The sequence below is a fragment of the Rhinopithecus bieti genome, unplaced genomic scaffold (assembly GCF_001698545.2).
Source record: "Rhinopithecus bieti isolate Rb0 unplaced genomic scaffold, ASM169854v2 scaffold_23918, whole genome shotgun sequence".
Classification (NCBI taxonomy): Eukaryota; Metazoa; Chordata; class Mammalia; order Primates; family Cercopithecidae; genus Rhinopithecus; species Rhinopithecus bieti.
The window spans coordinates 660244-726475 of NW_016811178.1; the positions used below are offsets into that span (position 1 = coordinate 660244).

A 66232-nucleotide genomic window follows, 5' to 3' on the forward strand; every position below is an offset into this window, starting at 1 on the left:
TATATAAATTAAATAAATAAAAAAATAAAATAAAATGGCCCATTATAGGGGTTTTATCTTTAACTTGCTGTTTCTTCCAGATCGTGGTTCTGAAGACCCTGTGACACGTCCCAGTTCACCCACTGTCTTGTGAGTCAGAATATACAAATAACTTTTTGGTCCTGACTTTCCCCAACCCTACAGGATGGTGCCATGACAATGGTGTGAACTACAAGATTGGAGAGAAGTGGGACCGTCAGGGAGAAAATGGCCAGATGATGAGCTGCACGTGTCTTGGGAACGGAAAAGGAGAATTCAAGTGTGACCCTCGTACGTCATCACAGATCATTTTTAGTTGCCTTATTAAGCTTTCCCACTTTCATTATCAGGCTGTAACTCTCATTCACAGAAATGATCGGAGACTTTAGGTCTCCTTGAGGAGTGAACAGTGGGTTTCTTAGTCTTTTGATTTGGGAAAGTGAAGACAAGCTTCAAAACTGAGTCATGATTTAATGTTATTACAGGACACTTTGGCACTTCTCCAACCTGAGTATTTTGACCATTATCTGCAGTAAAATGCTAGAAAGCAGCTTTATTAGTCTGTAGATCCAACTTGTAAAATATGATTTCCATCTTCCCATTGGAGCCTTTCCAGTATATTAAATCTAATTTTTGGAAATGCCACCCTAAGATCTGTATAGCAGTACTTCTCTTATGGATGATTCACATAAATATGTGGAATTTGCACTGTGATGATACAAATTTAGGACAGAAATAGAACCCACCCCTAGACCAAGTCTGCAGTATTATTCTCAGCTTACACGTGCATCTGTCTTGTGTCTATATGCAGATGAGGCAACGTGTTATGATGATGGGAAGACGTATCACGTAGGGGAACAGTGGCAGAAGGAATATCTCGGTGCCATTTGCTCCTGCACATGCTTTGGAGGCCAGCGGGTAAGACGAGATATGCCAGGCTCCCTACAAGTTAGCTAAGATAAAGGGTGGGCTCCTGCGAGGATGTGTCATACACACAGGAGGGGCAGAGACCCTTCAGAAGTATTAAAATACCACGTTTCTTGCTGGCATACAGCTGCTGACACAGAGCTCTAGAGTACCTCTATGTCTACCTTACATGCCATTCATTACTATTACTATTTCTAGTAATAGTAATTTCTAGCAATAGAAAGAATGAATGGCATGTAGAGTACCAAAAGCATGAGTCCTGAGTCGTTCTTAATAGCAATACCTGTCATTTACACTAGGCTAGAATCATTTTCCTAAGCTCCCTGGCATCTCAGAGATACCATTCACACTGAAAAAAGTGAAGCAGAGGTACTAGTCAAATTAATTAGTAGTGAACAGAATGTGTTTCATTTCAGCCAGTTCTCCCCATCCTGGGCAGCCTGAGACCCTCCCCTCCCCTGCTACTCTCAGGCTGCTTCTATTTTTCAGCAACTAAAGTGTTAAGTGCAGTATAGCTCTAGGCCTCCAGCTCCATTCTGATGGACCGGTGTCCCCATGACAACGTTGTTAAATATTTTGAATAATATCTCAGATATAAGAAAATGCCACTTATTTCACCCTCTCTCTTGATTCAGAACAGATCCGTGTTATAGGTCTAGCACTGTGCTACGTAATATAGGAAAAATACAGGAAATGGGAAATGGTCTTGGCTCTTAATGATATAGTTGAAGATGTTAAATTAGCATACATTTCGAAGTCAAGCTAATTAAGTTCTAAGTGGGTCTGACAAATACAGTTCTGGGTAGGCTGGAATTAGCAAGAAAGAGAAGCACGAACTGACTGAGGTTTACGATGCCTAAGGTTTAGTTGAGAGGGTAGAAAGCAGAGAGACAGAAAGCACACCCCCTGGGATCGAAAGGAGCTGGCCCAGGTGGGCTTTGGTGAGCCAACCCTCTGCCTGCTGTCTTCTGGTAAGAAATTAGATGGGAAGAAGTGGCTTATGGAGGGCCTTGGCAGCCCATTCTTTAAGCCAGTACTTCTCAACCATTTCTAAAATATGCCCAGTATAACAAAAAATAATATGCCTTTCTCTAATATGATTTGAAATTTCAAAACGAAATGATGCGTAACTCAAATAAAAGCAAATGGAACGTGACAGGTCTTTGTTTTCAATGAAGACGTGCCCTCCCAGCGACTCCCCAAATCCTGGTAGGTGAGGGGCGGGCTTCACACTCGAGGGTGAGGCTCACTGGTTAATGCATTTGGCATTAACCAATTCCAGGTATCCAAGATGCAAAGAAACATGACGGAAAATAGTCTTTGGGAAAATTAATCTTTAGGAAAATTAATCTAAGCAAGGGCGTTCAGGGGCCTGTCTTGACCCCACCAGGGGCAGCCCATGGAAACTACTCTGATCTTGTTTCACCCCCAGTGATCACATGGGGAGGGAGGTGCTCCCAATTCTGGAGGAGAATTGGAGATTGGAATTTAGATTGAATTCAGTATCTCTCTCTCTCTGTCTCTCTCTCTCTCTCCCATTAACACTTATAACGACTGTGACCATATGATCTTAGAATTCAGTCATTCTGGTACAAAAATGTGTGATGGAGAGTGAATTTGCTGGGAAGTTGATTTTGGTCTCATTTCAGCATCTTCTCATTATTTATGCACATGAAACCTTTCATGTGTGAGGCTTATTCTATTCTCAAGTAAAGTGCTAAATGAAACATTTAAGACAGGAGTGGAAACTGTTACTTTCTCATACAAAAGCAAGATTCAATGACTCTGTAAGGAGACAGTCACTGGTATTGTGTTAGGTATTGAGAGGCATATGCGCTTACACAGAGAAGTATGTCCAAAATATTTAAATTCTAATATAAAAAAGTGATTGTATTATTTAGGGCTGCGTTTTAGTGGTAAGAAAAAAGTCCGACTCAAGTTAAGCAAAAAGGCCCACAGAGTGGAAAAGTCCCAGGACCCACCAGCTTCAGGGGCTGCTCCAGCAATGGTGCCTGGAATCCCTCTTGCTCCTCGTGCCTTCCCATGCACTGGCGCCATGCTTCAGAGGGGTCTCTGCAGATGGTGTCATTGATGACTGACCTCCGTGAGCTCCAGTTTTACCCCCTCCCAGCTTAAGAACAGTAGTAAAAGAGAACATGTATGTCCTCCCATTTCCAGCAAAAACCTCAGGGAGGAGTCTCACTGGCTCAGCTTGGTCCCATTTCCATCTCCCATGCCATCTCTGGCCGGACAAAAGGCTACCTAGGGAAGTTTAGGAAGGGAGTGGCAAAGTGGTGCATTAGGAAGAACATGGCCAGGGTCACCCCACCTCCTGGGCGGCAGCCCCAACTCCACCAGTGGTCCACTGTATGACTGCCCTGCTCCCTCTAAGCAAAGTCACTCCTCTCCTCTGGGTCTCTGTTTCCTTACCTATAAAATGAGAATGTTTGTTCATGTGATCTCAAGTCCTTTTCAAAATCGCTAGGATTCTATGAAAACCTTTTCCATCATCTAGTGCAGAGAACTTGTTGAGGAAGTTGGGATTGGAATGAGCCTCAGCAGATAGGTAAGGTTTGAATAGGAAGAGAAGACAGGACATTTCAGGGGAAAAGAAACAACACAGAGAGACAGATACAGGTATAAGATATGGTAATAAGCCAAAATGTATTCTAAGAATTATAAATGCATGAAATCATCATCAAAGTTTCCTTAGTGATTAACTGCTTATATTTGGCCAGTGCATAAGCTGTGAAATTTTTCTTTAACTCAAACACTAAATTACGATGTCCTCAGGTTATCATAAACCCCATTTGATTTCATGCCTCTACTCTCTCAGGGCTGGCGCTGTGACAACTGCCGCAGACCTGGGGGTGAACCCAGTCCCGAAGGCACTACTGGTCAGTCCTACAACCAGTATTCTCAGAGATACCATCAGAGAACAAACACTGTAAGTGCATTAGCGCCACGAGTGTGTTTCCTCATACTAGACAGTCCTTTCTACAGGCATCTTTCTTCAGAATGAACCAAATATTTTAATTTTTTAAAAAAACTCATAAATGACTTAAGTGAAACACTGTATTCCATAATATAGTTTAAGTTATAATTTATTTAACTCTTGAACATCTCCTATTGCCCAGTATGCTGCTAGGTTCTTGAAACTAGGAAGAAATATTATCCTATTTATAAGCAGCTGTCATGAGTCCCCACCTCCCCGCATTTTTTTTTTTTCTGTACACTTTACAGTATTTGCCACTAATTGTTTTTTCCTTTTTTAACAGAATGTTAATTGCCCAATTGAGTGCTTCATGCCTTTAGATGTACAGGCTGACAGAGAAGATTCCCGAGAGTAAATCTTTCCAACCCAGAGGAACAAGCATGTCTCTCTGCCAAGATCCATCTAAACTGGAGTGATGTTAGCAGACCCATCTTAGAGTTCTTGTTTCTTTCTTAAGCCCTTTGCTCTGGAGGAACTGCTCCAGCTTTAGCTCAACTCACAGCTTCTCCAAGCATCACCCTGGGAGTGTCCTGAGAGTTTTCTCGTAAATGAGGGCTGCACATTGCCTGTTCTGCTTCAAAGTATTCAATACCGCTCAGTATTTTAAATGAAGTGATTCTAACTTGTGATTTGGTTTGGGATCAATAGGAAAGCATATGCAGCCAACCAAGATGCAACATGTATTGAAATGATATGACCAAAATTTTAAGAAGGAAAGTCACCCAAACACTTCTGCTTTCACTTAAGTGTCTGGCCCGCGATACTGTAGGAACAAGCATGACCTTGTTACTGTGATATTTTAAATATCCACAGTACTCACTTTTTCCAAATGATCCTAGTAATTGCCTAGAAATATCTTTCTCTTACCTGTTATTTATCAATTTTTCCCAGTATTTTTATACGGAAAAAATTGTATTGAAAACACTTAGTATGCAGTTGATAAGAGGAATTTGGTATAACTATGGTTGGTGATTATTTTTTATACTGTATGTGCCAAAGCTTTACTACTGTGGAAAGACAACTGTTTTAATAAAAGATTTACATTCCACAATGTGAGGTTCATCTATTTGACATAAGACACTTTGGGGGGAAATAATTCTTGTCAATGTTCTTTTTCAATTCAGCAAACATTTGAAAATCTGATGTGCAAGTCTCTCTAATTGTTGATTTCAGTACAAGATTTTCTAAGTCAGTTGCTACAAAACAGATTCGTTTTGTCACTTCATCTCTGCACTAATGGAGACAGCTTTATACTTTCTGCTTTAATAAATTTAAGTGGACCCAAATATTTATTAAAATTGCTAGTTTGCTCTTCAGAAGTATAATCAAAATAATCTTTAGTTACTCTTTTCTAACCATTATAATTCTTTCCTTCCTCCACCTTTCCTTCCTTTATTGAATAAACCTCTGTTCAAAGAGATTGCCTGCAAGGAAAATAAAAATGACTAAGATATTAAAAGTATTTGAATAGTATAGTATAGAGTTTTATCTTAGGGAAACCCCATGGTATGATAATCCCAATCTAACATGTCTTACTTTGGGTCAGCTGACACTTTTGCATGGCTTGATAAACTCCCAGCCAAACAGTTTGTTTACTCCTGATCTGTAAAGGTCATTTCTTTTTCAATTTAACATTGAGGAAACAAACTTTGGGATTAAATTTAACATTCAGGCCAGGCGCAGTGGCTCACACCTGTAATCCCAGCACTTTGGGAGGCTGAGGCAGGTGCATCACCTGAGGTCAGGAGTTTGAGACCAGCCTGGCCAACATGGTGAAACTCTGTCTCTATTTAAAATACAAATATTGCCAGGTGTGGCGGTGGGTGCCTTTGGTCCCAGCTACTCGGGAGGCTGAGGTAGGAGAATGGCTTGAACCCAGGAGGTGGAAGTTGCAGTGAGTCGAGATTGTGCCATTGAACTCCAGCATGGGGGACAGAGCAAGACTCCATCTCAAAAAACACAAATAAATAAATAAATAAATGTGACATTCAGAATAGTAAATAGTGCCACTGCAAATAGTTAATTATTAATTAGTAAAAAATTAGTAGCTCATAATAAACAAGACATGGAAAGCACTTTTTTTTTTTGAAGACAGATCCCCCCCCGGCCCCCCGGGCGGGAGGCCGGTGCCAAATTCCCACCCCCCTCCAAGCTTCGCGCTCCCGGGTTTACGCCCATCCTCTGGCTCAAGCCTCCCGAGTAGCTGGGATACAGATGCCGCGCCACCTCCGCCCGGCTACGCCATTTTTTTGTATTTTTTACTGTAGGAGATGGGGGTTTCACCCAATGTTAGTCGCCCAGATGCGTTCGATCTCCTGACCTCGTGATCTGCCCATGTCAGTCCCCAAAGTGCGCTGGGCATTACAGGCTGGAAGCCACCGCCGCCCCGGACCGCAAAGCAGCCTTTTAAAATATAGCTAGTCGTCAAGGTGAGAAGAAGGTATCAATAAATACCTGGCAAAGAATATTAAAACTAAATACAGAAAGATACTTCCTCATGTTCATTTGAAAAAAAAAAAAATACTAACTCACATTTGAATTGATTTACAGTTTACAAAATGCTTTGACATTTAGCCATCTCATTTAGGGGAGGTTTTAGAGCTTAATTTTACAGGGAATGAAGCTCAGATGAGGGTTCCTTAGCAAAATACAGACCCAGACCCTGGACTTCTATTTAACATTACTGATCTTTCAGCTTTATCAGCCCAATAGTCAGCAAGAGAGTGCTCTGTATGTTTTTTAGAAACCACAGAAAGTACAAAATAAAGGTGACAGTAAATGACTGTCTCACATATGTGGGTCATCACTGCACCCTGGAGACAGAATGTTGTCTCAATACCAATCTATACACTGTGGGAAGGGACAACCCCCTGAGACACATGTGCTGCAGAAAGTAAGCTGGTGCCTCCATATTCATAGGTGAGCTGGTAAAGCAGGCCCTTCATCTGAATCTTGCTTAAAGGCCTTGATATCTAAAAATATAAGGAAAGAGCAGCTATGGTTTGAGATTGATGATGCTTCAAACCACTTGCCTAACTACAAACCTAAAAATATTTACCTAAAATGCAGTGTAAGGGCCGGGAATGGTGGTTCACACCTGTAATCCCAGTACTCTGAGAGGCCGAGGTGGGAGGATTGCTTGAGCTCAGGAGTTCGAGGCCAGCCTGAGCAACATAGGGAGACCCCTGTCTCTACAAAAAAAATAAAAAATTAGCCAGGCATGGTGGCAACATGCCTGTGGTCCCCATGAGTTGGGAGGCTGAGACAGGAGAATCATTTGAACCCAGGAGGCGGAGGTTGCAGTGAGCCAAGATCGTGCTATTGCACTCCAGCCTAGGCAACAGAGTGAGACTTCATCTCAAAATTAAAAATAAAAAAAATGCAGTTTAAGTTGGACTGTATTAACTAAATGGATAGCAAGCCCCTTTACTTTTATGTTGAAATGTAAAACACCTCGAGTTTCCCACTTAAGGTCAGGAAAAATGCCACCCTTTCCAAAATGTCTGTTGGATTCTCCAAAGCAATACATTAAATTTATGAATTCAACGAATAGCAAATTAAACACACTTACATGGCCTTTTCTTTTAGCATCACAGTACAAGAATGGTAAAACTTTCGTACTATTTCTCAGCAAATAGTATAGTATAGAGTTTTGTCTTAGGGAAACCCCATGGTATGATAACCTCAATCTAACGCATCTTACTTTGTGTCAGCTGACACTTTTAGCATGGCTTGATAAGCTCCCTGCTAAACAGTTTGTTTACTCCTGATCTCAAACAGGAGAATCAACTATTTCCGAAGATGTTTTGCCGTTTTTATTGATTCAGGTTATTGCTTCCCCCAAGCATTATTTTAAGCAGGCAAGATTGAAAAGGCATTGCTAAAAGAAAATCTATTTTAGGCAAGAAATTGACAATTCAGGAAAATTAGGTAAAACTAGTAAATATTAATCAGATTTTAAAAGAAATATCGTTTTAAAGTTTTACATTGCCTTGCTACACTTGATTTGTAATAAAATGTATTATGTTTTATATTGTTTTCAGCTCTAATAACCTAAGTGAATTATGCAAATAAGTCTGTATAACAATATCGCTATACACCTGTAGGGCACCCTTTCTATGGAGGTGAATAAAGAAATGATCAGGGGAAAATTACAAGTATAGGAAATGACTTTTCTATTTAATTATATTTCCATTGAAACTTCTATTCCATTTCTAGTGGTATGAAACTCATTAAAGTGATTAAGAAACATCACATCAGCACATTTAAGTGCTGAAATTGCTTCCTATTTAGTAAGTTCCCATTACTGTGGTAGGGAATGTGGCAGGTTACAATTAAAAAATCCCATTTTCAAAGGAGACAATTCAACTATTAAGAAAAGAAAAAAAAAAAGATCACTGTTGGGACTTCCCATGTTTGGAAACATTTAAAGATTACCATTAAGGCTGATAAAGCAGAAGAAACACAAAGATGATCTTGCAGAAACTAAGAAAGGTTTTTCAAGAATATATGGCACTTATACTTGAAAAGCACTTTGTTTTCATTATCACATCATTTCACTCCATATCCTCATTAAAGATTCCATTTGAATTGCAAACAGAAACCTATATAAATTACAAATGAACAAAATATGTAATAAAAGGGCAAGAGAAACGAGGCTTCAGCTGAAAGTCCCAAATGGGAAATTCCTTTTTTAACACTCCTCAGTAGAGTCAGGTATGAGATATTAAAGTGTGATTTACATTTCCTTGAATTCTTTTTTACTTACTCTTTAGAGACATACAGGTTTTAACAATCTCAGAAGCCAAATTTATCTCTAAAATAGCTCATGTGGGGCCCCCAAAGGACTGAAACTAGCATTGGTTGAAGCCGTACAAGGCAGCCAGCCCCGAGTGATGGACTGGGGTTGGCGTCAACTGCCCTGAAGCTACCCACCACAGCAGGCTCCCTTAGGCAAAAATTCGTCAAAGGCCAAGCAGTCTCCCACTGAGCCCTTTGCAACTTGGTACTTTGTAAATGGTCATTTCATTCTAGAATGAAGCACTGCCTTTGCCAGGAGAATGCTGGACAGGACTTTACAATGAAACCTGTCTATCTCTGTAATTCAGCTTCAGATGTAAGATGCTGAGCCAAGTGCTGGAAAGCTATTTTTGACTCAAAACTGTACGGCGATGGTGGAGGAAATGGAACCCTCATTCATTGCTGGTGGAAATGTAAAACGGTGTGGCTGCTGTGGCAAACAGCCTGGCAGCTCTTCAAAATGTTAAACAGTCAGCATACGACTTCACAGTTCCATTCCTAGACATATACTCAAGAGAACAGAAAACGTTATGTTCACACAAAAACTTGCACACAGATGTTCATAGCAGCATCATTCATAATAGCCAAAACATGGAAACAATCCAATGTTCATCAATCAACAAAATGTGGTATCTCCATATAATGAAATAATTGACCATAAAAGGAATGTACATGCTACAACATAAACCTTCAAAATATTATGCTAAGTTGAAGCCAGCCACAAAAGAGCACATATTGTGTGATCCCATTTATGCAAAATGTCCAGAATAGGCAAATCTATAGTAACAAAAGGTAGATTTCTGGTTGCCAGGGGCTGGGGCGAAGGGGAAATGGACAGTGATGGCTAAGACTTACCTTTTGGAGTGATGAAAACTTTATGGAACAGACAATGGTGATTGTTGCACAATTTTGTGAATATACTGAAAATCGCTGAACAATACACTTTAAAATGGTTAAGATGGTGAATTTTACGTTATGTAAATCTTAAGAAATGCCACTTTAGTTATAGAAAATCTAATTTTGCTCCTTCATGAGGAAGAGATGTGGGGTAAGAGTAGATGAAGGTTGAAGGAACTCAGAAACTTTGTGGCTACCAATTTGGAAACTGAAACAAACTTATCCATAAACAGACTTATTATTTTTCATAGTAATTTCCACAGGTTATCTTCCACTAGTTCCTATGCTTCCATATACACAAAAGCATTATGAAAAGAATAATTAGCATCTTTTTGAAACAGTATTTATCATGACTCAGGTGGTATTTTAAGTGCCCACAATATTTTAACTCATTTGCTCTTCAGAGCAACTCTTAAGAGGTCAGTATTGTTCTCATCTCATTCTACAAATAGAAATTGAAGGAAAGGCAAAGTGAATCACTAAATATCACATAGCTTGTAAGTAGCAGAAGTGGGACTTGAACCTTATAGACTACGTGCTTTTAGCCAGAAGCTACTCCGCCTTTTGGAGGAGTGAATCCATCCCCATTTTACAGAAGAATCAAACTCCAAGAGGGTTAAGCTACGTGCCCAAGATGGCCCACCTACTGACTGGCAAAACAAGGTAGTGATTGTCCTAAGAGGCACAAAGACAATTTCCTTGAGGGAAAGATGGAGTTGTGATCAAGGACAGGAACGTGGGGGCCTTCTAGCAAAATCTCCTTCTTGACCTGGTTGGTGGTGACACAGGTGTTTGCTTAAAAATTATACTTTAAATGGTACAAGTTTCATGCACTTTTCTATATGCATACTTCATTGTAATTTCTTTTAAAGATAAAGTTGTGCCTCGCACAGTGCTTGGCAAAAATAAGGTATAAAAATGTCCAAGAATGGAAGGCACTGCGAGCTTAAAGGCCTGCAGGGTTCTGTGCTCTGAGGAAGGGGCATAGGCTCGGCTTTATTTAGAAAGGTGGCCTGGAGAGAAGCAGGTGTCAAAGGGCAAGGCAATGGGAGGAAGAGTAGAGGATCCCTTTCATGGACTGTTTTTTCCCTATGCCCAGGGAATCCCCCAATAGAAATACACTTGGTATTGGTCAGGGCATTGTTACATCATGGATCTTCTGTCCTTCAGTACCATGGAAACAAGAGACATAAGATCATTATGCATTTCACTTAAACACCAGTGAAACTCCAGTCTTGACATTTCAAATGATTGAATTGTACTAGACACATACGTTAATGGGGTTCCAGCTCCAGACCCTCCCAAAGTGCTCAACTTCCTTGGTTACTGGCTACGTCCACCAACATTAACTTGAGTACATATAAAGGAAACCACCACCTCACAGAGCAAAACATGAGGAACCCAGGAGTGTGCTTGTGTGTGAGGGGTGGCACTTTCGCTTAAGGCAGAACACCACTTTTTTTTGGCATAATGCAGGGAAGTAAGACGGTAAAATGAGAAAGAAGCTGTTGACAGCCCTAAACTGAGTCGTCTTCTAGAGTGAAGAATGGTTGTTTTTGCTGCTTGGGTGCTCCTCCCCAGGGTTCATTCAAACCTGTCCTTCCTGAACCCCTTGGGGCTGGCAAGGAGTGCATCAGTTGGTCTATCTCAAGCACACGCTGCTGGGTAGCCAGTGTTAGGGAAAATGAGCTCACAGGCCAACATATCACAACACTTGAGTAAAGAGATTTTAAAAGAACAGTAACATACTAGATTACAGATTCTAACAGAAGTAGAAATAGTCAAACAAAGCTAGAAAGATGATACCAACAATTGGAAAAGAAAGCCAGAAATACTTGAAGTGAAAAATATAACTCCTGAAATAAAGAGATCAATAGACAGGACACACAGCAGAATGGCTACATTGTAGGAATTCATGAGTAAATTAGAAGACCAGACTAAAGAAATCTGGAGGGACGAATAAAAGAAAATGAAATATAAAATATAAAAGAAAGGCTAAGAGATATAGGAATTGCTTAGAAATGCTAACATTTGGATAAAACACCACAGAGAGAAGAAATGGGAGAGGAAATATTAGCACAAATAACAGGAATAAGTTTCCTAGAATGAAAAACCCAGAGTGCCAACAAAGGGAAATACGAATAGCACCCACACCTAGACACATTATAGAAGCTTGAAAATACCCAGGAAAAAATTAAAGTTTCCTGAGAAAGCGTGGTGGCTCACACCTGTAATCCCAGCACTTTGGGAGGCTGAGGCGGGTAAATCACCTCAAGTCAGGAGTTCAAGACCGGTATGGGCAACATGGTGAAACCCCCATCTCTACTAAAAACACAAAAATTGGCCGGTGTGGTGGTGCACACCTGTGGTCCCAGCTACTCGGGAGGCTGAGGCATGAAAATTGCTTCAACCACGGAGGCAGAGGCTGTGGTGAGTGGAGATCACACCACTGCACTCCAGCCTGCCATGGGCAACAGGGAACTACTCTGTCTCAAAAAAAAAAAAGTTTCCTGAGAAGGAACAAGAACCAGATTGACATCAGATTTTTTAAATACAACAATGAATGCAAGAAAAAACTGAACAGTGTTTTTAAAGTATTACAGAATTTAAAACCGAGAATTGTAAGCATAGCCAAAATGAATTCAAATATACAAGCATGATAAAAATATCCTTAGTTGGCCAGGTGCAGTGGCTCATGCCTATAATCCCAGCACTTTGGAAGGCCAAGGCAGGCAGATCACCTGAGGTCAGGAGTTCAAGACAAGCCTGGCTAACATTGTGAAACCCCATCTCTACTAGAAGTACAAAAATTAGCTGGGTGTGGTGGCGTGCACCTATAATCCCAGCTTCTCGAGAGGCTGATGTAGGAGAATTGATTGAACCTGGGAGGTGGAGGTTGCACTGAGCTGAGAGCACGCCACTGCACTCCAGCCTGGGCCACATGAGCGAAAATCTGTCTCAAAAAAAAAAAAAAACCTTAGACATATAAGGTCTCAGAAGCTTCACCACAGAGACACCACACACAGTTAACACATGAGGAGAAACTATAGGCACTGCAATAGATACATGAAGTGAAGGTAAATAGAAACTTTAGTTTGGTCTTAAAAAAAAAAGGCTAAGTGAAAATGTAACCCCAAGTCCAGGAATCAACAGCAGTTTGGAATGGGGTAGGGTAGGGGTGATGGGGGAGAAGAAAGGAATTAAAAGTGGGTCAAACTTTATAGGATAGTAAAAATAGGCCTCAAATATTATCAATAATTGAATACAAATGGGCTGAGTGCAAAGGGAAAGGTTGACAAAATGCATTAAAGAAAACTCAAAACCAAAATCAGTAATAACCTTAAACATGTGTCCATGTTTTTAGCCTCAAATATGTATGAAGTGAACATGTATAAACTTGCAGGAAGAAATTGGAAAACTCATCCTCACGGAGGGAAGTTTCAAAACCTTTTTCTAAATTCTCAATAAATCAAACTAAAAAAATTTACATTAACTACAGCTATCAATGTGTAAGAAAGGAGCAGAGGCACAAACTAAACGACATCACAGGAATGCAATGGCACAGTCCAGTATGTGGGAAACTATGGGACCAAAAATCTTCAGTCAATCGACTGCAAGAAAAAAATCTAAAAAGGAGAAACCAGTTGTTGAAGACACTTGAGATATGCCAATCAAATGCAATGGATGTACCAGGATTGGGTAGCACAATCAAAAAACTGAAAAAAACAAAAAACAAAAAACAAAAAACTAGCCATTGGGTGAGATCTAAAGGTGATTGGGTATTTAACATCCAAAATGACTTATCCTTTTAGTATGATACTAGAATGTGGTTACATACTTTTTAAAATAAGCTTTTCATTTTTAAGACTTTAATTTATTTTTTATTTTTTTATTTTTCTTGAGACGGAGTCTTGCTCTGTCACCCAGGCTGAAGTGCAGTGGAGCGATCTCAGCTCACTGCAAGCTCCGCCTCCCGGGTTCACAATTCTCCTGCCTCAGCCCTGCAAGCAGCTGGTACTACAGGCACGTGCCACCACACCTGGCTAATTTTTGCATTTCTTTTTTTCTTTTTCTTTGAGACGGAGTCTCGCTCTGTCATCCAGGCTGGAGTGCAGTGGCACGATCTCAGCTCACTACTGCAAGCTCCACCTCCCGGGTTCACGCCATTCTGCTGCCTAAGCCTCCCGAGTAGCTGGAACTACAGGCGCCTGCCACCACGCCTGGCTAATTTTTTTGTATTTTTTAGTAGAGACAGGGTGTCACCATGTTAGCCAGGATGGTTTTGATCTCCTGACCTCGTGATTCGCCCACCCTAGCCTCCCAAAGTGCTGGAACCACAGGCGTGAGCCACCGTGCCCGGCCAATTTTTGAATCTTTAGTAGAGACGGGGTTTCACTATGTTGGCCAGGCTGGTCTTGAACTCCTGACCTCAGGTGATCCGCCCATCTCAGCGTCCCAAAGTGCTGGGACAGGCGTGAGCCACCACGCCCAGCCTATTTTCTAAGTTTTACGTTTACAGAAAAAATTGTGAGGATCCATCACACCTAATTTCCCCTTTTATTAGTATTTTACATTAGCATGGTACATTTATTACAATGAGTGAACCAATATTGATACATATTAACTAACCATTTTAAGTTTTCTTAGTTTTTACCTAATGTCCTTTTTCTGTTCCAGGATGCTATCCAGGATACCACACTGTATTTAGTCATCACGTCTCCTTAGGCCCTTCTAAGCATGACAATTTCTCATGCTTCTCTTCTTTTTGATGATCTTGACAGCAGGAAGGTATGTTGTAAAGTCCTTCAGCTAGGTTATATCTGATGTTTTTCTCAGGATTAAGCTGAGAGTACAGGGTCTTGGAAAGAAGACCAAAAAGGTAAAGTGCCATTCTCCCATTTTGAGGTATTTCCTAGCAACATGACATGATCAATGTTGACCTTGATCATCTGGCTGAGAAAGTGTCAGTTTTCTCCACTGTAGTTACTATTTTATTCCCATTTCTATACTCTCCTCTTTGCAAGCAAGTCACTGTGTACAGGCCACACTTAAGGACTGGGAGTTATGCCCATCTTAAAGGTGGAGTGTTGAGGTAAATTACTTAGAATTCTTCTGCAAGAGAGTTGTATGTTCTCCATTTATGTATTCTTCATTTATGTGAAGAATACTACAAACACGAGCCACCACGTCCAGCTAATTAAAATTTTCCTTTTTATTTTTAGAGATGAGGATGTTGCTATGTTGCCCAGGCTGGTCTTGAATTCCTGGCCTCAAGCGATCCTCCCAAAGTGCTAGGATTATAGACTAAGTAGACACATTGCCCAGCCTGTTCCCATTATCATACCCTTAATGTTAACCTTTGGTCAAGCCAAAGAACCATCAAAAAGACAATGCACACTCAATTTATAAGCCAAAATCTGTATTAGCTATTTACTGCTACATAATTACCCCAGAACTTTGTGGCTTACGACAGCATGCATCTCTCTGTATCTCTGGGTCAGGAATTCAAGAGCTCTTTTGGGCAGTTCTGGCTCAGGTCTCTGAAGAGGTTGAAGCCAGATGTTGCCTGGGACTGGAGCAGGAGGATCCACCTCTGAGGTGGCTCACTCATATGGCTGGCAGCAAGTGTAAGCAAGATGGCTTCTCTCTTTGTGGAGGCTGCTTAAATCTTACAACGTGGCCTTGGCTTATGCTAGAGGAAGTAATCCAAAAAACTAAGGTTGAAGTTGCAATGCATTAGGACCTAGCCTCAAAAGTCGTATTTTTTCTGCAGTGTTTTACTGATCACACAGGTCAGCCTTGTTTCAACGTGGGCAGGTACTATGCAGGGGCTGGAAAACTAGCTGATGCAGAAATACATTAGAAACATGACCATTAAGAAAAAAACTTCAGAAATTTTTATTTAGCAAGGGGGGGGTAGGTTAAAGACTTGGGAAGAGGGTAGGACTCATCAGTCAAGGTGAACAATGGCAAAGCGTTTTAGTTGAACACAGGTGCAATGCATGGGAATGGTCAGAAGCACACAGGCAGGACACACAGATGCACAGGGCTGTCCTGACGAAGGAAGGCACTGCCCTCCCACTGTGCCCACTGCAGTGATAAGTCTGTAATTGGAATATTGGGTACAATTTCTGAGCACTGAACATTGACTACATTTTTTATGTAGCTCCAGAGAGTGAATCTACGGCTGCTGAAATTCTGGGAAACATTTCACTTAGCACCAAGAAAAATATGCATTAGATTATCCATACAGGGTGTCAGCAAGACTTACTAATCCCCTCTAAGGTTCCAGTTCACAGGTGCCAATCTGCTGTTTGTTTGAAAAGTAGACAACCAAGCTTCTCAGAAGTGTGATTAAAAATAAATGGCATGAGGGCCGGGCGCAGTGGCTCACGCCTGTAATTCCAGCACTTTGGGAGGCCGAGGCAGGTGGATCACGAGGTCAGGAGTTTGAGACCAGCCTAACCAATATGGTGAAACCCTGTCTCTACTAAAAATACAAAAATTGGCCAGGCACGGTGGCTCACGCCTGTAATCCCAGCACTTTGGGAGGCCGAGGTGGGTGGATCACAAGGTCAGGAGATCGACACCATCCTGGCTAACACGGTGAAACCCCATCTCTACTAAAAATACGAAAAAAAACAAAATCGGCCAGGTGTGGTGGCGGGCGCCCGTAGTCCCCAGCTACTCCGGAGGCGGAGGCAGGAGGAGAAGGGCGTGAACCCGGGAGGCGAGCTTGCGTGAGCCGAGGATTTGCGGCCACTGCACTGCGCAGCCTGGGCCGACAGAGGCAAGACTCCGTGCTCAAAAAAAAAAAAAAAAAAAAAATACGAAAATTAGCGCAGGCATGGTGGTGCATGCTGGAATCCCTAGCTACTCGGGTAGGCTGAGGCAGAAGAATCAACTTGAACCTGGGTAGGGCGGAGTTAGAAGTGAGCCGAGATCACGTCAGCTGACCTAGCCTGGGCAACAGAGCGAGACCTGCCATCTCAAAAAAATACAAAAAAAAAAAAAAAAAAAAAAAAAAAAAAAACATGAGAAGACTCCCCTAGGAGGAAACATGGAGCTTTAAGACACTTGTGCCATGTCCTCTGGCTCCTCAGTTCGTTTGGTTCCCATGAATGTTTATGTTTCACACAGGCAGTGCTGTGGGACAGGCTGAGCTCCGGCAGGCAGGGGTGCTCTGGAATTCCTCATTTACGTGTCATGTGTCAGTTGAAAGAGCCGTATCTTTAACATAAAACACAACTACCAAACACTATGGGTCCAGTGATTAAGAGGTGCTGTTTTATTTTTTTAAAAAGTTATTCTCATAAAGTTTCAGGCGTGACTGTTCACCTACACATAAGCAAGCCAAAAGCAGCGTGTGGTAAAATCAGTGGTGGAAGAGCCGAAGGTTCGTATGAGCGAGGATGATTCCCAGTTCGTCGCACGCTTCAATCACAACTTTGTCAGCAGCAGAACCGGCGGGAGCCGCAATGTACGCCACACCACTCTGGGGGAATTGATTTTCAAAACGCAACTTTATGCAAAAACCTGCAAAACTCAAAATCCCCTCTAAAAAGCATATGCTAACAAAGATCCACTCAAACAGGCAGAACAACAACAGGATATGGGTTCTCCATCCACCCAATGGAGAAGTCAAATGGTTCTCTGAATATTACCAATCTGTATCACTTTACCACACCTTTAAAAAATCAAAAGCAGGATTTCTGAAACAGTTTCTACATAATGCTCAACTCTAGGCAAATGCACCCAATTCCATACTTACCCTTTTAGCTCTGTCTACATTATCTCTGAAAGGGAAGAAGGCATCAGAGCTGATAGAAACTTCAGTCAGTTTCTCAACCCACTCCTTCTTCTCTGCCTCAGTGAGTAACTCAGGGACTTCCTCAAACAATGCCTTCCACTTGATCAAATCTTCATCCTATGTGGGGAGAGAGAAAGGAAGAAGCTTAGTCTGACATTGTCTTTAGTCCCATCTGGTGCAAAGCACCATGCCAGAAAGCACCTGGGCATTTTTCCTAGGACTTCTTTTTTTTTATTATTATTATTATTTATTTATTATTTATCTTAGATGGAGTCTTGCACTGTCACCAGGCTGGAGTGCAATGGCACGATCTCGGCTCCCTGCAACCTCTACCTCCCAGGTTCAAGCAATTCTCCTGCCTCAGCCTCCCAAATACCTGGCACTACAAGAGCATACCACCATACCCAGCTAATTTTTGTATTTTTGTAGACAGAGTTTCACCACGTTGGCTAGGAGGGTCTCAATCTCTTGACCTCGTGACCCGCCGAGCTCAGCCTCCCAAAGTGCTGGGATTACAGGCATGAGCCACTGTGGCCGGCCAGAACTTAACTGTAAATAATGACCATTATTTACATGGAAGTTCACATATCTAGAATCTCTCTGATGCTTTTAGAAACATTTTCATTAAGGAAAAAAAGTGATTCTAAGTTTACCAAATAAATACCATTTTACTTTCTAAATCAGTTTATTCCAAGTATATATATAATTTTCTATTTTGGCTAAGCTACTTACATAAAAAAACACACTGTTTTAAAATCTCTAATTTAAATCTACTTCGTATCTACTACTTTATGTCTATTAATTAGACTACTGTCTAATTTAGATCTACTGCTTTGATAGTACTGTAGCAAAGAAGGCAAATAAAAAATTGTATTCCAAGGGTTTTCAGTTTTCAAATAAAACCCCTCCATAGCCAATCTAGGAAAGAGATGAGGATGAATGTTCTATAACTACATTTATACAAAAATTATTTTAAATCTAAAAGCAGTTGTAGACAAAACACAATTCATATTTGCTATGGTTTGAGTGTGTGTATCTATCTCCTCCAAAATTCATGTTGAAACTTAATCCTCAATGCAACAGTATTAAAAAGTAAGGCCTTTAGAAGGTTATTAGGCGATGAGGGTGAGGCCCTCATGAATGGATTAGGGACTTATAAAAGGGCTTCAGAGGAAGTTTGCCCCCTCTGTGAAGTAAGGACACGGCGTCTGTCCTCTCCAGAGAGGGCTGTGCCATCTTGGAAGCAGACGATCAGCCTCCCCAGACTCTCAGCCCACCAGTACCTTGATCTGGGACTTCACAGCCTCCAGAACTATGAAAAATAAATATCTATGGTTTATAAGTTACCCAGCCTGCAGTATTGTGTCATAGCAGCACAAACAGACTAAGACAGTTCATCATATTTTACAAGGTGCTTCTATCTTGGGTGATGTTTTAGCTTTGATGTACTTTTACTCTTGTTCACTTCCAGGACTCTTCCAGGACCAGTAGCAGGGGTTGACTGATAATATCAAACAGAAAAATCCAAGTATCAAAGTTAAAAAAAAAAAAAAGATATTTTAACTACTTCAGTTACATTCTGCAGCCTCATTCTTCAATGACACTTATGTTGATTCCTGCTCCTGAATAAAAATCTGAGGGTAGTCAATTGGCTCTTCAGAAGACCATCTACTATTTGATTAGCAGGCTTCTATTTTCCATCCAGCATTTTGTTAGGCACGTAATATGTCCAGAAACTGGGCTAGATCTTTTCTTCTGGCAGGCTACCTACCTAACGTTTGCAATTGTCATGTTCCCACATACCTTCTTCAAACAGAAGAACATGAAATGTAACAAAATATATCAAGTTATTAATGGCACATGTAGAAAATGTGGTGGGAGAAGACTCTACAGTTACCTGCCGTCAAGCAATTTGTATTTAATGTTGAATACAGACCCGTCGGACAGCAAGCACCATGCCTGACACGATGGCAGACACCTCGACATAGGTGAAAAGCAGTTCTTGTCATCAAAAGCTTATAATCAACAGGGGAAGTACAATAAACAAACCTACACAAAGGCTGCAACTTAAAAAGACAGAGGTCTGTGGCTTCAGAAAAGGGTCAAAAACAATGAAGAAAGTTACATGAGACAGAAGAAAATGAGAAATGTGTAAGAAGTTTCAATGATCAATTTTAGACACCATAGAATTTCAAGGAAAGTATCTTTTTCTCTGTGTAGTGATGAAGCTAAAATCTGTTACACATAAAGGGATGAAATGAATATTAACACAGCCCAGAACCCAATGACAAGTCCTTCACCTCGCCAATGGTTCCAGTCACATACTGATCGATGGCATTGGAGATCTCTGCTCTCTTCACTCCTGTTTTAAACTTCATCGAAAGCACTTGTGGATGGTGTCTAAGCCACCAATAGTTTGCCTTATCTCCTGCAAGTCGAGTGCAGTGTATACGAGACTGCTGTCCTGCTCCAATGCCGATAACCTGAGGAACGCAGACATTAAAGTGAACACCTCTTCCAACAACACTTTCTTCTCAAAAGGATCTTCTGTGCACATTCTCTAAAACCTATTTATTAGTTTTGTGGAGGAACATATCAGGCCAAAACAAGAGAAATATAAATAATTTTTAAGTCATTAAAAGGGAGGGGAATAAGAGGTTTATAACTACTATTTATAGCTCTTCAGTGATATGTGACCTGACTATTAATATTCTACAATTCAATAAAATTGATGGCTTGAGGGCAAAAAAAAAAAACAAAAAAAGTTAAAATTAATGACCAACACTGGGCACACTGGCTCATGCCTGTAATCCCAGCACTTTGGGAGGCCAGGAGAGAAGGATCGCTTGAGCCCAGGAGACCAGCCTGGGCAAGATGGCAACATATCATCTCTCTAAAAAAAAAGAATAAAAAAATAGCTGGGAGTGGTGGCGTACACCTGTAGTCCCAGCTACTCAGGAGGCTGAAGTGGGAGGATCGCTTGAGTCCAGGAGTCCAAGGCTACAGTGAGCTATGATCATGTCACTGTACTCTGGCCTGGGCAACGGAGCAAGACCTTGTCTCTATAATTAACTAATAAATAAAACCAATGACCACAAAAATAACTATGGTTATTTGAAAGTCTTTGCCCCAGTGTATAAATTACAGTTAAAATATCAACTCTCAGAAATTGAGATAAGGATCTGACGCGGGTAGCTAAAAGTAGAAACAATTCCACCAGGTACAAATATTCTTCCTTCCTTCCTCTATTTCTATGGGTTGAATTCTAAGCACCAAGGACTCAAATGCACAGGTGTGTTTTCTGGTTTTAGTTCCTATAATGAACAGCCCCTCAGCTGTCTGCCCAACAGTCCATCTCTTTCTGAGCACAGCTGCTGGCAACCCTGCCCACAGCTACAAGAGAACAAAAGAGACCACAAACACCTGTGCAGCCGCCTCCACCTGGACATCAGGAAAGGACTCACTCTACATGGACTTACAGAACTTCCTAGAACCTGACGTCAGTAGACACAATGTCCCAGGATTTTGTTACTATAGAGATTGGCAATCTGGGGTCTTCCAGGCCACAGGCTAATTCATATCCATCTGCCTCCCCATCACGTGTGGGCCAAATAATTTAACAAATGCCAAGAGATAAGCTCAGGACACCGTGTGAAGAAAAGGCTAGCAGAGACCTCAGAGATGAACCAGTTCAATCTTGTATTTTGAGGCTCGGGACACTAGGAAAGAAGTTCAATATCTTGCTTAACATCACACAGTGAGAAATGTTCAGTATTTTATTGCGGCAGCGGTCACATCCTGTGAAATTTGTGAACACTGGTCAAACTGTACATTTAAAAAGGTGAATTCTACAGTATATACAAATTATGCCTCAACAAACGTGATTTTTTTAAAGATCAGGTTAACTCCTAGTCTAGCAGTCTTTCTACTCAGCAGATTCTTGATAAGACAACGTTAAGAAATAATGTGAAAATACCCTGCAGGCTGCAAAAATATAGGCTGGCAGGTGGCAGTACCATAACTTACCTCTTCTTCCCTGGAAATACTACCAATGGGGGAAAAGAAGAGTAAATAATCCAGTTTTGTAACAGCTATTAGAGTCTCACTAATCCAAAATGTGCCAACCTACTCCAGGCAAGAAGCGGCACAACTAATTTGAGTACCTGGTTCCAAGTACCTGGTTCCAAAGATATTTTCTGATCATCATTAGTTTTAACAGCCCACCAGGGTACTGAGGAAAACACTGACAAACCCAAAAGAGAAACACTTGGCAAGTATTCCCTTTTAGGCTGTCCAATATCTAAGGCAGACGGATGCTTAAATATAATTTCGTAAAACAACAGTCCCCTGAAGGCAAGTCCAACAGCCCATTTACCTGCCCGTTCTTGGCGTAGCACACGGAGTTAGACTGAGTGTACTTGACAGCAACGGTGGCTACGATGAGGTCTCGGATGGCTGACTCTGGCAACTGAAACACATACACAATGGTAAATCGCATGGGGCCTTTTAAACTCATTTAATTTTAAGCTTCTTTTTTTAAATGTTATTTTTTGTGTTTTTTTTTTGAATCAGAATCTCACTCTGTCTCCCAGACACAATGGGACATCTCCAACGGCACTACCTCGGCTCACTGCAACCTCCACCTCCCGGGTTCAAGAGATTCTCATACTTCAATTACAGATGCACACTACCATGCCTGGCTACTTTTTGTATTTTTAGTAGAGATGGGGTTTCACCATGTTGGCCAGGCCGGTCTCGAACTCCTGAGCTCAAGTCATCTACTTGCCTCAGCCTCTCAGAGAGCCAGGATTACAACAGGTGTGAGCCACCACACCCAGCCAACTTTAAGCTTCTTAGTTCTATTTAATGTAAAAGACCTACGACATAGTTATAACTCTCAAATGACAGAGGGAAATTAACTGTTTCTACTACACACTACCATGATTTACTTAAATATTTAACACATTTATGGTGGAACTTAGCACAATGCATCCACAGAAACAAACTAATGTTATTCTGCAGCAATTGTGGATTAAATCTTTTTATATCACATGAGGTAAGAACTACCATACCCATTCCAAAACTGACAAACAATATTTTCTTGACCAGAGTACTTTTAAAGATCTGGAGACATGGTAAAATTTATGTTCAGAACCAATGCGGAGAATTGTTTCATCGACATCACAAATCATTATGATGCAAACGGACAGCCAAGACTGTTTGGAAAAATCGAATTAGGATCATTTTCTCTTTTGTTTAGAATAACTTAAGTAGAAACCGTTCAAAAACCATTAGGAGTTACCGGACCAAACAGAACAACAAGAGTAACACCCAAAAATATCACTATCTTTAGTATAAAGCATGAATACAAATGGAAAAGAAGGATGATAATTTTATATTTTATAAAATATAAAATTAGCCACGTGTGGTGGCGCATTTCTGTAATCCTAGCTACTCAGGAGGCTGAGGTAGGAGAATCACTTGAACCTGGGAGGTGGAGGCTGCAGTGAAACAAGATTGTGCCACTGCACTCCAGTCTAGGTGACTGAGCGAGACTTCATCTCAAAACAAAACAAAACAACTCAGTTAAGTCAAAAATTTAATTAGAAAATGAGCACAAGACATAGAGACATTTCACCAAAAAGGATACACAGGTAGCAAATAAGTACACAAAAAACTGTTCAACATCATGAGCCATTATGCAGATTAAAATCAGTGAGATACTGATACACACGTATTAGAATGTCTTTAAAAAAACAAAACAAAACAAAAAGGTGGCAATACCAAAAGCTAGTAAGGATGCAGAGACACTGGATCACTCATCCACTGCTGGTGGGAATACAAAATGGTACAAGCCACTCTAGAAAACAATTCAGCAGTTTCTTAGTAAACATGCAACTACCATACCACAAAGCAATTAACAACCTTGGGCATTTATCAAAGAGAAATAAAAACTTATGTTTAGGCTGGGCACAGTGGCTCACACCTGTAATCCCAACACTTTGGGAGGCCAAGGCAGGTGGATCACCTGAGTTAGGAGTTCAAGACCAGCCTGAACAACATGGTGAAACACCGTCTCTACTGAAAATACAAAGATTAGCCAGGTGTGGTGGTGCGTGCCTGTAATCCCAGCTACTTGGGAGGCTGAGGCAGGAGAACTGCTTGAACCAGGGAGGCGGAGATTGCAGTGAGCCAAGATCACGCCATTGCACTACAGCCTGGGCAACAGAGTTAGAACCTGTTTCCCCAAAAAACAAAAACAAAAACAAAACCTTATGTTCACACACACAAAAAAAAAACTGTGTATGAATGCACGATGAATGAAAATTACAGAAAGGAAAAACAGATTTGTGGTTGCCCAAGGGTAAGGAGGGGATGGAAGCAGTATCAAGTGAGCCTGGCTACAGAAGAACATGAGGGATCACTGTAGTGTTGGAAATATCCTACATCTTTACGTTTTTTAAATTTTTTGTTTATGTTTTGAGACAGAGTCTCACTCTGCCGCCCAGGTTGGAGTACAGTGGCGTGATCTGGGCTCACTGCAAGCTCCGCCTCCTGGGTTCAAACCATTCTCCTGCCTCAGCCTTCCAAGTAGCTAGGACTATAGGTGCCCGCCAGCAGGTGGGCTAAGTTTTTGTATTTTTAGTAGAGACGGGGTTTCCCCGTTCATGTTAGCCAGAATGGTCTCGATCTCCTGACCTCGTGATCCGCCCATCTCAGCCTCCCAAAGTGCTGGGATTACAGGCGTGAGCCACTGCACCCGGCCAGAAAATGTCCTGTATCTTCAACTGTTATCAATGTCAATGGCATGGTTGTAGAATTGTACTGTAGTATAACAAATGCTAGCATTAGGAGAAATAGGGTAACAGTTACATGGGAACTCTTACAACTGCATGTGAACCTACAACTTTCACCTCAAAATTAAAAGTTAATTTAAAAAAGCTATTAGGATTTCTTAAGAATTTACTCTAAGGTATTATTATTGTTACATATCTTTTATCTTTATCTGCTATTTGAGTCACCAACTATAAATCTGATTCCTTTGGTTCCCAGAAAACTTATTAGCAACAGCCAGCTTCATAGATGTCTAGACCTCCAAAGATAATCTTGGTGATATGGTTTGGCTGTGTCCCCACCTAAATCTCACCCTGAATTACAATATCCCCACATGTCCACAGGTGGGACTAGGTGGAGGTAACTGGATCATGGAGGCAGTTTCCCCCGTGCAGTTCTCATGATAATGAGTAAGTCTCATGAGATCTGACAGTAAGCGTACGGCATTTCTCTTGCTTCCACTCATTCCCTCTCCTGCCGCCCTGTGAAGAGGTGCCTTCTGCCATAATTGTACAATTCCTGAGGCCTCCTCAACCGTGTAGAACTGTGAATCAATTAAACCTCTTATCTTTATAAATTACCCAGTCTCAGGAATTTCTTCATAGCAGGGCGATAAAAACTAATACACTTGGCATCCTGGGTTGGGATCAAGGAATATAAGAAATGCCAGTGGACTGGGAATAAGGGAATCCAGTCTTAGAAACATGCTACAAATAGTTAAAACAATTAAAGCACTATTTAAGAAAAATGGGAGAAGAGGAAATAATTCAAACATGTTCAGTATTAATAAACATTCTGTCCACCTATGTGGCTTTCTCAGGACTGAAATGGTTCCAGACAAATAATTCTGAGGTTGGAATGTTAACAAAATCCACTTAAAAGACAGGGGTAAAATAGAAAGGAGAATAAAGCTATCATTCTCTCATCCTTAAGTTTCCAAATTTCTACTAAGAATTCACATGAAGCAAGGAGAGAGTTTAGATAAACGATTAAGATCATAGCCACCACCCTTGTAAAAAAATATCCAGAGGCACAAAACCTATCAAGATCGCTAAATTATTAATGAATCCAGTATCTACAAACCTTAGGAAAAAAGACTCTCAGTAGGTAGGCACAATTCTCAACATGGTACCATGGAATCTAGGTCAATATCCATTCGGTATTTTTCAAAGTACATGAACCAACCAGAGTGGATTCCAAAGGGCTGAAAGATATTTCTATGTATGCCTACATGTTTCTTTACTTCAGGACACCATTAATTGTCAAAGACAGAAATAAAACAATAGCCATTAAATCAACAAACAAAAAAAGATGTGTTAATCATCGTATGCTTATCAACAGACAGAACTCTCTGGATAAAGATTTTAAGGCTTATTTCCAGCAATTCTACTGAAAAGGCCACAGGAGTCAGACCTGGGAGCAAGGCCCCCATCTTCTTCTGTTACAGCAAATAGCTTGTTAAGAGATCAATTCTCTCTTAGTAACGAACAGAAAAGCTGGGCAGAGAGGATAGACAGCGAGTACTAACAGGCAAAGATCACAGAGAAAATGGAAGCAGGAAGAAACGGGCCTGACCGTCTGCTTTTCTCCTCAAGGTATTTTCCAAGTTGCATGCAATAAACTAAAAGGTACATTGGCTGAGCACAACTTTTGGCAGTCTTAGAGGACTAAGGGACAAAAACCAAGTTCAGCGTACAGCAGTAGATATTTAGGGATTCAGGAGAGCAGGAGTGAACCATAAACAAACCAGTCCTCACCAAGACTGAAGGCTAAATTCCTATCAGCTCAACAATTCCTCACAGAATGAAGATATCTCCTACACCTTATCTGCCCAACAGAAGCACAAGTCCACACCGGAGAAAAACATAACACCATCCAGCCCTCCAAATATTGCTACAGTTTTTTCATACCCAGTGCCTAGCACTCAATAAAAAAATTCCAGGCCATCAGCCAGACAGACCAGACAGCAATGGAATGATTCCTTCAAAGTACTGAAAAACAAGCACAGCCTACTTTAGACCTAGGAAAAACATCCTTTGAACTTAAGGCCCAGTTAAGATACTCCAGAAAATAAATGTCAGCTTGTCCATTCTTTATTGTACAACTCTGGGCAAATTTCTTAACTGTCCTCTATGGTACAATTTTGTGATCTTCACAACAGACACAATGGTAGTCAGCCCTGAAGAGTGATCTAAGTGTTAAATGAGATAATACATCCAAAACACAAAAATCACCGTCATTATCCTAGGAACATGTACCTACTACAAGATAACAAAGAGCACAAGTCCAAAAACTTGTCTATATAAAAACATTGATCATAGCACTGAAAATGTAAGCAATCTAAACATCCATCATAAGATCCACGTTGCAGTGAGCTATGATCGCACCACCGCACTCCAGCCTGGGCAACAGAGCGAGACCCAGTCTCTTAAAACAAAAATAATAAAAGTAAAAATAAGAAAAATATCCATCATAGTACATCTACACATGGACTGACTGCCATATGGACTTTAAGATAAAGATATGAATACTTACGCATTTATTTTTGAGACAGGGTATTGTTCTGTCACCCAGACTGGAGTGCAGTGGTACTGCAGCCTCAATCTCCCAGGCTCATTCAATCCTCCCACCTCAGCCTCTCGAGTAGCTGGGCCTATGGGTGCAGATACCACGCCAGGCTAATTTTGTACTTTTCTAGAGACAGGGTTTCACCACATTGGCTAGGCTGGTCTTAACTCCTGAGCTCAAGAGATCTGCCCCTTGGCCTACCAAAGTGTTGGGATTACAGACGTCAGCTACCGCACCCAGCATCTGTATTTATTGATACAAAAACACATTTGTAGCCTAATCTAGTACATGGAAAAAAGGCAAGTTACAGGAGACAGATTATGGAACACATGATCTCATTTATGTACGATTGAAGCTACATAACTCTAGTATGTACATACGCATGGAAGCATCTAACATGGCCTTTGATTCATTTCTTAAACTCCAAAGCTTATTTGATGACTCAAAGATGAGGCAGCTGTGTGCATATAAAACAGTTCTAAATCCAGATCTTAATAAATGTAAAGCTCCTAAGTCCTGAAAATAGACCAACTGAAGTTACTAGCAGTCAGTTCAGATACTTCCCAACTTACATCTTTATTCTTGGTAACAACATTGCTAAATAATGACTTGTCGACGACACCATTATTTCTCTTCTGGCTTAAATGAAGACCGAAGAGAGTTCGAACTTCATTTTCATCTGGTTTGTAAGACTGGTCCATCTAAAACACAAATTGTAAAAGTTAAAGGTGCTCTATCCACTTCCCCGAAATTTTTCATTTACTTTATGTACAAAAGATTTCATTATAAGTAAAGTTACATGCATGTTGCTAATTTTTTACACATTTTTCCAATTTTCTAATTTCTCTCACACACCAAATGATGTGTTAAATCATTCTGATATGATACAATACAACAGCCAGGCACTCATATTTTTCTCCAAAGTCTTTTATAGGTTTTACTACCCAATAGCATTTTATAGATTTTACAACCTATATACAACATGTTAAAAACCAATGATTCCAGTGAGTGTGTTTCTGGCTAAGTTACTATGTGTATGGTTCTTTTGGAAGGTCAGCAGATAAAACAGATGTGCTAATTAAATAAGCTGTGACACAAACATTAAATTCTAATTTTCCTTTCTAAAAATCTGTTACAAAATACCCAGCTAACCCATGAATTAAAAGCTAAAAGTGAGAAAACAGGATTTGTAACCCAGGTCTTCGTTATTTGGAAGGAATCTGTATGATTTACTGTCATCTTCCTCTCCCAAATTTTGACCCAAAAAAACATTGAGGTATGTGGAACAATATATGTAACATTACTCTCTCCCTGGATTTTTTTTTAAACTTGACACTATTTCTTCTTTATGCTTTGGATGATCTTTGATTTAGAAAGCACTGACATCTATAATTTATAAGCAAGACCCCATACATATTAGTTCCGCTTAAGCTACATTTTCTTGAATTCTAAAATGTTCCTTTGTATTATGCATTACATAATTTCTAAAGTTGACATGCTCTCCTATTAACTGATGCTAGGAGAAACTTATCAAAAGTCAGGTAAAAGGATAAGTTGTCTCATGCTTATCATCATGTGTCCAATGTGCAAACTAAGCCAAATTCTCAAATAAGTAAAATAGCAATGAAGTCCTCATATTCCTTTGACACTCTCCAACATGGTACTATTAGGTGTTAAAGACATCAAGACAATGACTCAGGTTTTGGAAAATATTTTCCATGATGCTACAAGAAAATGCTACTAGTTGTTAAGTACATAATATCTCTTAGTAACAGCAACAAAAAAACTTGATTAAGAAACTGGGGGCCAGGCGCGATGGCTCACACCTGTAATCCCAACACTTTGGGAGACCGAGATGGGTGGGTCCCTTGAGGTCAGGAGTTTGAGACCAGCCTGACCAACATGGTGAAACCCGGTCTCTACTAAAAATACAAAAATCAGCCAGGCCTGGTAGTGCATGCCTGTAGTCCCAGGTACTCAGGAGGCTGAGGCAGGAGAATTGTTTGAACCCAGGAGGCAAAGGCTACAGTGAGCTAAGATCACACCACTGCACTCTAGCCTGGGCAACAGACTGTCAAGTGGCTAAAAAAAAAAAAAAAATGTATCTTGAATGTGGTATTTTCTTCTTTCCTTGAATAGCTGACATGGAATCTATGGTGAACTATAAAATTATTGGTATCTTACAATCAAAGGAATATACTTAATAACTTTCCTTATATGGAATTAGTATTCCACAGAGTTCTGATATCAAATACTATGTGAAAAGTAGCATTAGGAATTTTCACTTTAAATTGAAATAACTCTTTGCTTTATCAATGCATAATCTTAGACTATGAGTTAGTTTTCCCAATATAGAAGAGCTCATAAAATCAGTTAAAAAAAAAAATACAACACCTCAACAACTTGGTAGAAAATCAAAGAATATGGAAAGACAGTTCATAAAAGAATAAAACATTCAAACATGAAAAGATGCTTATACCACACACAATGTTAAAACTACATGGAGATGCCATTTTCTAATTGCAGAGACTTTTTAAAAGTATAAAACCACAATGCTGGCAAAAGTGTTGGGAAACAGGCATCTTTATAGATTTCAGTTAGGACAATGAATTTGCCTACAACATCTGAAAGGGGCAGTATCAATCAAGCTTATCAATACACATATAGCTTGTTTTAAAGCCTTCATTTCACTCTTAGGACTTTTCCAGGTCATTCACTGCAGGTGTATTTATAGTAGCTAAAGATTGGTGACTGTCTAGGTAAGTTAAAATACACAGATACAGGACAAACTTCCAAGAAGGTGAAGCAGGGTGCACTTGTGTCAATAGGAAAATAGAAAAAGAAATGCACATGCAAACATTTGCTGAATATACAGACTATTTCAGGAAAGATAAGCAAGAAATTTAAAATATTAGTTATTTTTTCAAAAGGTAACAGAAGGATGGACAGACTTTCCATTAAATATTGTTATTATTAGTAGTATTTTAGAGACATGGTCTTACTACACTGCCAAGGCTGGAGTGTAGTTGTTATTCACAGGCATCACAGTACCACAATACAGCCTCCAATTCCTGGCCTCAAGCCATCCTCCCACATCAGCCTCTCAAGTGGCTGAAACTACAGGCATGAGCCATCTCAACCAGCAAAAAGTTAAAATTGAGGGTAAGAAAGCTACCCTCATCTCAAACCCCCAAGTTAATAGTATATTTTTTTAATGCAGGATTAGGGGAAAAGAAACCATAATAAGGATAAACTAGAAGGGTATGAGTATAAAGGAAAGATTAAACAAGGGGGGAAGAGACACAGAATAAAAGTGCAAATTACTGCTTCAAACATGAATTGCACTCACCTGAAGGACACAGTAATTTCCATTTTCTTTTGGAAAGTATTGTCAAAGCTTCTTCTTCATAGCCTGGGGCAATTATACCATCAGATACCTGCAAAATATTAAATTTTAATTTCTATTTTTGAAAATCAGAGAACACCTCTTAAAAAAATCTAGCAGCAATTATTAGTCTTAAATAACGTGGCAGCATATTCTGGTTTCTGCCTCCAAGAGACAATGCTAATGCTATACTTGAAAAAGAGAAATCTATGTTAGAATATGGCTTTCTGTATCGCAGATCCTAACTTTCTGTCCTTTCCAAGTTTTTGTTCCTTTCAGTTTAAACTAAGAAAATATGAGTGATGTGCTCTAACGCATGTACCTCAGAAGGAAATATTTCTTCAGGGAGTGTTTTGAATGAACAAGAGCACATTCTAGTCCTGACTCTGCTAGTACATGGTTAAATGACCTCTTCCGGCAGGCATTTTCCTTAACAGCAAGACCAGATTAAATCAGAGATTTAACATGACGAAAGGTACAAACGCCATAGCTCTCCTGTAACCTGTAACTCAGGGATGGCAGTAGCCATGGAAAGAATCCTAAAGCAACAAAATACCGCCAAGCCACATGCTCCTTTGCCTTCACTTCTGACTATTTTTTTCCCTTTCTGAGCTATTCAACCTTTTTTTCTTTTCTTCCTGTATTCCTACTACCACCAGTACCCCCACCTGTCTGGAATACCTGTTTGGTATTCAACTGATGGAGTAAGTTTATTAATGTAGTTTCTATTTTTTTCCCATTGTACAATAAGATTCATTATCGCATCACCACCTAAGATTACAACTTCTGCTCTTCAGAAACAATAACTTTGGCATGAAGACAACGAAAGAATTTAAAATAAACATATAGGTTTAAAAAAATTATCATAACAGCCAAATGTCCATTTGAAACAATAATTCACTACATTTCAAAATTAACAATTTAAGATTCATGTTCTATTTAAAATATGAACATTAAATGATAAACTTAACTAATTTAAAGATATAAATATAAATATTATAGTATGGTTTCAGTGAACAATATGAACAAATAAAGCTTTATTCAATTACACACAGATTAAGATACATGAATATCCACTAACTTCTCTGGAAATAATTTTTGCAGTTGGTACATCACAAACATCGGACAATGCAACAAAATCACCAAATGAAGACATCCTATCAGCTCCTGTAAATAAAATTAAAATGAGGTATTTATCACAAAGTATCCTGACATAGAAAAATAAAATTCTCCACTGTTGTAGAAAATTCATTTCTCTAAAGCTAACCTTACTGTTTACATAAGATTTTAACAGATCGATAAGTCATTTAACTGAAGTAACCAGTAAGAAAGTATTCTTTAATTTTACCCTCTAGAGTGACACTCAGAAAACTTTTTCTGTGAAGAACCAGTTAATATATACACTATATTCACAAAAACAGGTGGCAGGCTAGATTCAGCTGAAGTTGCTGACCGCTGCTGCAGATGATAAACTATGATAATAGTTTCTCAAGAACTTTCACAAATATTAAAGAAATATTCACAGGTTATTAAATTCAACAAGTAAATGTCTCTGATAAAACATGACTCTAACCAAATTTAGTAAAGTCAGAAGAGCCATACATCACGCCTGTAACCCCAGCACTTTGAGAGGCTGAGGCAGGTAAATCACCTGAGGTCAGGAGCTCGAGACCAGCCTAGCCAACATGGTGAAATCACGTCTCTACTAAAAATACAAAAAAATTAGCCAGGCGTGGTAGCATGCACCTGTAATCCCAGCTACTCGGGACGCTGAGGCAGGAAAATTGCTTGAACCCAGGAGGCGGAGGTTGCAGTGAGCCAAGATCGTGCCACTGCACTCCAGCTTGGGAAACAGAGCAAGAATTGGTCTCAAAAAAAAAAAAAAAAAAAGCTTTTTATAATTTCAATTTTGGTCACATATTAAACAATAACAAACACATTCGATAGCCTAAATTAGCAAAATTACATTCACCAAATTCCAATTGTGTTTCCATTTATTATATTAAAATACTAACATACTTTTATAAACAAATGTCTTTTGAGACACTCATATAATCACTCTTAAATATTAGTAAAACATTGGAAATCCTATAATGAAAGTGTATTTTACTTTAATCAAACTGTATTACATAAAATAACTATATATTTTTATAGAGATAGAAGTCCTTAATTTCATCTATATATTACATAGAATATCTATATATTTTTTCTTTATTCTTTTTTATTCTATTCAGGATAAAACATTGCTTTTTCTTTCTCCTCCAAATCAAAAAGCCCTATGAGTCTGACCTCTTGCTCTTGCATATGCCGTTGAGATGGGTGTGAGGGTTTTATAGAGATCATAGACCATGCAGACTTTGGCCTCATCTTCACTGAGTGGAATTCCAACAGCAGCACCTGGTTAGAAAATAGTAAAATCATAAACTAAGAAAGCTAAAGTTACTACCTGTCAACTCCTAAATCAAGACATTTTTCTTAACATCCAGTCTATACAGCATATTTTCTAGTGCCTGTGCTAAATTAAATAGAAATCTATTTAGCCAGATAATTAAACACTAAAAATATGGCTGTGGGAGCAGTGTGAGGGAAATCTCCTCTCTGCCCTCCGAAACCACAGAGCCACTGAAGCCTGACAGTACCCAGTGTGTAGGTGAAGCTGGTTTACTTCATTACTGTCTCACTCTTTCTCTGTTCTGCTTGATATCACTTTGATATCACACATCATTTATTTCTTCCCCACTCACATCACTTTAACATCCAATAAACATCTGAGAACAAATCATGTGCTGGACTGTCAGCAAGATGTGGTATACAAACAATTGGATTGCAGAAATACTGATTTAAACACAGAAGCAAAGTATCTCATACAATGAGTATAAGAAGTTTCAGATAAACAGTCCTAAGAACTTCTTCTTTATGTTTACTACGTTACATTTTCAAAGATGTGGGAAAAGACTTAGTCTACTGCATTAGGATATTTCACTTTTATTTTCTAAACTTCTATGGTTCCACCCCGCAGATTCCTGCCTAATTTTCCTATCTGACAATATTACACAATTCTGTGTGTGTGTTTATTAGATTTTATATTGTTACATTGATAATGTTATCAACAGATGACTTTCAGATTTCATAGAATGTCTATATTCACATTAGAACTTGTTAATATTCAAAACAATTTAAGAAGAAATGCCTTTCGAACAATTCTGGAACGTTCCAGAGCGCAGAGCTTTACCTGCTGGACTGACATGTTTGAAAGAGGCAGCGGCTGGAATACCTAATGCCTCCTTGAGTTCCTTCACCAGTTGCCAGGCGTTCAAAGCATCGCATAAGTTTATAAATCCAGGGGCTCCATTTAGAACTGAATGTAAACATATACATGCACATTACTAAGCAGGATCAGTGAGGTCAGATGTATGCACACTTCTCAAAAAAATAACATGGCTAAACAAATGTTTTAAGTATAATTAAAAGCCAAAGAGATACACACAAACATAAAATCTTGATGATAAAGAACAAAGCAACTGAGCCTGAACCCACTTTAAAAAAAAAAAAAATGCCCATGTACATGAACACACACACACACACACACACACACATGACTGGAGGACCAGAACCAGCCAATCTAGAAATAAATACACTATAGAGATTTAGGGATGGGAGAAACTATGACAAGACTAGTGATCAGTCAGGAATTCATGTAAATACAGAGCTAAGATTAAACAATTGAGGTAATTACAGAGACGGTACAAAATTTAAGTCATAAACCCTATAGATTTAAGAAATTATATTACAAGCTAAAGCAACAGCTGTGGGTGGAAGAAGAAGAGAAGAAATAATGTGGTTTTTTTCCTTCTTTGATGGCAAACTCAGCAGACTCTGCCTAAAGCGGAACTGTAGTTAAAAGGAGACTGCAACTTCAGAGTTTTCCATTACCTAGTGTCTTACCATTGGCAGAATGTTTTAGGAGCTAGTATCTCCTGTGAATAAACATAAGAAGCTCAGCACACAGAAAGAAATGGTGGGCCAGCACTAATTAAAAATAAAAATGAACTGGGTACAATGGCTCACGCCTATAACCCCAGCACTTTGGGAGGTCGAGATGTGCGGATCACGAGGTCAGGAATTTGAGACCAGCCTGGCCAACATGGTGAAACCCCGTCTCTACTAAAAATACAAAATTTAGCTGGGTGTGGTGGCAGGCGCCTGTAATCCCAGCAACTCGGGAGGCTGAGGCAGGAGAGTCGCTTGAACCTGGGAGGCAGAGGTTGTAGTGAGCCGAAATCACGCCATTGCACTCCAGCTTGGGCAACGAGAGCAAGACTCCGTCTCAAAAAAAAGAAAAAGTACAATTTCATGTCCTTCATGGGTTAAGATAGTTTTTAAAGACCTTGCCAAGTATTTACTAGTTTTTAAAGACCCTGCCAAACGTTTACTGAATGCCTACTACGATGTTAAGCATTGTTCTAGGTATTCAGGATACATCAGTGAAAAAAACCGTCCCTGCAACCCTCTTAAAAAAAAAGTCACTGTCCCTACGGAGCTTACTGGGAGACAAATAAAAAATAGGCAATAAATAGTATACAATAAAAGAAAATATTAGGTATTGATCAAAATGAGTTGAAAACTTGCACACAATTATAGCAATTTTGTTCATAAACTACCAAAACTGTCCTTTTTAGCAGTTTTAGAAGTTTTATGCCCTTCAGTATGTCCATGGATAAAATGTGGTACATTCATACACAATGAAATATTACTCAGCATTAAGCTACCAAGCCACAAAAAGACATGGAAGAAACTTAATGCATGTTGTTCAGTGAAAGTGTCTAAAGGGCTCCATACTGTATGATCCCAACTATTTGACATTCTGGAAATGGGTACAGAGTCAGTAAAAATAGCTGGGCATGGTGGCGCATGCCTGTAATCCCAGCTACTTAAGAGGCTGAGGCAGGAGGATTGCTTGAGTCCCAGGCGATCAAAACCAGCTCAGACAACATAGTAAGACTCCATTCAAAGAAAAGAGAAAAAGATGACAGTGGTTGCAAAGGGTTGGGGAGAAGGGAAAGAGGGGATGAGGAGGAGCACGAGGGAGTTTTAGGACATTGAAACGATTGTGCGTGATACTGTAATGGGGGATACATACCACTATGCATTTTTCCAAATACATAGAATGCACAATACAAAGAACAAATGTTAAACTATGAACCTTAGTTAATAATGATGAAATCAAAATCAGTTCATCAAATGTAACAAATGAACCACACTAATGCATGATGTTAATAGGAGAAACTATGGGGAAGAGGGGGTATATAGAAATTCCCTATAATCACTGTGTATTTTTTCTGTAAACCTGTTCACTACTCTAAAAAAATAAAGCCCATTTTAAAAAGAACTTGAAAAAATAATTCCTCCAACCAAAAATCAAGTCAAATAAAATCACTGTCCTCATGAAATTTATGCGAGAGGCACAGAAGAAACAAACTAGGCAATAAATAGTAAACAATAAAAGTAAAATATCCCCTAAGGCATACAACACGCATAATAAAACAAAACACCATATGTAAGTCTACCCCATGTCTCCCTCCCCACTCCTCAGATGGTTTAGGCTAAGGTTGGTAAGTGGGAGAAAACTTTTGGTTTCTGAAACATCTCATAGTTAAGAGTATCTGGATGGGTGTGGTGGCTCATGCCTGTAAACCCAACACTTTGGGAGGCCAAGGCGGGTGGATCATCTGAGGTTGGGAGTTTCAGACTGGCCTGGCCAACATGGTGAAACCCCATCTCTACTAAAAATATGCAAATTAGCTAGGCGTGGTGGTACATGCCTGTAATCCCAACTACTCAGGAGGCTGAGGCAGGAGAATCGCTTAAACCTGGGAGGCAGACTTTGTGGTGAGCCGAGATCATGCCACCGCACTCCAGCCTGGGCAACAGAGCAAGCCCCTGCCCCAAAAAAAAAAAAAAAAAAGGGTATCTGGTTCCCCTTCAAATATCAAATTTTCCAAGACATTAATAACTGAAGTAGAAAGTACAACAGAGAAATGATGAAAGTTGCTTAATCTAGTAAATAGCTGAAATAAATAGGAATCTTCGTGTTTCCAAACATAAGCAAACCAGTCATTAAAATCTCAGACACATACACATACTCACACAACCTCATCTCTGTTCTTGCTTCAATTTTGTTTTAGATACAAACACAACTGTACACTTTGTAATAACATCGCTGCCAAACACTCAAACCATATGAAAAAGCAAACTGCCTTTTCTGCTGTGGAAATAAGTCCATGTTGGGGAGAAACCCTGGGAATCTCACACAAGAAACGCTTATTTATGTGTCCAGGGCCACCTCTGCCATGTTTACCACAAATAATACTTTAAACTTCAAAAGAAACACACATACAGTCTAAGGAACAATGAAGGCTTTTATACAGTCCAGTGAAAACGCTTTGGAAAACGAAAAGTGTAAGAATTGACAGTACATAGGGATTTTTTTTTTGCCTCAGAATCTTAATGGAGAATATAAACTACAAGCAGGAAATAGCTCAGATGTAACAGCAGACAAATCGGTTTCAATAAGTCCTAGAAGGAAAAATTTGTGCAAAATATCAGGTTTCTAATTGTTCATTCAGTAAACATTTAGGGAATGTGCCAAGCAGTCAGTTCTAAGCCCTGGGGATTCAGCAACAAACAAAAACAGATGCAGCTTCTGCTCTCAGAAGCTGACATCCTGGCCGGGCGCTGTGGCTCATGCCTGTAATCCCAGCACTTTGGGAGGCCGAGGCAGGCAGATCACCTGAGGTCAGGAGCTCAAGACCAGCCAGCCAACATGGTGAAACCCTATCTCTACTAAAATACAAAAATAGCTGGTTGTGGTGGCAGGCGCCTGTATTCCCAGCTACTCGGGAGGCTAAGGCAGGAGAATCATTTGAACCTGGGAGGCGGAGGTTGCGGTAAAGCAAGACAGCACCACTGAGCTCCAGTCTGGGCAAAAAGAGTGAAACTTCATCTCAAAAAAAAAAAGAAGCTGCCATCCTAATGGGGAACGACAACTTGAACGGAATAAACAGGAACACGTGCAGCAAAACCAGGTGACGGGATGAAAGCATGATGGGCGGTTACTTTGGTCTAAGTGGTCAGGGAAGGCTTCTCTGAGGAGGTGAGGACTGAATAACAAGAAACCAGGATCATGAAGGGCAGAGGGAAGAATTCTGGGTGAAGGGGACAAGGCCCCAGAGGCTCTGGATTGGAAGGAGCTGGGCCCACTGGAGGCACAGGGCAGAGGGGCTAGGAGCCAGGGCACGGAGAGCTGCAGAAGGGGCAGACAGGTGGCAGGCAGGCAGCACAGGGTTTGTGAGGCAGGGCAAGGTGCTTAAGCCAAGCCAAGGAATGGTTTTCAGTAGGGTCTCACATCATCTGATTTCCATTTTTAAAAGATTACTGTGCTGTGAAGCGCAGAAGGGCCAAGAGAGAAAACAAATTACTTAGATTACTTCAGTCTGGGGACTTCACAGGTGTCTATGGGGACTTGGGAAGTGTTAGTGTCAAAATGTATCTGAGGCCAGGTGTGGTGGCTCACGCCTGTAATCCCAGCACTCGGGAAGGCTGAGGCGGGCAAATAACTTGAGGTCAGGAGTCTGAGACCACCCTGGCCAACATGGTGAAACCCCGTCTCTACTAAAAATAGAAAAACTAGCTAGGCATGGTGGTGCGCACCTATAATCCCAGCTACTCAGGAGGTTGAGGCAGGAGTATTGCTTGAACCAGAGATTGTGCCACTGCACTCCAGCCTGGGTGATAGAGCAAGACTCCGTCATCTTAATTAAAAAAAAAAAAAAAAAAAATCTATCTGAGGCAGAACGATAGAACACGGCAAACACGAAGACTATTTCAGATTCTCCTCCCAGCTGGCACGCTGCTCTCCTCCCCATGGCTCTCTCAGCTGGTGACAGAAAGGAAGCCCAGGCTGCATCCCCCCAGCAAATGCTGACCGCCCCAGGCAGGAAGGAGGCTGCCCTTGCTCTCAGCCAAGGCCAGCTACCCCAGCAGTGCTTGGGATTCCAAGGCCTCCATGCCTGGGACTCTCAACTCTGTCCCTGCCCCCACTCTCCCTTGTACCAGAGCAGGACAGGCTCTCACAGCCTACCTTTGGAACAGAACAGGACACAAATCTAAAAACTCTCTCTAAACTCTACAAACCCATGGGAAGTCCTACTTTCTCTGTTCAAAGAAACCTCTTTAACATTGTTAGTTCTTAACATCACATTTCTACTTTGGCCTACTTCAATTGGGCTTCTAGCTCCAATTGCAAGGAAACTGCTTTTGAGAAGAGGGTCAAGAATGAGCTTTGGGGTAAAGGCTTGGTAGGTATACTGTGGAGGAACCAGCAGAAGAAAACCTGTGAAATTCCTGTTGCTGACTCTTGAGGAGCAAGTTTTCTAAGCGCTTTAGGTTTCCCCAGACATTACTGAAGAAACTGCAGCCTCTGGAAGAAGTCTGACTATTCTCCAAGGTCTGCTTTGTGGTGAGCCAGTCCTGGGGGTTGGTGCTGGGTATGGAAGCAAGGACCCCCTTGCAAGGAAATTGCAAGGAAACTGCTTCTTACAACATTTGCAAAACAAACAGTCCCTTTTCTGTTCTCAAATGCACAACTGCTCTGTGCTAGACCATCACCACATTTAGGTCTCCAAAACAATTCAAATTCCTGAGCACTTGATGGTTTATGTTACTTCATCAAATATTGGGTCCTTCCTGGAGGAGAGGCTATATCCTAATGCCAGAGCAGAAGTCAGCATCCAGTATTACAGCTGTCCCTCTCAGCAAATGGCTCCTTGGAAGCAAACCTGCCAGTGGTCATCAGGCTCCTTCCATACCCAGCACCAACCCCCAGGACTGGCTCACCACAAAGCAGACCTTGGAGAATAGTCAGACTTCTTCCAGAGGCTGCAGTTTCTTCAGTAATGTCTGGGGAAACCTAAAGCGCTTAGAAAACTTGCTCCTCAAGAGTCAGCAACAGGAATTTCACAGGTTTTCTTCTGCTGGTTCCTCCACAGTATACCTACCAAGCCTTTACCCCAAAGCTCATTCTTGACCCTCTTCTCTATAAAATCCAGGCCATCCCATCCTGTCTCATGTCTTCAAAACCATCCACATGGCAAAGACATTCCAATCTCCATCTCCCCCATGACACCTTTTCAGAACGCCAGACTACTCAACTTCTGTGCTCTTTAGTCCAAATGGCATCTCCAACCAGATGGTTAACAGATGGCTACAAGAGGCATTATGGAACGTATCATCTTCTGAATGTGAACCACATCAGATGCAATACAGAGAAACACACACTCTCCAGACACAGCAAACCATGCCACAGAACGCTCAGGCTTTACCTGTGATGGGAAGCTTGGGCTTCAGTGTGTACAGCTGGGCAGGGGTCTGATGAGGATTCATTCCATACCGCAAGGGCATCTGAGATATGCCTTTGCTGTACTGTTTCCTGAAATAATCTGAAATTGCTTCATCATATTGTGCCGTATGAGTGAATGCCTACAAAAAGCGTAAGTTTTGTGAGACACTAGCAGCACTTTCCAAAGCGGGGACAAGACGGTTTTCTAGGTCCACAGCAAACAAGATCTCCTCACCTTTCAGTGCTACGTGGTGGCTGCACAACATGATGACACCATGAATGACACCAAAGCAATGAATGACCCAACAAATTACCCCTTTCCAATTCTCTTTCAATCTTTTTTTTTTTTTTTTTGAGACAAAGTCTCACTCTGCCACCCAGGCTAGAGTGCAGTGGTGTGATCTCGGCTCACTGCAACTTCCGCCTCCTGGGTTCAAGCGATTCTCCTGCCTCAGTCTCCAGAGCAGTTGGGATTACAGGCATACACCACTACACCCAGCTAATTTTTGTATTTTTAGTAGAAACGGGGTTTCACCATGTTGGCCAGGCTGGTCTCGAACTCCTGATCTCAGGTGATCCGCCAGCCTCGGCCTCCCAAAGTGCTGGGATTACAGGTGTGAACCACCGCGCCGGCCCTCTTTCAATCTCTGTGACAGAATACCTCTGTAATAGCTGGTCTCTCAATTTTTAACAAAAGGACAGCAACTCCACACAGAGCTTTGGTAGGTGATGCAATCTACCAAGAATTGAATACTGCCTGGTCTGGCAAACGCTGAACTCCATCGATATAAATCACAGTATCATGAAAGTGCATCCCACCTTCAAGGCTAACTGGCGTCTAGTCTCCAAGGAGGTGTCCTTACTCTCGGAGCTCTGCATCTCTGTGGACACCGCCACATAGTCCTCTGGTTCACACACTACTGTCACTCGAGCATGGTTTTTGGCTGCAGCTCTCAGTAAGGTTACCCCACCTTTGAAGAACAAAAGACGTATTGATTTTTGTATGGCCCTATCAGCTTATGAACCTCTTTCAGATAAAGTCATTGTGCATGTACTTCCATTTTAATTCTTGACTTAAAAATCAGGAAAATAAGCTGGGGGCACGGTGGCTCACACCTGGAATTCCAGCACTTTGGGAGGCTGAGGCAGATGGATTACCTGAGGTCAGGAGTTCGACACCAGCCTGGCCAACATGGCAAAACCCCGTCTCTGCTAAAAATAAAAAAAAAATTAGCTGGGCTTGGTGGTGTGCGCTTGTAATCCCAGATGAATCTCTGCACACAAAAATTAGCTTAGAAAATATAAATGAGGCCGGACGCGGTGGCTCATGCCTGTAATCCCAGCACTTTGGGAGGCCAAGGCAGGTGGATCACGAGGTCAGGAGATCAAGACCATCCTGGCTAACACGGTGAAACCCCATCTCTACTAAACAAACTACAAAAAATTAGCCGGGCGTGCTGGCGGGCACCTATAGTTCCAGCTACTCGGGGGACTGAGGCAAGAGAATGGCGTGAACCCGGGAGGCGGAGCTTGCAGTAAGCCGAGATCGTGCCACTGCACTCCAGCCTGGGCGACAGAGCCAGACTCCATCTCAAAAAAAATAAAAAAAGAAAATATAAATGAATTATAGTAATCCCAAAACACAATCCAGAAGTAGCTATTTTCTATTTCCTCAGTAATGAAAGTCAAAATGAAATCTCACTAAAATGTAAATAATTCTCTCCTCTCTCAGTCTTCTAAAATGGTTTTTCTGACTTACCAATGTCAATTTGCTCCACAGCCTCCTCAACAGTTACACCTGGAGAAGCCACTGTCTTCACAAAGGGATAGAGATTGCAGGCAACAACTCTAAAGCAAAGACAAATCTGGCTGTCATTAAAAACCCCACTCATGTGGTTTCTAGCTATCTAGGAAAAAAACAAGTCAGTACTATTAACGTAACCAAAATCCATACAGAACTAAAATATAAATTGTGAGCCTGACATTTTAGAGTTCTAACGAGTGTGTTAAAAAGTCAGGGTGTCCTGCTGGGGTCGAGCAGAGGGAATTTAGTCAGCAGGTGCTCTCCGGATCTGGATACACAGTACTCCCTCCACTTCACACTGCAACGCTGCTGCTTGCGTAACCTTAGCTACCCCGAACCACCAAGCCATCAAAAATTTATAAAACATTTTAATACAAGTATAAAGTACAAGATTACAGACATCCGCATTTTGGAATGTGATCACTATTATTCAGAACATTAGAATTTAGATTCTTTTCCAATGGATTGGTACAATGATGAAAAATATCAGAGCATTCTAAGGGTGAAACATTTGTTTTGCCTTCAGAGAGGTCATAAAAATGATGGTAACAGGAATGCCAAAAGAATAATTTAAAATACAGAAGTAATCTAAAATTAACAATTAGTGAAGTACAATTCCACTCCTAGGCCTGTAGTGCGAGGAGCTCTGGGGGCAGGCTCCCTAGCCAAACAAGCCTAACTTGAAAACTAATTAAAAACAAAAAACAGAAGAACAGAAGAGGAGGGGACACACTTTGCAGCTCACCTTTATTAAGTCTACTGCCCTCCTACTAAAACCAGACAAATGGCCGTGCGCGGTGGCTCAAGCCTGTAATCCCAGCACTTTGGGAGGCCGAGACGGGCGGATCACGAGGTCGGGAGATCGAGACCATCCTGGCTAACATGGTGAAACCCATCTCTACTAAAAAAATATAAAAAACTAGCCGGGCGAGGTGGCGGGCACCTGTAGTCCCAGCTACTGGGGAGGCTGAGGCAGGAGAATGGCGTAAACCCGAGAGGCGGAGTTTGCAGTGAGCTGAGATCTGGCCACTGCACTCCAGCCTGGGCGACAGAGTGAGACTCTGTCTCAAAAAAAAAAAAAAAAAAAAAAAAAACCAGACAAATGTCACAAGAAAACTAGAGATCAGTATCTCTTAGGTACGTACCTTCACACAAAAACCCTCAACAAAACACTAACAAACTGCATCTAGAAAAACGGAAAACCACCTGATCATCTCAATAGATGTACAAAAGGATTTGACAAAATTCAACAGCTATTCATATAAAATATTCAACTAATTAAAAATAGAAGAGAACTTACTGAACATGACAAAGAGTAAGAAAAACCCACAGCTAACAACATACTTGATGGTGAAAGACTAAATACTGTTCCCCTAAACTCAGAAATAAGATAGGAGGCTGAGCCGGTGGCTCACACATGTAATCCCAGCACTTTGGGAGGCCAAGCCAGGCGGATCACTTGAGGTCAGAAGTCTGAGACCAGCCTAGTCAATATGGTGAAACCCCGTCTCTACTAAAAATACAAAAATTAGTCGGGCAAGGTGGCACACACTTGTAATCCCAGCACTTTGGGAGGCTGAGGAGAGCAGATCACCTGAGGTTGGGAGTTCAAGACCAGCCTGACCAACATGGAGAAGCCCAGTCTCTACTAACAATACAAAATTAGCTGGGCAAAGTGGCACATGCCTGTAATCCCAGTTACTTGGGAGGCTGAAGCAGGAGAATCACTTGAACCCGGGAGGTGGAGGTCAGTGAGCCAAGATCACGCAGTTACACTCCAACTCGGGTGACAAGAGCAAAACTCCGTCTTAAAAAAAGGAACAAAACAATAACGTCCATTCTTACCACTTCTACTGAACACTGTACTAGAAGTTCTAGCCAGGGCAATTAGCAAAGAAAAGAAAAGAAAAGGCATCAGGACTGGAAAGAAAGCAGTGAAGTTATCTCTATTTGCAGATGATATCATCTAGTATACCGAAAGTCCCAAATTCACAAAAATAACCTCTTAGCACTAATAAATGAGTTCAGCAAAGCCACAGGATACATGAATAATATATAAAATTCAATTGTATTAAAATATACATTGGCAATGAATGAAAAAAATTAAGAAAACAATTCTACTTCACAAGACAATGTTAAAAGAAATTAAAGACAATCTAAATGAATAGAAAGACACCTCATGTTTACGGACTGGAAAATTTAATATTCTTACGATGGCAACATTTCCCAAATTGATCGATAGATTCAACACAATCCCTATGAAAATTCCAACTGCGTTGTTTTGCAGAAATGGACAAGCTGATACTAAAAATCATGTGGAAATACAAGGGACCCCGAAGAGTCAAAGCCATTCTTGAATAAGAAAAAGGAAGTTGGAGGACTCACACTTGCTGATTTCAAAATTCATTACCAACCTGTATAATAGTGTAGTACTGGCATAACAACAGGCACACAGACCATGGGTGCCAAGACCATTCAACTGGGCAAAGAACAGTCTTTTCAACAAACGATTTTGAGACAACTGGACAGCCACAAACAAAGTAAGACTTCTATTTCATGTCTGTATATAAATATTAACTTAAAATGAAACAAAGACTGAAGTATAATAGTTAACACTAAAATAACTCTTAAAAGAAATGTACACAGGCCGGGTGCAGTGGCTCACGCTTGTAATTCCAGCACTTTGGGAGGCCGAGGCCGAGGCGGGTAGATCACCTGAGGTCAGAAGTTCGAGACCAGCCTGGTCAACATGGAGAAACTCCATCTCTACTAAAAACACAAAACAATTAGCTGGGCATGGTAGCAGGCGCCTGTAATCCCAGCTACTTGGGAGGCTGAAGCATGAGAATCACTTGAACTCGGGAGGCAGAAGTTGCAGTGAGCCAAGATCATACCACTGTACTCCAGCCTGGGCAACAAGAGGGAAACTCCATCTCAAAAAAAAAAAAAAAGAAAGAAAATATACACAAAAATCTTCATCACTGAGGATTAGACAATGGTTTCTTAGATATGACACCATTAACACAAGCAACAAAAAAATAAACAAATTCAACATCATCAAAATTAAAAACTTTTGTGGGCTGGGCGTGGTGGCTCACACCTGTAATCCCAGCACTTTGGGAGGCCAAGACGGGCGCATCACCTGAGGTCAGGAGTTCAAGACCAACCTGGGATGTGGCAATTAATATGGTTTGGGATGTGTGTCCTCTCCAAATCTCATTTTGAAATGTGATCCCCAATGTTGGAGGTGTGGCCTGGTGGGAGGGTCACAAGGGCAGATCCCTTATGAATGGCTTGGTGCCCTCCCCATAATGAGTCTTCACTCTGAGTTCATGTAGAGCTGGTTGTTTAAAAGAGCCAGGAAGGCCAGGCGTGGTGGCTCACACCTAATTCCAGCACTTTGGGAGGCCAAGGTGGGTGGATCATTTGAGGTCAGGAGTTCTGAGACCAGCCTGACCAATATGGTGAAACCCCATCTCTACTAAAATAGTAAAATGAACTGGGCGTGGTGAGAAATGCCTATAATCTCAGCTACTCAGGAGGCTGAGGCAGGAGAATCACTTGAATGCGAGAGGCAGAGGTTGCAGTGAGCCAAGGTCATGCCACTGAACTCCAACCTGAGCAACAGAGCGAGACCCCGTCTCAAAATAAAATAAAATTAAATTAAGAATAAAATTTAAAAAGTAAAAGAGCCGGGCAACTCCTCCTCTCCCTCTCTCTTGTTTCTTCTCTCAAGTGATATGCCAGCTCCCCCTCTGCCTTCCACTGTGACTGTAAGCTTCCTGAAGCCCTTACCAGAAGCTGACGCTGGCAACATGCTTCTTGTACCGTCTGTAGAACCATGAGCCAAAATAAACCTATTTTTATAAATTACCCAGCTTCTAGTATTCCTTTATAGCAATGCAGAATAGACTAACACAGTAATGGTTGCACAACTTCTGTGAACCACTGATTTGTACATTTTAAATTGGTGAGTTGTATGGTATGTGGATTAGATCTCAGTAAAGCTATTATGTATATTTAAGAGAAACAGCCAGTATCTTTATGCAAATAACTCAGTTAGTTGTGCAAGTTGATAATCCCTAATAGGAAAACCTGAAATCTGAAACGCTCCAAAATCTGAAATGCTCCAAAACCTGAAACTTTTTGCATGTCAACACGACACTCAGAGGAAATGCTCACTGGGGCATTTAGGATTTCTGAGGGATGCTCAACTGATATGTTATCACAAATATTCCAAAATCTGAAGAAATCTGAAATCCAAGACACTTCTGGGTCCCAAGCATTTCAGATAGGGGTTACTCAACCTATACATACTAAGATTTAGATTCTAACTTCCTAAAAACTTTAAGTATGTATTTTGGTTATATAAATCCGGCCAAACCAAAATGCTTACACACATACAAAGTCACACAGAAGGCAGGCAGTAAAGGTTTATAGTGAGTAAGAAAAACCAGGGATACCAGGTTTGGCACAGTCTTTGTCATTGGTCATAATGTGTTAAAAGTTCAATTTCAGGTTTTTACCTTATAAGATTGAAATCAAGTCTTGTCATGTCAGCATTATCTTCTGGGATATTACGAGCCAGGATTCCTAATTTAACAAAGTTAAACCAAGTATTAGGTTCAAAAAACAAGTAAGATTAAGGAATTTCTTTCAACATAGTGTCTTCAATCAAATTAAATCCTCTTGATTAAAACAAAATTTTTTTTTTTTTTTTTTTTTTGAGATGGTCTCGCTCTATCACCCAGGCTGGATTGCAGTGGCGTAATCACAACTCACTACAGCCCTAACCTCCGGGGCTCAAGCAATCCTCCTACCTCAGCCTCCCAAGTAGCTGGGACTACAGGCATGCACCACCACACCCAGCTGGTCTTTTTAATTTTTTAAAGAGAAGAGGGGTATTGCCGTGTTGCCCAGGGTGATCTTAAACTCCTGGGCTCAAGCAATTCTCCTGTCTCAGCTCTCAAAGTGCTGGGACTACAGGCAAGAGCCACCATGCCCAGCATAATATTCTTAAAGAATATCAAACATATAGTTGAGGAGTTATCAGACCAAAAAATCAGGATTAACAGATATATTTGGCTGGCCACAGTGGCTCATGCCTGTAATACCAGCACTTTGGGAGGCTAAGGTGGGGGATTGCTTGAGCCCAGGAGTTCGAGACCAGCCTGGGCAACAAGGTGAGACCCCCCTTCTCTATAAAAAATACAAGAATTGCCGGGCGCGGTGGCTCAAGCCTGTAATCCCAGCACTATGGGAGGCCGAGACGAGCAGATCACGAGGTCAGGAGATTGAGACCATCCTGGCTAACACGGTGAAACCCTGTCTCCACTAAAAAATACAAAAAACTAGCCGGGTGAGGTGGCGGGCGCCTATAGTCCCAGCTACTCGGGAGGCTGAGGCAGGAGAATGGCATAAACCCGGGAGGCGGAGCTTGCGGTGAGCTGAGATCTGGCCACTGCACTCTAGCCCGGGTGACAGAGCAAGACTCCGTCTCAAAAAAAAAAAAAAAAAAATACAAGAATTAGTTGGTCGTGGTGGCATATGCCTCTAGTCCCAGCTACTTGGGAGGCTGAGGTGGGAGAACTGCTTGAGCCTGGAAGGCAGGCAGAGGCTATAGCGAGCCGTGATCGCACCATTGCACTCCAGCCTGGGCAAGAGTGGGACCCTGTCTCAAAAAAAAAAAAAAAAAAAAATACATTTAAAAATCTTTTCTTCAGTTCTTGATCCCCTTTTCTTGAGCAATAAAATATAAAAAAGGCAAATGGAATTTTACAAAACTGTTGCTAGTTCCAGAACAGTCTATGCGTTCCTGTAAGTCAATGGATGTCTGATGATCTGTAGCCATTCAGCTTTATTCACCAAATCATACCACAACTGACAAACTAGGGTATCAGTTTCTTGTCACTTTGGTTTATATATAGTTCATTCTCAGGTGAATGAACAAATGTAAAGCACTTTGAAAAAACATTCTTTTGCAAGTCGGTTACATTGTGATGCTTCATTCTAAGTTTGAACTATTTTAAAAGTCTTTTCATACTATGAAATCTAAATATCTTCAGCCACTCGAGCAGGAAATACCAGCCTCTAAATTAGGCATCAGGTGAGGAGTAATAGCAAGCAGAGGAAAACAATCTGAATTCATCAAGTAGTAAGACAAGCCGGATTTTAAACTAGTTCTAACGTATTATGAAATTTGTCAGCAACTTCGTAACATTAACTTCATATGCAAATTTCTCTTGAGCCTTTTTCTTCCTTTATTTTAGGACGTTATCAACTAAAATATTCCTGGAAACCACTGACTGTTCTACACGAAAGATACCAACCACTTACCAGCATGGACTGCAGGATGCAAAGTTTTCACACGTCCCCCCAACATTTCGGGAAATCCTGTCAACTCGGAGACATCTCTGAAAAACAGATAAACAGAAGAGTACTAGTGGTGTGGCTGAACTCTTATTTTACACTATTCAAAGCATCTACTGTTTCCATTTCAAGAGATTTTGAGCGTGAATTCAACAAGAAAATTCTGATTTTTTAAGTCTTTCACTATATTTGATTTCTTAAGTAAAATTCTATTAACTTTCCAAAAAAAAGGTTATTTAACATATTTCCTAACTGTTGTGTATGTTCAGGGATAACTGGTAACTATCACAGCATTGGTTTTATAATTTTCAGAGAATTTAGAAACTGAATCATAAGCCACACTCATTAAATATTACTAAGAAATACAATTGAGAAGTTGGCAGTATGTAACAAAAAGCATTAGAAATATCCTTGGCCGGGCACAGTGGTTCATGGCTGTAAACCCAGCATTTTGGAAGGCCAAGGCAGATGGATCACCTGAGTTGGGGAGTTCAAGCCAGCCTGGACAACATGATGAAACCCATCTCTACTAAAAAAATACAAAAAATTAGCCGAGCGTGGTGGCAGGCACCTATAATCCCAGCTACTCTGGAGGCTGAGGCAGGAGAATCACTTGCACCCAGGAGATGCAGGTTGCAGTGAACTGAGACCATGCCACTGCACTCCGGCCTGGGCGACAGAGCAAGACTCTAATCTCAAAAAACAACAAGAACAACACATGAAGATAGCATATCAAGTGAGTGAAGACATAAAAGACTATTTAATAAAGTGGTGGTATTGGAATAACTGGTTAAAACCACACAAAAATACATTCCGTATGAATCAAAGGTTTAAGCATTTAAAAAATCATGTATGTAGCAAAATTAAATATGTATAATATTCTTTGCAATTATTAAACAAAAGATTGAGAGGTCTGATTACAGAAATGTCAAATAAAAAGTTTTACATGGAGAAAAAAAGTAAACTAGAAAAAATAATCACACAATGTGACAAAGGGTCAAGTGAAGGACTGTATTTAAATATTAATCTGTATCACCAAGCTGACCCCTAGAAAGTTGTAACCATGAACACTCTGGCAGACTTTTTAAGTTGTAATGGTGTGTAAAAATGTCCACAATATATAAGAAAAAATAAAGCAGGGGCTGGGTGGGGTGGCTCACACCTGTAATCCCAGCACTTTGGCAGACCAAGGCAGATGGATCACCTGAGGTCGAGTTCGAGACCAGCCTGGCCAACATGGTGAAATCCTACCTCTACTAAAAATACAAAATTAGGCAGGCATGGTGGTGCATGCCTGTAATCCCAGCTACTTGGAAGGCTGAGGCAGGAAAATTGCTTGAACCCAGGAGGTGGAGGTTGCAGTGAGCCAAGATCATGCCACTGCATTTCAACCTGGGCAACAACAGCGAAACTCCATCTCAAAAAATAAATAAATAAATAAACATAAATAAAGCAGGAAGCAAAACTGCATCTATCTTCTGTGTAAGCTATGAAATAAAGTGCATGCTTATAAAATGCTAGAAGAAAATATATTAACACGTTAAGAATTACAATCCATTTTTACTACCTTCTTTACAGTTTTCCACACTTTCGAATTTTCTACAATCAACATACATAGCTTTTTTTGAGATGGGATCTCACTATGTTGCCCAGACTGGAGTACAGTGGTTATTCACACGTACAACCACAGTGCATGGCCGCCTAGAACTCCTGGGCTTAAGTAATCCTCCAAGTAGCTGAGACTATAATAAACACTTTAAAGTAGCAAGTTCTGCCAGTAAGATATGGAATTTCCTGGGTAGATGCTCCTATTAAGGGGAGCCATTTACAAAAGACTGGTGTTTGACCAATGATGACACACATAGTTCCAACATCCACAAACTGGTGACATAAATGTTCAAATTCAAAATTTATTTTCCTGGGGTTCAGGAAATAAAATCCATTTCCTCCAAATGAAGACAGTCACTTAAAACTTAGAGAAGGTGGATTTACTTCTAGAATTAAACCTTTGGGGTAATTAAAAAGCTTGCTATTCCTTTGAACTGAAGAACTTATACATAATGGCTGTAGTCTTGGGAAATAATTCTATGTATGCTCACTGCTGTATACTCACTAATTAAAATCCAATGAAAATCCATCAGTTTACCTCATGGCGAGGTAATGGTTAACTTCCTGGGATAAAATGATTGTAGATAACACTACCCAAAACTATGCTCAGAAGCAGCCTCAGAACCAAGATCTTTTTTTTTTTTTTTTTTTTGAGACAGGGTTTCTTTCTGTTACCCAGGCTGGAGTGTAGTGGCAGAATCTCAGCTCACTGCAACCTCCACCTCCTGGGTTTAAGCAATTCTCCTGCCTCAGCCTCCTGAGTAGCTGGGATTACAGGTGCACACCACCACACCTGACTGATTCTTTTCTGTATTTTTAGCAGAGATGGGGTTTCCCCATGTTGGCCAGGCTGGGCTCAAACTCCTGACCTCAGATGATCCGCCAGCCTCAGCCTCCCAAAGTGCTGGGATTACAGGCATGAGCCACTGCGCCCAGCCAGAACCAAGATCTTGTCCAGGCACGGTGGCTCACACCTGTAATCCCAGCACTTTGGGAGGCCAAGGCAGGCATAATCGCTTAAGCCCAGAAGGTCAAGACCAGACGGACAACATGGTGAAACCATCTCTATTAAAAATACAAAAATTAGTCAGGCATGCTGGTGTGCACCTGTAGTCCCAGCTACTCAGGAGGCTGAAGTAGAAGGATTGCTTGAGCCTGGGAGTTGGAGGCTGCAATGAGCCATGATTGTGCCACTGCACTCCAGCCTGGGCGACAGAGCAAGACTCTCTCAAAAAAAAAAAAAAAAAAAATTAACTTTCTCCCGCCCTCTTGCCTCTCACCCTTCATTCTTCCCTGAAGTCACAAAAACCAGAATTTCTCTTCCCCAGGGCAGGTTACAGAAACTAGAACCCCTTTTCCTAAAGTCAGTCATAAAAATTAAACTTATGATTCTGACTTACCCCTGGCTTTCTGTCTAGGAGCTGGCCATAAAGAAATCCTCTCATCTCCTTGCCCAATAGTAGGACAGGAGACCCTGTTGGAGGGCAGGGTGGAGAAGGAATTTTAGAGATGCCAAGAAGAATCTGGACAGACAGGCTTTCCTGGCTTTCTCCACCTCAGTCTACTAGCATACAGCATATCCTTGCTGTCCAATCATACTTCTACCTTCTGTGCATTCGTTGTTGCACCTAAACATAAAAATGGATGGTTTTCCCTCTATCTCTGGGTCTTCATTCTGAAGGCTCTTGTGTCATGCAAAACTTTGTTAAATAAATTTGTTATGCTTTTCTGATTATAATCTGTCTTCTCTTATAAAAATATTGGTCATGATTGGCCGGGCGCGGTGGCTCAAGCCTGTAATCCCAGCACTTTGGGAGGCCGAGACGGGTGGATCACAAGGTCAGGAGATCGAGATCATCCTGGTGAACACGGTGAAACCCCGTCTCTACTAAAAAATACAAAAAACTAGCCGGGTGAGGTGGCGGGTGCCTGTAGTCCCAGCCACTCGGGAGGCTGAGGCAGGAGAATGGCGTGAACCTGGGAGGCGGAGCTTGCAGTGAGCTGAGATCCGGCCACTGCACTCCAGCCTGGGCGACAGAGGGAGACTCCGTCTCAAAAAAAAAAAAAAAAAAAAAAATTGGTCGTGACACCTTTCCACCCCTACAAAATCTTGGCCTCGGGTGTGGTGGCTCACACCTGTAATCCCAGCAGGCCAAGGCGGGCGGATCACTTGAGGTCAGGAGTTCGATATCAGCCTGGCCAACATGGTGAAACCCCGTCTCTACCAAAAATACAAAAAAATTAGCTGGCATGGTGGTGGGCACCTGTAATCCCAGCTACTTGGGAGCCTGAGGCAGGAGAACTGCTTGAACCTAGGAGGCAGAGGTTGCAGTGAGCTGAGACAGTGCCATTGCAATCCAGCCTGAGCAACAAGAGCGAAACTCCATCTCAAAAAAAATAAAATAAAATAAAATAAAACAAACTTGGCCTCTTACTAGCTGTGTAATCTCAAGCAAGTTACTTAACTACGTTGTGCTTAGTTTCCTTACCTATAAAATGGGGATAACAGCACCTACACTAAAAGTTGTTACAAGGACTCTAAGAGTTTATATATGTGAAATACCACTGCAACTGAATAAAATACCACTCCAACTGAATGTGGCCTTTGTTGCAGAAAAATCAAATGCTCCAAGTTGTTTACACTTCATTCAATGAACTTTACTGTGCTGGGTTCTAAATAAATCACTCATGGTGAACTTCTTATCCTTTCGTAGAAGAGAAACACATTTACATTTCCAGTTTTGAAAGAATATATGACCATAATGAAGATAAGTGAAGAGTGGGTAGAGGTACAGAAATAAGACTAATCAGTTGATAGGTACCTAAAGTGGGTGACAGATACAGGACACAAGGGATCATTACACTTTTCTACTTTTGTGTTTGAAGTGTTTCCATAATACAAAGTTTGGTGGGGAAAAAAAGAGACTACAGATGAGGATTTTGCTTAAAGAAGGTTCCATTACCATAGGAGGACCCAGTTTGGCCCAATGGAAAGAACGCAGGTCCGGACTTTGAATTCTCATTCGGTTCCTGATGAGCAAAGAGCCAACTTGCCTGCCATGATTCTCACAGGTTTCCCATGAAAACCACAGAGACAAGACACAAAAAGACATCGGATAATATAAAGTATGTGTTTGTTAACAAAGTAAGGCATTCTTACCATCTTGTTAAATTTAGGGAAGTTGTGTACTGCTCACATAGCTGAGAACTGCACAAAGAAAACCTACCTCTACATGGATCTAGAAACCAAGAAGCAAAATTTTCCACATGACAACAAAAAGCAGACAGATATCTTTCACCTCTTTCATTCTAGAATATATTTCAGTGGTGGGCATCTCGTTCCTCCAAACTCTCACTGTCGTTTATTAAATAGCTATCCTACAGTCTTTTTCATTTTCTACCTTTCAGTAGACTTACTCCCTCTCCTGCCAGAATGCCAGTCCCTGACGTCAGGAATGGCATCCTGCTTAATCATTTCTAAGTCCCTTCTTTCCATGGCCTAGTCGACTAATGAAGGGCTTGTGAAAGTGGGAATGAATGGTTTGCACCTTCATATGGTTACCAGAGATTCTAAGGGAAGGGAGGTAGATTGGAATCTTCATGATGTCAAGTTTTACTAAATCACCAAAGTAATTTTAGTTTTCCTTGCATAACAAGTGGCCCACCTAAGTTAATCTGTTTAAGGAAGTGGCTAAGACTAGGGTCCTAAAATCAGGAACAGCAGGGGTTCCAATCCCAGTTCTCCCTTACTCAACTTGTGCAGAAGTTGCTAAATCTCTCCAGTGTGTTGTCCAGGGTCTTTCTCTGTCGCCCAGGATGGAGTGCAATGGTGCAATCTCGGCTCACCACAACCTCTGCCTCCCAGGTTCAAGCGATTCTCCTGCCTCGGCCTCCCCAGTAGCTGCGATTACAGGCGTGTCCCACCACACCGGCTAATTTCAGTATTTCAAGTAGAGAAGGGGTTTCACCATGTTGGCCAGGCTGATCTCGAACTCCTGACCCTAAGTGATCCACCCACCTCGGCCTCCCAAAGTGCTGGGATTACAAGCATCAGCCAACGCGCCCGGTCGTCCAGGGTCTTAAAAGTTGGTAAATCTCTCTGAGCCTCATTTTTGTCTTCCATAAAGTGCAGAAGTATTGCACCAACCTCACAGCGCTACTGGGAGGAGTAAGTAAGGCATTTATTTAGCTCCTGGTGCCTGGAATACAATACTTCCTGGTTAATGTGATCACACTCCTTTCTGATGAACTAGCTGTGCCTTACCTGACTGCTAGACCAGCATCCCTGAGAGCTTTTGCAGTCCCTCCGGAAGCGACCAGATTCAAACCAAGAGAGGTCAGGTTTCTTGCAAATTCCACAAGGCCGGTTTTGTCAGAGACACTAAATAAGGCTGAAAGAGAAGACATTTTTTCTCATGACTCGCAGCACTTTGCACTGTGGTCTGCAAGGCCTTGGGAGGGTCTGGGGGAGGAGACTCTCGAATCGCAAGGCCAGCACCTGGACCCAGCGTTTGCAGGCCTGGCCCAGGCCTCCTCAGGTCCTACATCCGCGACCTGCTCTAAGGCGGGCCCCACGCAGGCTGGGGCCCGGCTGGGGCGCGGGGACGCTGGCTTTCGGTCCACAGCGCCGCCCCTGCGTGCCGGGTCCCGCCGCCGCCCATGGCGGGAGCTTGGGGGGCCACGAACCGCGCCGCTCCGCTAGGACCTCACCGAGCTGGCCAGGAGCCATGGCTGCAGGAACTGGGTTTTCGGGGCGAGCTGCAGGCAGCAGGGGCGGCACCACGTGCGAAGGGAGGAGGGAGACGGGGAGGTGCGGCTCAGGAAGCGGGTGGGCGGAGCTGTCTCCGGGCTTGTCACGTGGCCTGCCGGCCAGGCTCCGCGCCCTGCTCTGCTCAGTTTCAAACGCAAGATCCGCGCCCCGGGGCGGAAGGGAACGGCCGGGTGGGGCGGGGCTCTGCCTGGCGCGCCTGGGCGGGATGCTTGGGCTGGAAGGGATCCTGCCTGGGCGGGATGCTTGGGCTGGAAGGGATCCTGCCTGCGAGCCCAAAGTCCAGGCTTGGGAGCCACGATCTACCCAGGCCCCCAAAGTGAGGCCACCCCACGGCCTCTGGGGCAAACGCCTGTTATTCTAGGAAGCCTGTTCCCAGAGGCTAGAATGTACGTGAAAGTGCCAAAGCAACCATGCTGAAAACAAACTAAACAAAAGGAATAGTTCATATAGCGGCAAAGCTGGAAAGTATCTGGACAGTTATCTGCCATCCTCCGTTTTGTTTGTTGCTGTTTGTTGGTTTTTGTTTGTTTGTTTTGTTTTCTTTTGAGATGGAGTTTCGCTCTTGTTGCCCTGGCTGGAGTGCGATGGCGCGATCTCGGCTGTGTCACACGCAACCTGCAACCTCAGCCTCCCGGATTTAAGAGCTTCTCCTGCCTCAGCCTCCCGAGTAGTTGGAATTATAGGTAGGCGCCACGATGCCCGGCTAATTTTTGTATTTTTAGTAGACATGGGGTTTCGCCATGTTGGCCAAGCTGGTCTCAAACTCCTGACCTCAGGTGATCCGCCTGCCTCAGCCTCCCAAAGTGCTAGGATTACAGGAGTGAGCCACCACGCCCAGCCTGTTTTTTGTTTGTTTGCTTGCTTGCTTGTTTCTTTGTTTTGAGACAGGGTCTCGCTCTGTCTCCCAGACTGGAGTGCAGTGGCGCGATCTCAGCTCACTGCAACCTCTGCCTCCTGGGTTCAAGCGATTCTCCTGCCTCAGCCTCCCAAGTATCTGGCCCTACAGGCACTCACCACCAAGTCTGGCTAATTTTTGTATTTTTAGTAGAGTTGGGGTTTCGCCATTTTGGCTAGACTGGTCTCGAACTCCTGACCTTAGGTGATCCACCCGCCTTGGCCTCTCAAAGTGCTGAGATTGCAGGCGGAAGCCACCAGGCCCAGCCTAGAATCAATTTTTTGACCTCCAAATATGTTAACCCTTTGCTCTGAACACTTCTCACATTCCTACAAGGAATATATTAAGATTATCGCAGTGTCTTCAGTGTGTGTGCCAACTTTGAATTTAAAAAGGAAATTTCCTTGGCCAGTCAGGAAATTGAAAGCAGGGAAAGGAGAAAACAATGCTGACATTTATTGATAAGGGGAAATAAACAGTTGCGTAGGCATCAGGCATTTGTCTGTTATGTGAATTACAAATAGTTATTCGATTCAATACATTTTTATTGAGCCTTTTCTGCCTGGATGGCAGAAATACAGTGCCAGAAGACAGAGATAAATATCACCTAAGCACTATCCTCGAGGAGCTCATGATGGAATGAAAACATAGACACATGATGCATAACTAAAAATTATTAATAGAGGCCGGGCGCGGTGGCTCACGCTTGTAATCCCAGCACTTTGGGAGGTGGAGGCGGGCGGATCATGAGGTCAGGAGATCGAAACCATCCTGGCTAACACGGTGAAACCCCGCCTCTACTAAAAATACAAAAAATTAGCCGGACGTGGTGGTGGGCGCCTGTAGTTCCAGCTACTCGGGAGGCTGAGGCAGGAGAATGGCAGGAACCCGGGAGGCTGAGGCAAGAGAATGGCAGGAACCCGGGAGGCGGAGCTTGCAGTGAGCCGAGATCACACCACTGCTCTCCAGCCTGGGAGACAGAGCCAGACTCCCTCTCAAAAAAAAAAAAAAAAATAGCTGATCGTGATAGTGGGTGCCTGTGGTCCCAGCTACTCTGGAGGCTGAGGCAGGAGAATGGCGGGAACACAGGAGTGGGAGCTTGCAGTGAGTCAAGATCACGCCACTGCACTCCAGTCTGGGCAACAGAACGAGACTTTGTCTCAAAAAAAAAAAAAAAAAAATTAATAGAGAAAACACAGCACTAAACTAATTTTGTAGAGCTGCTTTCATTACAGACTCTTTGATTTATAGATGTTTATTCTGGGGCCTGATGCGGTGTCTCATGCCTGTAATCGCAGTGCTTTGGGAGGCAGAGATAGGAGAATCACTTGAGGGCAGGAGTTTGAGGCCAGCCTGGGCAACATAGTGCATGCCTGCAGTCCTAACTGCTTGAGAGGCTGAGGTGGGAGGAGTTCGAGGTTACAGTGAGCTGTGATTGCACAGCTGCATTTCAGCCTGGGCTACAGAGCAAGATCCTGTCTCTTAAAATTTTTAAAAAAATAACAGGCTGGGAGTGGTGGCTCATGTCTGTAATCCCAGCACTTTGGCAGACTGAAGCAGGTGGATCACTTGAGGTTAGGAGTTCGAGACCAGCCTGGCCAACAGGTGAAACCCCGTCTCTAATAAAATACAAAAAGTAGGTCGGGCACAGTGGCTCACACCTGTAATCCTAACACTTTGGGAGGCCAAGGCAGTTGGATTGCCTGAGCTCAGGAGTTCAAGACCAGCCATGGCAACATAGTGAAACACCATCTCTACTAAAAAAATACAAAAAATTAGCCAGACATGGTGGCGGTGCCTGTAAACCCAGCTACTCAAGAGGCTGAGGTGGGAGAATCGCTTGAACTGGGAGGCAGAGGCTGCCGTGAGCCGAGATAGTGCCTCTGAACTCAAGCCTGCACTACAGAGCGAGACTCTGTCTCAAAAAATAAAAATAAAGATATTTACTTTGATTAATTCTCCCATAGTTTTAGAATCCCGACTTGATAGGACTTAACATGTTACAAAAAGAGTAAATGAGTTTTTTACTAGCTTTGTGATCCTGGCCAAGTCACTCCATCTTTTGGGGACCTTTGTTGCTTTACCTGTAATATGGACATAGTATTTTTTCTGCAGTCTTCATCATATTTTAAGAAGCAAATTTAAGTACAGGTAGTCTACTGAAAGTACAAACTGCAAAGAGACTAATAAGAGTAAGATAGAGGTGTAATCTCCTTCTTGGTTCCCTTGGTCTGGTTAATCAGGTATCTTTCGGGGCACCAAAGTATGTCTTCAAAGATCTAGTCACCAGCAAGCTAGTGTTTTAGAAAAGGGAGATGTTCTCACAAAGATGAGAACGCATCTTTCACCAATGGTTTATTGCAGAATTATTGTTTCAGAAAGACAGAAAGGGTGTGTATACACTATAATGATTACATTTTCATTTCTTCTTACTTCACACACCTCCCAAAGGAAACTTGAAGACCCTGAAATCATATTAATATACCTTAAAATATTTAATGTACATGAATTGTTTCAGTTCTTTGGAGGTGTTATAATCTGGTTTTGCCCCTATGTTGTTTGTTTCTTGTGTAAACTCATCACTTTCTCTGAAAAACCTCCATCTCCCTTCCAAATCTTGGATCTCCTATTGGACTCTAAGGATTAATAAAGCTGCACCATCTTGGGCTGACTTGCTCCAAGGGTTTGTCCACTCAAGTGGATGTAGTTTGTCATATAAAGTGATTCCCAGGAGCCTGGTACAAAATTCCTCTCTATTGTGGTTCAGAAGATTAAACTAATTTATGACCTATTATGAAATTCAAACATTTTTCTTGAAGGTCCTGGAAGTGTTTGGAAATATAAAGCTGACAATAATGCAAAGAATGAATTGGAATAGTAGGAAGTAGAGAAACTGGTTAGGAAGGTTTTGCATCCACTCACACATAAGAAGGTGGAAAAGAGGTGATCTATGTGAGACAACTCAAAATGGGTACAATTAGCAGGATGTAGGGATCAATTAGATATAGGAAATATTAGAGAAAAGTGAGGATGACTCCATCATTTCTTGCTTCGTCATACGAGTAGCTGCTGAGGCAATACCTAAAATATAAAAATATATGTAAGAGAAAGAACAGTTGTGGCATGTGTTTATTTTAATTTAAGGTCAGCGTCAGCGGTTCGGTAATTATGTTTGCATTTCTAAATATTGATTTTAAAGTCTAGATAATTGGTGGACACAGTTAAAATCATACAGCAAATTGCTGGCAATACAAATGAAATTCAGGAATAAAAGTGAGGTTAGAGATAAATAAATGTGGAAAGTTAATGAAATTCAAGTAGTAGTTGAAGCCTAGAAGAAGATAAGCTTACTTAATTAGGTCTAACAGATAACCTGAGCGAGAAAAAAAAGCAAAAGAAAGAAAATTCATTCAGGAAGGCATTTAATGTTTTTCGGTTTTTTGAGACCAAGTCCTGCTCTATCACCCAGGCTGGAGTGCAGTGACGCGATCTTGGCTCACTGCAACCTCTGCCTCTGGCTTCAAGCAATTCTCCTGCCAAGTAGCTGGGATTACAGGTGCATGCCACCACGCCTGGCTAATTTTTATAGTTTTAGTAGAGACAGGGTTTCACCATGTTGGCAAGGCTGGTCTTGAACTCCTGACCTCAAGCGATCTGCCCATCTCGGCCTCCCAAAGTACGAGTATTACAGGCATGAGACACTGCAGCCGGCAGATGAGGAGACACTTTATCCTTTTGGATAAAATAGAGCAAAGAGGGACAGGGCAGAGGTAGCTGCACCTTTAAGAAGGCTTGGCAGAGAATTTCTTACTGACAAGGTACGTTTGAGTGAGGACTGGAGGGCCGGGTGGGGGATAACAAGCCACAGGGTATTTGAAGGAGAAAGTTCCAGGCAGTGGGAACAGCATGTGCAAAGGCCGTGCATAGGGAGTGTGGCTGTAGTGTCTAAGGAATGTCAGGAAGGGCAGTATGGTAGCAACAGAGGGAACTTCACTAGGAGAAGGAGGACACAGTGTCAGCAATCAGGTTGGATAAGGCTGTATGGGCACATCGTAAAGACTTTGGCTTTTATTCTGAATGAGAAAGGAAGCCCTTGGAGAGTTTTGAGAAGGAGTGACATCTAATTTACCTCTTTCACACACTCACTCTGGTTGTGTGAGAGCAAGGGTGGAAGCAGGGGGATCCCTACGAAAGCTCTCGCAGTAATCCAGGACCTTGAAACTAGGTGAAACATGAGGGTGGCATGGCCCAGAGTGGCAGCAGTGGACGTTGGAGGAAGTAATTAAATGCCAGATATATTTTGAAGGAAGACCAATAAGATTTGTTAACAAATTGGATGCCAAGTGTGAGAGGAAGAGAAGGAGCATGGATGACCGCTTGCACAACCGGAAGAATAAAGTTGACATCAGCTGAAATTGGGAAGGATACAAATGTAGTAGCCCTGGGGGGAAGACAGAGTTAAGTGTAGGACACTGGATACCTATGATACTGTGTGTCAAATACTGCCAGTAGGTCAAGTCTGATGAGGACTGAGAGTGACCATTAGATGTTGGATTATCCTGACAAGGACAGATTTGGGGAAGTGGTACAGACGAGGGTCTGGCTGGAGTAGGTTCAAGAGAGAATGAGGGGGCTAAGCATGGGGGCTCACACCTGTAATCCCAGCACTTTCGGAGGCTGAGGCAGGTGGATCATTGAGGTCAGGAGTTTGAGACCAGCCTGGCCAATATGGTGAAACCCGTCTCTACTAAAAATGCAAAAATTAGCTGGGTGTGGTAGGGTGTGCCTGTAATTCCAGCTACTTGGGAGACTGAGGAATGAGAATCACTTGCCTCTGGGAGACTGAGGTTGCAGTGAGCCATTGCACTCCAGCCTGGGCAACAGAGTAAGACTCCATCTCAAAAAAAAAAAAAAAAAGAGACAGAATGAGGGAAGGAATTGGAGATTTGAAATAGAGATGACACTTTCAAGGAGTTTTGCTCTTAAACAGGATTTGTCAACCTCAGCACTATAGACATTTTGGAGCAGATAATGCTTTGTTGTGTGTGGCGGGGGGATGGGGGGGTGCATTATGCACATTTGAGGATGTTTAGCAGCATCCAAGGCTTCTACCACTAGATACCAGTAGCACCCCTACTCCAGTTGTGACAACCAGAAATGTCTTCCAACGTTACCAAATGTCTCCTGTGGGAAAAACTGCCCCCAGATGAGAACCATACTCTAAAAGGAGAGTAGAGGAATAGCATGGTAGCTGGTGGTACAAGTGGGTCCAGGGAGCTTATTGATATTTTGGTTTTGTTTTTTTGACATAGGGTCTCAATCTGTTGCCCAGGCTGGAGTGCAGTGGTGCTATCACAGCCCACTGCAGCTTTGACCTCCCGGACTCAAGATCCTCCTGCCTCAGCTTAGCCAGTAGTTGAAACTACAGATGCAGGCCATCACATCTGGCTAATTTTTGTAAAGACTAGGTCTCACTGTGTTACTCTGGGCTTAAGTGAGCCTCCTGCTTTTGGCCTCCCAAAATGTTTGGATAACAAATGTGAGCCACCACACTCAGCTTTGTTTTTTGTTAATCTGAAAGAATAAATACTCACATTTGTATGTCTGTAACACTGACTGATTCAGTAGTGAAGAGGGAAATCTGACAATGCAAGAGAAAAGCAGTCTTATTGTAGAGGGATCTACCTAGGGACTGTCAGTGGGGAGGGAAAAGCTTCTTCAAGGAAATAATATTTTCTTTTTTTAGACAAAGTTTCACTCTGTTGCCCAGGCTGGATGCAGTGGCGCGATATCGGCTCACTGCAACCTCTGCCTGCCGGGTTCAAGCGATTCTCCCACAGACGTACACCATCACACCCAGTTAATTTTTGTACTTTTAGTAGAGACAGGGTTTATCCATGTTGGCCAGGCTGGTCTTGAACTCCTGGCCTCAAGTGATCCACCCACCTCAGCCTCCCAAAGTGCTGGGATTATAGGCATGAGCCACGGCCCCCGGTCTCTGCCTCTTATTCTAGATTACTTATGTCAACCACTTAACTCCAGTCTCTATCGTATCTCACACTTGGCTGAATAGCCACCATTAGCATTAATAGTTGTTATAGCTTTCTCAGCACCTGGACTCCTACTACCAATGTTTCTACAAATAAAATGTCAGAATGAATCCAAGAACAAATAGATCTTATGTTACCTCTCTCTCTAAAGGCTTTCTTGATTGCTGTATCCTCCATGTGGTGGATTGATTCTTTCCCCTTTTTTGATCCAGGAGCTTATTTAATTGTAACACCTGTATCATTGAATTTCACTCATTTGTCTGTTTCCTTTCTTCCTTTCTTTTTTTAATGTTAGACAGGTAATGTGCTGATGTCCTCATGTTGTAACAAGATTGTTTTTTGTTTGTTTGTTGTTGTTTTTGAGATAGAGACTTGCTATGTTGTCCAGGCCGGAGTGCAGTGACATAATCTCGGCCCACTGCAACCTCAGTCTCCTGGGTTCAAGAAATTCTTGTGCCTCAGCCTCCCAAATAGTTGGGATTGTGGGTGCAGGCCACCATGGCTAGCTAATGTTTGTATTTTTAGTAGAGACGGGTTTTGCCATATTGGCCAGGCTGGTCTCGAACTGCTGGCCTCAAGAAATCCACCCATCTTGGCCTCCCAAAGTGCTGGGATTACAGATGTGAGCCACCATTGTAACAGGGTTTGAGGAAGGTACTTCTCACAGATGCATGTGAAAACCCAAACATCATGCTTATGAACTGCAAAAGGATCACACTGATTTCTTTACAAGTTGTCTGCTCCTTCATGCTGAACTCCTCTTTATGGGCAAGGACTGCATTTTATTTCTCTGTGCTTATCTGAGTGCCTAATACAATAACTAGTAGATAACACACTAACTATAGACACTTAAAAGATCTATCTCTACTACTCTCTACTCTTAGTCTCCATCACCTCCAATTCACGGACACAGACGTTCATTCACAGAGATCTGGGGACCTGGTTCACAGTCTTTGTGTTCTACCTCAACTCCTACATTATTTTGGTAAGGTCAATATCCCCATCAATGGCTCATTGAATATCCTTGCATTTCAATTTTCTGATTCCAAGAATGTGTGGGTGTTAATTCCTTAGAACTATCCTTGAGAAAGTCCTACAATTATGTTATTATAATTAGAGTTTCAATATGAGTTTTTACCTATTAATGACATTAAAACCAAATAAAAATATATTGTTTTTAGGTGAACCATAATTTATTGTCCAAACCAAAACAAATTTTACAATCTCTGCCTCTTAGTTTGATTGTTTAGTCCATTTACATTTAATGTTTTTTATTGCTGGTGGTGGTGTTCTGAGACAGGATCTTACTCTGTCACTCAGGCTAGACTGCAGTGGCACAATCATAATTTACTGCACACTTGAATTCCTAGGCTTCAGCAATCTTCCCACCTCAACCTAGCTAATTTTTAAGTTTTTTATTCTTTGTAGGGACAAGGTCTTGGTATGTTGACCAGGCTAATTCTCAAACTCCTGAGCTCAAGCAGTCCTCCCACCTCAGCCTTCCAAAGGGCTGGAATTACAGGCATGAGCCACTGTACCTGGCCCACATTTAATGTTATTATTGTTATATTTAATTATGCCATTTTGCTATTTGTTTTCTATATGTCTAACTTTTTTTGTTCCTCTGTTTCTTCTTTACTGTCTTTTTTTGTATTAGGTGGATATTTTGGGAAAACTTTTCATATCTCTTAGAAAGAAGCTTAAGCAATGCCTTTTCCTCTATGGATATGATTATAGTAACCATCACAGCCATCCTTTGACTATTTTTTTATTTTTAGTAGAGACGGGTTTAGTAGAGACCTCAAGAGAGAGAATCTTGAGGTTTAAGAAAGAAGAGAAGAGCCTGGGGTTTTTTATGCCATTATGAAGGCTTTGAATTAACCAAATCTTGGGCCATCCTACTTTCAAACATTATTATTTGAGTAAGCAATGTCATTTTTGTGGAAGGCAGTTGATTTGAAATCTATAGAAGTAACTCAAAACACCCTAAAAGATTTTTAAAAGTAAATGAATATACTTGTTTCTGAAACACACTAGCAAAGGATAGTATGGACCTGCACCTAATACAATGTGTTGCTGACCATTGAACTAACTATCTAGACCTGCACTGTATTATAGTATCAATGAGCCACATGTGATTATTGAGCACTTTGAAACGTGGCTAACCTGAATTGAGAAGTTCTGTAAGTATAAAACAAATACCTCATTCTGAAGACTTAGACAAGAACAGTAATAATACAAAATATTTCTAATAATTTAATTGATTACATGTTAAAATGACAATATTTAGCATATATTGGGTTAAAAGCAATATATTTATAAAAGTAATTTATTTTTTTCTCTTTAGTTTTTAAATGTGGCTACTAGAACATTTAATATTACATATGTCGGCTGGGTGTGGTGGCTCATGCCTGTAATCCCAGTACTTTGGGAAGCAGAGGGGGTTGGATCGCCTGAGGTCAGGAGTTCAAGACCAGCCTGGTCAACGTGGTAAAACCCTGTCTATAATAAAAATACAAAAATTAGCCGGGCATGGTGGCACATGCCTGTAATCCCAGCTACTCGGGAGGCTGAGACAGGAAAATCACTTGAACCCAGAAGGTAGAGGTTGCAGTGAGCTGAGATGGTGCCACTGCACTCCAGCCTGGGCGACAGAGTAGACTCTCTCTCAAATAAATAAATAATAAAATGAAATTACATATGTCATCCCCATTATATTTCTAGTGGACGCCACTGGTCTAGATGGAATCTAAGAATTGTCTGTCAGTTGCTAACTGAGATAACGCATAGAATTTCTTGAAAAGGTTTACATTAATACTTTTTAGATATTATTTATACAGCACGATTCAACTGTAAGTTACAAATTTGGGAATTATCTGAAATTAGAAAAGTGGTAACCAATATATACTTGGTTTTGCCAGAATTCATAAAAAAATCCAGAGACTTAGAACTGATTATGTAGAATCTAGCTTGCATAAATTCAGGATTTTGGTACCAGACCCTTATAGATGTATTCTTCATGTCTTACTCCGGTGTCTAAATTACTAAGTAATATAAAGCGATCTTTAGATCAGAAGTGTAAGTTCCTTTGATTCTAAAATCCTAGATTTTGAGTTCTCCGATTGGCTATGTTTCTAATAACAAGAAAAGCTAAATTAAAACTTTATTTTAAAAGTGTAATTTGGCTGGGCACAGTGGCTCACGCCTGTAATCCCAGCACTTTGGGAGGGTGAGGTGGGCGGATTACAGGAGTTCGAGACCAGCCTGCCCAACATGGTGAAACCCCATCCCTACTAAAAATAAAAATTAGCCGGACATGGTGACAGGCACCTGTAATCCCAGCTACTTGGGAGGCTGAGGCAGGAGAATCACTTGAACCTGGGAGGTAGAGGTTGCAGTGAGCCGAGATTGTGCCACTGTACTCCAGCCTGGGCAACAGGGGGAGATTCCGTCTCAAAAAAAAAAGTGTAATTTAAAAATCCCCCAAAGAATAAAAGTGTAATTAACATTAGAAAAAAGTAGAACAGGGCCTGTGTTATGGGCTACATTGTGTCCCTCCAAATTCACATGCTGAATACTAACCCCCAGTACTATGTGGAGAGATAATGTGACTATATTTAGAGATAGGAACTTTAAAGAGATACTTAAGTTTAAATGAGGTCATAAGGGTGGGCCCTAATTCAAAATGACTGGTGTCCTTATGAGAAAAGGGAGAGTCATTGGGGATGTGCCCCCACAGAGGAAAGGTTATGTGAGGACACAGCAGGGAAGGCAGACATCTGCCAGCCAAGGAGAGAGAAGCCAGAGGAAACCAAACTTTCCTTCATTTTGAAATTCTAGCTTCCAGAACTGTGAGAAAATCATTTCTCTGGTTTAAGCCGTTCAGTATATAGTATTATATTATGGCAGCCCTAGTAAACTATAGTGGCCCCAGTAAAGGCTTAGTAACCTCCAGCCTGATACAGACTATCTTTGTATTTCCATAAAGAACTCTGAGAAGGTGGACAAACTGTGTCCTTTCCCACATGCTTGAGGGCTGAAAAGTGATCGCCATGTGAAAGTGTTGTTTTATCTTAGGGTTGCTTGCCAATATGTCGATTTTGTAATTTTCAAAGTAAAATAATTGAATATATACATAGATTTTAAAAGTATATATCATGGCTGAATACCTGGGAAAGTAAATTTCCATATTTTAAGGATTTTCAAAAAACCTCATTTGCATTAAGTTTTAAGGAAAATAATTTGTGTGGATTTATTTATATAACTTTACTCAATAAAATATACTGATGTGTAGCAATGTATATATGCCCATTACAAATGTATAGCTATGGCAATGTTCATTATAAATACATAGCTAAGAGTTATATATCACTACTACATGCCACCCACTGTTCTCTACACTTTACATAAATGAATTCATTTAATCAGATGTACTTTCTTAGAATTTAGTTATAAAAAATAAAACCTTTAATAACACATCATATTTTCAGAACTTGGAACCACTATCCTAAGCATTTCAAAAGAAAAGTTCAGTCTACAAGGTTAAACTAAAATCTTCAATCTAATATCTGGAAAAGCTCCATATAAAATCAATAGCAAAAGAAAATATTTTGGATCACTTGGAACAATAAGAGCATAATAGAATACTTGGATGTTTTCTTGGGGCAGGAAATATGTCACCCTTCAGGAGTAAGAAGAAAGACTCCATATGCTCAATTATAAGATGAAACACAGTTGTCATCTGTCATATGTCTTCTTTCCTTTAAATAGTCTAGTTTAGGATTAAGATTAAATATCAGACCCAAGAGACCACACATTGCATCTATTTGTTATCAAACCTGGATGTCAGAAGACCTTTCAAGCAGAAGCAAAACTTGGGAATAACATCACTATAATTTATTATCACATTTTTTATCATTAAATGTTAAAGGATGTCAACCATAAATAAATACAAATTTTAAGTTCAAGTATTGTAAAACCCCTAACATAATTTTATACTTAAAAATATATATATATATATTTCTTTTATTTCCCCTCATTAAATAAAACATAATTTACTTTGGCTCTTTAATGCTAGGTTTTCTTTTCTTTTTTTTTTTTTTTT

General features: G+C 41.3%; 2 protein-coding genes across 25 annotated transcripts in view; one reads left to right on the forward strand and one right to left on the reverse strand.

Annotated features, from left to right (window-relative positions):
- Positions 1–4991, forward strand: part of FN1 (fibronectin 1) — a 76246-nt gene extending 71255 nt beyond the window's left edge. For 13 of the 24 annotated variants that reach the window (XM_017893506.1, XM_017893514.1, XM_017893509.1 and 10 more), the window contains 4 exons: positions 184–309; positions 830–936; positions 3782–3892; positions 4224–4991. In XM_017893506.1, the coding sequence (XP_017748995.1) occupies positions 184–309; positions 830–936; positions 3782–3892; positions 4224–4295 (416 nt within the window). In that variant the 3' untranslated portion in view covers positions 4296–4991. Of the gene's footprint in view, positions 1–183; positions 310–829; positions 937–3781; positions 3995–4223 lie in introns of those variants that run through there. The other 11 variants (XM_017893500.1, XM_017893503.1, XM_017893502.1 and 8 more) reach the window with 1 other exon arrangement.
- Positions 4992–16902: 11911 nt separating this feature from the next.
- ATIC (5-aminoimidazole-4-carboxamide ribonucleotide formyltransferase/IMP cyclohydrolase) lies at positions 16903–54266 on the reverse strand. The gene is given in 17 exon segments (XM_017893526.1): positions 16903–17132; positions 17409–17564; positions 19748–19930; positions 21823–21915; positions 27422–27550; positions 30199–30223; positions 30225–30286; positions 31316–31401; positions 32524–32631; positions 33467–33592; positions 39615–39771; positions 40451–40602; positions 41391–41479; positions 45962–46028; positions 47772–47848; positions 53677–53803; positions 54123–54266. Coding segments are annotated over 17 exon segments (1776 nt in total). The 5' UTR covers positions 54142–54266; the 3' UTR covers positions 16903–17012.
- Between the last annotated feature and the right edge of the window lie 11966 nt (positions 54267–66232).